A 72,089-nucleotide genomic window follows, 5' to 3' on the forward strand; every position below is an offset into this window, starting at 1 on the left:
AGAGTACCTCCCTTAATAAATCTGCTTTCACTTTACTGTGGCTCACTCTTGAATTCTTTCCTGTGTGAAGCCAAGGACCCTCACCTGGCAGACCATCCCAGAGACTCACCCGAGACCTGGGACATGACCATCTTGCACCTCAGTTTTCCTACAACAGTAGGAGGAGAAAGAAATTGGTAAGAGTGTGGATGGGAGGGCACCAGAGACATGGGTAGCCATCGGGTCCTAAAGGGACTTGTACACTAGGTTAAGGATTTAGGTTCTCTTCTGAAACCAAAGGAAATGTTTGTATCTGCTTTACCGTAAAATCAATGAACTCAGAGGCTCTCTCTAGTAAACATATTTATACCATAGTCAAGGCAGCATAATACAAATCCCATGTTAATTTACCCTTAAGTTACCTAGCATGAGATTACAGATGAGCAAATAATTTTTTTTTTCTGGCTGCATGCATTTCAATGAAATAGAAAGGCATAGCATTTTTAGTTATTATTTGGGGAGAAACATCCCTTTATCTTGCCAATTTTCTCCAAAATACACCAATATGTTTGTTTGCAATATATTTCCCTAGGTGAATGCTGAAAATAAACACCCAAAATTGAAGAGAAACTCTGAGAAACAAGCCAAGTCTGTTTCTGGCCCAACCCCTTCTCCTTTCCAGCAACTTTTCTCTCTCACAATCATGGCTACTCCATGTGATATTTTTTCATGCATTTTCTTATTTTGCAATTCTGAATCATGGTATCTAGTGGCCATTGAGAAATATTATACTTTCTGGGAAAAGGTTTAGTTTTGCCTTCCCTAAAGGGGAAAGGCATTCTCAGTTTAATTAATAAGTAAACAAGAGTTCCTTTGATATAAAACCAGAACATAGATGGTGGGTGTTAATGTACTTAGACATGAGAAGGAACTCTTGTCTCCCTCTGATGCTCACATTTTTGATCTGGCCTTCCAAGAGCCTAAATGTTCTCATGGGCTCACTTAGGTTGGAGAGCACATCTGGCGCCTTAGAGTTCTCTAGAAAAATGCGCCTAAGAATGCATTAAAATGCTAATTCTTTAGTTGTGAATTACAAGCCCAAGGCAATGAAAGTGAGGGAAAAGGAGGTGAGGCCAGGAAAGATGCAAATGAAAGAGAAGTGATGTTTTACAGCACTGGTTACTGCCTCACAAGCTGCTTTACTGACATACCACAGGTGACTCAGCACTTCTGTGCAGCAGTACAAGGAACTCTTTGATTTGCAGGAAAGATGCAAATGAAAGAGAAGTGATGTTTCACAACACTGGTTACTGCCTCACAAGCTGCTTTACTGACATACCACAGGTGACTCAGCACTTCTGTGCAGCAGTACAAGGAACTTCATTGGAAGGGCTGCAAAAAGATCCACACCTTGAAGGGGGAAAAGAAAAGGGGACTTATCCATTTTTACCCTTCCGTGTTACATTTCTCATTGGACAAGATTCACCCCATGAGTGACTCAACTCTCTTCATCTGACTAACAACTCCAGAAGCCATGTTCCACAAACTCCAGTTTGGTATTTTATGCAAGTCTGGCATTGGAATTATGATTCTACAAGGGACTGGTGCATCAAAGAGAAAGAAAAATGAAGGTGGTGAAGGAAACTGTAAGGATATATGAGCTTTTTGTCAAATAGAGATAGGGTGCTTTGAGGGGATTTAGATAGGAAGACATACACCTATGTAATTTTGTACAGAAAATGCATAAGTCACACTTTATGCGGCAAGATCATACGTTAAATGTTATTTTTTTCTATGCATTTCTTTCCTGATTTTCTTGCATCAATACCCCGAAGGCTGTTTTTCAGCCCTGGCACTCTTCAAGGCAAAAACCAAATATTCAGAGATAAACATTGAAGGAAATTTTCATCTGAATGCCAGGAAAAAGAACCTTGGAAGTATACAAATAAATGTCTTTTTTTTTTCTTTTTTTCAGAAACTATCGTAATAGAGAAAAACATCAGACTCCATGTTAGATCCGTCTCTTTTACTTTAACCTTTGTGTTCTCTTGCTTTTGCTACAAATTAATCACTAAAGAAATGTTACCTATACCTCACAGTGTACATAATGGCCCATCTTTGGGAACCCTGCCTCCCATGCCTGTTTGTTTGTTTGTTATAATGTAAGTGTTTAATCTGCATGCCTATGTTTATCCCTCAGCTGTACTGAAAATTGAAGAAAGAAAGTAAAAGGGGCTATTATCTTGCTTCCAAACTCCACCAAAAAAATTACTGTTTAAATCAGATGAAAATGTTGTCAAGTTTATATTTACAAGCAGCTGGTAAGTGTTGTGGATTTTAAAATAAGCCAACTGCTAAATCTTGTATAGATATGAAAAAAATAGCATGTATAAGAAAAAAGTCACATCCTGAGCTTTGTCTTTCTAAAAATGTGGACTTCCTCAAATAAGCAGATAAATGCCAACTTTATCAAGATATAAAATACTCCCTATACATTTGTTTTAATATCTTGGACTTTGACTATACCTTTGACTAATTTGTGGAGATAGAAGAACATGTGTGCTAGGGCAAATCCTATGTTAAAAAAAGAAAAAAAAAACTATTGGTTAAATCTTATGTATTGACCTATTTCCTTTTACTCTAAGACCCATTTTCCAGTGAGAGTCAGTGAGAAAACGTCAGATCTCTAAAGTCAAATATCTTTGCTTCTAGGCCACCTAGCTCAGCATGAAAGAAAGCAATAGTTGGTCCATGGGTCTGTCCTCTTTCAGTGCAGCTGTAACTAAGTTCTCTGCACATGGAACTGGAGATCAGGCCTAGAACGTGACACCTTGGACAAAGCCATCCAGTGCCCAGAGGCTGGGGAAGCCAGCCCTGCTGTCCCTGCCACTGACACACGAGTGCAGTAGCTATGCAGAGTCTATATCTTTACTTTTTATAGTAAAGTGTGGACACTGGCCCAGAGCAAACTTGTCATGTGGCTTCAGGTTTCCTTTGATATCTGTGACCTCATTATTGCTTGTTCTTTATCGACATCCATGAATTCATCTATCAAATGGTTGCCCAGTGATTTTATTCTCTACCCCCAACCCCTCCTCAAAAACTACAGGCAGGAAATATTTTATATGGGTATTTCCATGAATGTGTAAATGACTGACAAGTTTTAGCATGTCAACCTTATATTGGTGCATTTGTATTTGAATAGATGGGAAATTTAAACCAAGGATCAGTCAACAAGTAGCAAAGGTTTAGAGGAGAAAAATAGGAACTGACTCTTACTGAGCTCTTCGTGTGACCTGTATTATCCTAAATGATGTATAAGCTGTGATAATGCCCATCATCCTCCCAACACTTCTGTGAGGGAGGCACTGAAACCACACTCCTCCTCAGCTAGGACTCAAACCCAGCCAAACCTCACATTGTGAATTGAACCCACGATCCCTGACTTAGGAGGGGACTTGAACCCACTGTCTTTTGATTGAAACTGCTCACCTGGTATCAGGACTTACTGAAGCTCAGTTTCTTTGCCTTGATGCAGAAAGAATTCAGCTTGAGGCAAAGTGATAGGCAAAGGGTGAGTTTATTAGCACAGGATGCTTATGAGAGATACAAGCAGGCAGGCAGGGGAGCGCAGCTCTGGGAACGGGGTTACATTTTTATAATCGGAGAAAAAGGGAGGGGAGAAGACCACCTTCATCCTCATTCTTGGGTAGACGTCAAGGCTTACATCACTAGTTCCTCCTTTAACCCTATACGATCTAACTAGGATTGTCATGGCATTATTTAAATCACATGTATATTAGCAAAAGGTGGTGACGTATACAAAAATTTGGCATTTCATCTCACGTTTTGCTATAATGTCCCCTTTCACCTAGTTTCTTTCCCCTTTCACCTATATTCCTGTCTTGGCTACATGCAGCAATGCTACTCTTCAGGCACCATTAACTCCCTGACTTCATGTAATAAAATTCAGACCCCATGTCTATTTTCCTTTACTTTAACTACACATGTAGGTTGTTGCTTTGTTACTGGATTCTTTTCTTCAGTGGTCACTAGCTTACAACAGTCTCCCAAACTCCCTTAAAATTCCCTTCCTGTTTTTAATCCCCTAGTGGGATTTCTAACTATTTAATTATCCTACTCTATCCCTATCAATACTACAATAGGTATTCACATTTTCAAATATCAATAGATATGATTCACATATGAGGAAACCATAGCACAGAGAAGTTAAATAATTTGTTGAAGATTCTTTCCACAGATACTTAATGCCTGCACTAGAATTTTCATCCACTTTCCTCAGCATCTGTATACACAATCACTACAATACACTGATGCTGGGGAGGCAGGATGAAGAAAAACGAAAATAAGTTTTTCTGGCTTCTCCAGAAATCATATCACGTGAGCACCACATTATCTGTCTACTTCTAATGCCAGCCCAACCAGCTATGTGGGAATACATGAAGGTTTCTGTGTTCGTATTAGGAAACACAGGAAGCCAGTCTTCACGTCCCTTGCTTATACGGACCATCAACCAGCAGCGAGGTGTCAGAACACCCGCAATAAAATTTTCCTACCTTATTAACATGTACTAAAGCTAACTGGAGAATAATTGGATACAATCATGAATTATGAAAGGCATTTACACGTTGAAAGTCATTATTTTAGTTCTCTCGACGGCAATGATTCCCTCCGAGATTCCTTCCCCTACTTTCTCAAAGAATATTCTCTCATTATTTAGCTGCACTTGGTACAGAATGGAAGTTTGTTCTAAAAATCAACAGTGAAAAATCCCCCAAAAGGATGCACAGTAGCACTGCAAACAAACAGGCTGTGCTATCTGGACCATTTCTATCACACTTATTTTCTAAAAAGTCCCACCATTTTCTGAAATGAAATATGCACTTATTGAGTGAGCAGCTCTTAGAACGTGCCTCTATTGTGGAATTTGTAGAAAAAACATTATTAAAATAACTGAATGTAAATGATGTAAGCTATATTTAAAATTTTGACTTGAAGCCTCTCTATATAATTTTTCACTATTCTTTAGCTAGAAGTGAAGCCACCAGAAAAGTAATTATAGGTAAATACAGAAAAAGCTAATATTGTATAACTAGGAACCAAATCTTTAATATGTTTGTCCACAGAGATAATCAGATTATCTCTGAGAGTATTACTTCTTCACTAAAACAACTGAGGAACTCATGTGATGATAAGTCTTCATAATAACCGTTCTGGCATTTCCTTCCTTCTTCTTTGTATTCTCATGAAAATAGTGCTTGCATAGATATATATAAATAGTCAAATTTTATGTGTAAGTATTAGACCAACAGCCAAAACTCTGGCTGATAATCAGAGTCATTTTCAAGTTGTTTTTTGTTTTGTTTTTTTTTTTTGCGGTACGCGGGCTTCTCACTGTTGCGGCCTCTCCCGTTGTGGAGCACAGGCTCCGGACGCGCAGGCTCAGCGGCCATGGCTCACGGGCCCAGCCGCTCCGCGGCATGTGGGATCTTCCCGGACCGGGGCATGAACCCGTGTCTCCTGCATCGGCAGGCGGACTCTCAACCACTGCACCACCAGAGAAGCCCTCAAGTTGTTTTAAAATACAGAATCTCAGGATCTGTTCCACTCATGCTGAATCAGAATTCCAGCATTAGGCCCAGAAAAGAACCCTCTGTAGAGGAGTCTGTTGATCAGCAGAATTGGAAGTCTCTCTGTATCTACGCTGATACACTTAAGAGTAATTGTTTAATTCAATTCATGTTTATACTTCAATTATAAGAATATACATTTACCTCTTTATTGTTATTCCCTAAAAAGACATGCAAAGTTTGCCACTATGATGTCAAATATAAATATAAGAGGCCTTGAGGGCTTCCCTGGTGGCGCAGTGGTTGGGAGTCAGCCTGCCGATGCAGGGGACACGGGTTCGTGTCCCGGTCCGGGAAGATCCCACATGCCGCAGAGCGGCTGGGCCCGTGAGCAATGGCCGCTGAGCCTGCGCGTCCGGAGCCTGTGCTCCGCAACGGGAGAGGCCACAACAGTGAGAGGCCAGCGTACCACAAAAAAAAAAAAGAGGCCTTGAATGATAGGGCCCCACGTCTGCCTTACTCACTGTTAGTTATAACTGTAGCAAGGAGCACAGAGCCAAAGACCTAATAGATAATCAATAAAGGCTTGTTTAGAGAATACATTTAGTCAATGCTATTCGATACTCTGGCTTTCTATTACCTAGATATGCCTTGACTCAGTGTGCTGTCCTCATCAAAGGAAAAAATGGAAGGAGTGAGTTAACCATCAATAAAAATATTCATTAGATTTAGTGACAAAGTTCTTTACGCATCTGTAGTATAGCTAGACAGCGTCCTGTAATGCTACTTTTCAGAGCTAGCTATATGTATCATAGAAACATCACTTGTCATTATTTTATTAAGTTTGCAGACTTCCAATTTAGGATCTATCAGCATTGTCACTATTGTTTAAAAATGTATTGCTATTGCATTACCTAAAGTGGTCCTGTGATGATCTAGCTGTCTTACTCACTTTCTCTGACTGTTCAATGAGTCATATTGTATTTCCTTTCAAAATCTTTCATCTCATTTTTACTAACCAAATGCTTAAATAACTGGCATTATTTATGGAAATGGAAACATGGTGAAAGTGAGTTGAAAGTTAGTATAAACCTAGCCAATTTTATAAGGTACAAATATTTAAGATGAAATCACAGTATTATGTCAATAGGAAGAATTATTTCATCTTCTTATTTAATAGTGTTCTCTCTATGTATATAAATATCTGTACATATATATGTATATAAATATGTATATAAATATCTGAGTGTGTTTTATATATATCTTTATAAAAAACACACACATATGTATTTACTATATATATATATATACACACACACACGCCTATGAGCATAATCACATTTTCAAAATAAAAATAATATTTTCTTTCTTTTAACATCCACCCTGAAAGCTCTACAAACTGTTATATCTCTTTATAAACACTGAACCTATTCTTTGACTTGAAAGAATATCTATTCTTGTTTTGCTCTTTGTAACTATCAGCTATAAATCTTAGTGCCCACTTTTCTTTCATTTATCTTAGGTCAATTTACCCTATAACAGCTGGCTTATGGAATCCCACAGAGAATTTCAAAGTTTATTGCATCTGAAATAGAATCATTTTCCAGAACTTCATAGTTACAGATGCAGCTAACCACTTAGAGTTGCATATAGATTATGGTTTAGATTTGCTTGTGAGGACTGCTCAAGAAACTGGAATCAAAAGAAATGTCAAAAGCAGATCTAAATGTATTTGGTATGTACAAATTAAGTCCTAATTTAGTCCCTAGACCGTTGATTTGTTCCAGTGATAGAAGCCACAGCATCATCATGCTTTGCTGTTAGCGCAAAAAACATGCTGACATACGATTTGATTTTCTATTCTGTCAATTCTTTTGGGGCCACTATTTAACAAAATCCTCCATTAGGAATGAAAGTATAAGTTTTAGCTTGTATTTCTCCATGAAATATAACTACCCAGTCTAGTTCAGTTTACTTTCGTTTGCTTGTTCTTAAGGTGTATCAATGATTCATTTACAACTAAAAAAAGTCATGTTGCAGGTTCTACTGTGTAAAATATAAGACTGTAAGGGTCATTCAGCAGGTCATCCAGGCTGATCTAAAAGAGCTGTGAGGGTGAAATGGCCAGCTTTATTGGGAATTGTTCCAAAAGATCAAGAATAATATTCTCAACTGAGCAGCTAAGCCTCCCATTTTTGAAAGAATTAATGATTTAATAATTTGAATGAGTAATACATTTATAGCATGGATGCATCATGTACATCACTGATACAAAGTAGTGGTGTCATAGATTTTGTGTTTACTTTTACTATTTCTGACATGGCCATAGTGTCACCTGACCCACCTTAGGATGTCAGCAGAGTCAGTAATGGAATTCTCTGGAGTTTAAAGACAAAGACGGTTTTATCTCAGGAAGAGAAAATACTTTTTAGAGGATATATTAAGATGAGAATAAAATTATCGGTAAAATTACATATACTTAGTGATATATAAATTAACAAAAGCCTATTCTCACATGCATTGACCTGTACCTTCCTAAAATTTACCATATTAAACAGACATAGTTTTATTTATCACAAATAAACTTCTACATTTAAAATCTCTTATTTTGAGATCATTCCCACATTTAGGTGGGTAAAAATTGGAAATTGAGGAACTCTAATGGGAAGGCACCTGTTTTGGTGTTATGTGGTGGTGAATTCCTGGAATAATGTGTGCAAACCACATATAAAAGTTGGAAGTTTGAGCTTCCTGATGGCTACTTAGTAGCAAACAGCCAAAGTCCAGTTCCTCTGTCAGTCATTGTTAGAGAGCACTGACTTTGGAACTTTCTTGTCCTTTAGGTTTCCCCACAACGGACTATCTAGATTTATTAATCCATGGCCCCCTTAGCACAAGCTATCCGTCAAGTTTTCTTTTTCCATCCAATATACCATCATCTGTCACAAGACATTCTAAGGCATAAGTAACACATTTTCATGATTATGATTTTATCAGCACTGACAACAGTGTACAAAACATCCTGTATGGTCTAGTTAGTAAATTTCAGTACAAGCAACACCATTATTTGGAAAATACTCCTCAAAATAGTTTATACCATGAATCTTTTCATAGCTTACTTGCCTATTAAATTATTTCTTTTTTATCTAAGGCTAAGTAAAACTAAAGACAAAACAAATAAGTCTTTTTCTTTCGATTTGGCATGCATGTAGGATTTAGCCACAAGATATTTTATAATTAAATATATCAAACTAAGTCAACCGCTTCATATTTTAGAAATTTTACTACAAATCTCTTGAACATGACAGCAGTCCATCCACATCTATGATCTGCATAATCCCTAAAGTTAATTACCGAGGGTATACTTATCTTAAAAATGTAATCTTAGAAACGGCACAGTACACTTTAAAATTATGTTAGGTAGTACAAACTATGCAAACCTGACAACTAATAATGTATTATATTTTAATATCACTAAAGATTGCATTTAAAATCTAATAATTCTCTAAAGCAGTTTGAGTTAAATGATCCTTACAAAATGTAGTAACTTTCATTTCAAAAGGAGCTTTTGTACCTTAAGGCTATGAGAGCCTATCTGAAATTAAAGTTGACTAGAGTGAGATAAACTATATAAAATGGAGCAGTGTTAATGTTTACTTAATGCCTGCAGAAGAAAACAACCACATAATATCTCTATAATGTAGTAAAAGTAATTGCTTGTAGCTTTGTTCAACTTGATTTTTATTTAGACAGTGAGGGATTAATAAAAAAGACTTCGAAGTTTCTTATGATGACAGCTTTAGAGACAAAGGCTAACATTTGGATACCTTTGGCTCAGGAAAAAAAACCAAAAAGACCAAAAAGATTTATTGACTAGAATTTTTTAATACATATCAAATTAGATTTTAAATCATCATATCAAAATGCACAGCTGGATTCCTGGCCCAGAACAACCATCAAAATGAAAACACAGTTTCATTCAGCTAACATCTGTATCAAATCTAGGGACAGAGTTTTATAATTTACATTTTTATGGATGTAAAATTCCATGCATTTGAATAACTTTAACATTTCAAAACAGATTTGACTTCCAGTTTTTAAAATAAAGTGAGATGAACTAAGAATTTATATTAAAATGAAATATATTCACCTCCATTGAAAGTGGTGGAAAAAATAGCTATCAATGAAGTAAGAAACAGCGTTTTAGAAGTTGAATGCTGCAACAGGGAAGTGTGACTAATAATTCATAATCTTCAACTGGGTCACTAAGATGCAGTGCCCAGCTAGCATCTGGAAACCCTGAGTGCATTTTTTCCAATTCTCCCCAGAGCTTCTCGCAAATCTTCACCAATACAGCTACGTATGATCCCAACCTCTCGGCATATGACCATTTTCTTGACTTCTGTGAGAAACTATAGTCCATCAGATATGAAACCCCACATCTTTCTCTTAATATCATTCTAATTTGACTTTATCTCTTTCCCTCTGACTTACTATTCTCTTAAGGGCCAATCACCCTACCCATGCCCTCAATTTCTTTATCTCCTGCCAGTGCAGTGGACGTCCTCCACAAATTACTTCTCTTCCCTGTCTATTATCTTCACCATCTTCCTCCAGATTGGTTTCTTAAACTCAGTATGTAGGTATGCTCACATTTTAATATGAGTATCAAAATAATGAACTTTTCTTATGCCTGCATCTCCCTACATCTAGTCCCACGTGTACACCTACCTACCCTTCCATTCGTGGTCGTGGCTCCACGTGGACTAATTCATATAGCTTATATTCTGGGTTCACACTTCCTCACCTCGCCCTTTCATACCCCTATGTTTTGTTTGTAGTCTTTCAGCTAAAATTCCTTTGCCAGAGTTATTAGTGAGGCTTGATTGCCAAGTGCAAAATTTGTATAATCCTTTTTTCATGTCGCCTTCCTGCATTGAACAATCCACCGTCTTATCCTTGAAATTCCACTTTCCTCTACCTTCAGCAATTACACTTTCTTCTGGTTTTCCAGCTACTCTTCCAAAAACACTTTCCTAACATCTGCTTTCTCTGACTACCTCTTAAAGGGCAGTGTTCCCCAGGTTTCCACTCTTAACCATTTAGATTCTAATTTAATTCTGTATCTCCTCCACAAGTGATCATATTCACACCCATCGCTTTAACTAAGCTTAATAACTAAAGTTTAACCCCTCACTCAAGTAATTATAAGAGTGATTGCTATGTTCTCTATTGCTAAATATTAGAGATTACTAAAATACTAAAATACCATCAATTAATGCATAAGATGCTTGATTATTCTGTCATCCTCAACTTCCAGGTGACTAGTAAAAACTGAGTGTAATATATACACTTGTGCGTGTGTGTGCATAGAAGTTACATAACTTTAAGGGCAATCTGATGTAAGACAAGCTTGGGTTAAAATCTTAGGTCTGCCATATAGTAGTTGAGTGGAAAGGTCTTGTGATTCTCTTAATGTACAGGTTATATGTCTCCTCCTGTACCGTGTTTTACAACCCTTGGTCACTCTAGACAATGTCAGGTTCAAACTCAAGTATTGCCCTATAGAAAAAGAAAAGAAGGTGGTCCCTAGAGAATTGGTATGGGCTTGGGAAACCACTGACACAGGAGAGCTTTAATTCAGAGGTGGAATAAGAGCCCTCAGATAGGGGAGTATCTTGCTACAGCATGAACATGTAATGGAAATTTGGATATTCAGGTTTCTCAACCTCAACTCTATCTGCCCAAATGTCTCCAGCCAATGTCCTAGGGCCTCATTCATTTCCCATCAGCATCATTACTGTAGTGTAAGAAAGTTGTTAGGATAGAGAGTATAATCTGTGCTGCTACTTTGAGACCCTCACAAAGCCAGGCTGATTCCCAGCTGAATCTACCCTGTGACTACTAGTGACAAGAAATTTCAAAACTTTTATGGAGACTTTTGGTCTTCACCAGTGTTCTTAATTTAGAGTCCTAGTTTTCAATTTGTCTTTGTTTTCCTATATATGTCCTCTAGGGTGTTAAGAAGTAATCAGGTAATTCCACAATCACTGTAAGGTTTTTTGTTACCGTGTGAGTTGAGGAACCCCCAAACCACCCCCTGGTTCAGTGATTTTCAAGGAGCATTACAGGACTCATATAGTCATACAAATGCTATGATTTATCACAACTAAAGGTTACAAAGCAAAATCAGCAAAGGGAAAAGCACATTGGGTAAATAAAGTACAGAGGAAACCAGGCACAAGCTCTTAGGAGTCCTTTCCCAGTGGAGTCACAGAGGACCTGCTTAATTCCTCCAGCGAGTTTGTGGCAAAACATATACAATCTCTCTCAGGGGAGCACACTGGAGACTCAGTTCCCAGGAGTTTTATTGAGGGCTGGTCATGTAGGCACTCGCTGCAAGTACCAAAATTCCAGACTCCCAACTTTTTGTTGTAGGTGTTCAACATAAATCACATTGTTTGGTACACAAAAACATCACACTGTATGCCTTAAATACATACAGTTTTTATTTGTCAATTACTGGGGGAAAACACATTTTAGAAACAGTTTAGGCACAGAGAGACAATCTGAGTGGTTCTGGGAATGGTAAGAACCCTCCCAAATCCAAATTCCCAGATGACAGCCAAGAGCTTGTCTTGTAAGCAGTCCTTGTGAAGGGTGGGGGTCTCGGGCCTCCTGCAGGGACAGTAACTCAGTGCATGGACCCCTGTTCTCCCAAGACCTTGCTCTCTGAATGCACTTTATCCCACGTTCATCTGGTGATAATTTGAAGAGTTGTGATTTTTTTTCACTTGCTATGAATTACTCATGTCTTATTTTCCCCTGCAATGGGAGTTATCTATGTATTCCTTAAATCTATGACAAACAAAAGTCCAGAATCCCATTTCAAAGACCTTTTTACTAAGACCACTTCCAGTGGCAGTTACTGTATCAATCAGGGGTCCAGCAGAAAACAAACAAAATAATAAAAACTGAGATATATCAAAGGGGAAGTGTTTATAAAGGGCATAATTCCAAAGTCAGAGTAGGGAGACCACACAGAATTATATAGAAACACAGGACCACCATCAGCAGAGAGTCCAACCACCAAGGCCCTAGGGGACATTGGAAGGAGAGTTTTCTGAACCCAGGAAGAGAAAGGGTTGCAACCTTAGGAGGAGCAGTGGATATGTTTCTTGGAGATGGTTATGTGATAACTCAGGACAGCTTAATATCTTGTCTAAGACAAAGATGTAGATATAGAATCATTGAAAGCAATTATACTCCAGTAAAGATGTTAGAAAAAAAAAAGAAAAGAAAAAAAGAAAACTTACCAAAGAAAAAAGAAGAATCATTGATATTTAGATATAACTAAAGCCATGGAAATGGGTAAGATCTAAATCTGTATACTGCATGTTTTGAGTGGACAAAAGCATAAATTCTGGCATCAGATCAAAGTGCTGATAGATTTGAATCTTCATCCTATAACACACATCAGCTGAATTAGCTTGAATAAGTTTATTAACTCATGTCTAGTATCCTCATTTTTAAAAGGGAATAAGGATAGTGGACACCTTATGGAGATATCGAGAGTATATCATTAGTTAAAACATACTAAGTGCATAGGATAGCACCCGGCAGAAAAGCATGTGCTCAATAAATGTTAGATTACTATCATCATCATCATTATTATCATCTCCTAAAATAGAGTACTGAATGAAAAGAGGTTCAGGACAGAGTTATGAGACGCTTTAAATTTTAACAATCAGGAAAGAAAAATAAAGATTGTGAAGAGAAGCCAGAAAGCATGAAACCAGAAGAGACCCGAAAAGATGTCCACTAGACTTAATAGCATGAAGGTAATTTTCTACCTCAAGGACATCTAAGCAAAACGGTGAGAGTAAAAATCCAATGATTGTGTTTGAGGAGTTGACAAGAGGTAACCAAATGGAGAGTATACGAACTCTTTCAAGAAGTTACCTGTGAAAGGCAGGTAGCTGGAATGAAAGTGGGAGAGGCAAAAAGTTTAAATACAGATAGGAATATTCTAATAATAATGGAGATATTGAAAATGGGAAAGTGAGAGGGGGTCATGGAAAGATAATTAATAGTCAGTCTCTGGAACAGAAAAATGAGGCTGCACTCAAGTACCAGTAGGGCAACCGGGGAGGGACTATAGATTTAGCTGAAAAGAAATATAACTCCCTCCTTGTAATAGAAGAATAGAGAAAAGAAAAAGTTAATATTTAGGATAATTTATAAACTTGGTTGTTGAAAATGAGGTAATTTCTCTCTAACCATCTTTCTGCTCTCACTAAAAATAGGAGACCAAGATGACTCAGGTTTTAAGTTTGAGAATATTAGGGAGATTTTGTTATAACAAAATACAGAAAATTGAAGTGAGAATCAGACACAGATATTTAGTTGATTATAAAGAGATAATAAGTACAATTCCGACATTAATGATCATTAATTATCATAAATTTTTTGTAGCATCATTTTGTCCTAATATGTAAGATTCTCCAGTTTTGCTTAGCTATTTGTATGAACACATGGATAAAGTGGCCAATTTTATTCATCCACAGTTGCAATTTTTTGATAAGTGTTAAATAATTACAGAGGACTTAGGAAATATAGGTTTAGGCATTTATTCATGGAATCTAACTTGTATTACAAAGGAAGTGATGTAAGGAAGATTCTGATGGATAGAGAGAAATAAGAAGGGTTGGTAAGCTGGCATTCTCCATGGGCTCAGAAGATGGAGATGACAGATTTAATAAGTGAATAATCTGTAAGCAGAATGTGTTGTATTAGGACAGTGGGATTTCAAGGATAATGTTTGGAGAGGACTAATAGATTTGAGTGATATAAGGTTACTTGGTATGGTCCTGGAGCCAGAGCCCCATTAGCAGAGCAAGCTTTCCCATCAATTCAGCCTGCATGGATTTCAGCCCTTGATCACCCACTTGTTGGTGTTTTTGCATAGTTTACACACTGCACAGCCTGCATCCTGGAGTATGGTCAATAGAGGTGAAGTGGGAAGATTACTGTAGTTGAGAAACACTGAGGAACTAGTGTGAGGAATTGGCCATCTATGGATTTCATAGTTCAGAGTGATGACAGGACTTGAAAGTAAAAGGAAGATTTTTTTTTTTTCCCCGCTACGTGGGCCTCTCACTGTTGTGGCCTCTCCCGTTGCAGAGCACAGGCTCGGGACGCGCAGGCTCAGCAGCCATGGCTCACGGGCCCAGCCGCTCCACAGCACGTGAGATCTTCCCGGACCAGGGCACGAACCCGTGTCCCCTGCATCGGCAGGCGGACTCTCAACCACTGCGCCACCAGGGAAGCCCTAAAAGGAAGATTTTAATGTGGGTACCAAAGTATCATGAGGAAAGATGAGTGACTAGATGCTCATCTGTAACATGGGGACTAAGTGGATTCCTCAGATAATATGACACTTGGTTTTCCTGAGACAAACACCCACACAGAGGTAGCTAGGCCCTTATCTGATGTTTATTCAGTGAACATTTACATAATACTGTATCTCACAAACTGTTCTAACCTCTTCAGAAATGTTAACATGTTTAATCCTCATAACAATCTGGTGAGGACACTGTCATTCTTGAAACTGCATCCTTCAGATAGGACTCAAACCCACAATCCCTGACTTAGGAGGGAACTTGAACAGATTGTCTTTTAACTGAAGTGACTCACCTGGTGCCAGGACTTACTGAAGCTCAGGATCTTTTGTCTCGGGGCAGAAAGAATTCAGCTCGAGGCAAAGTGCTGGGCAAAGAGCAAGTGTATTAGCACAGGACTCTTGTGAGAGGTACAAGCAGACAGGCAGGGGAGCACAGTCCCAACAAAGAGGGCTACATTTTTATAATCAAAGATACATCATTAGTTTCTCCTTTAACCCTATGTGGTCTAACTGGGACTGTCATGGCACTGTTCAAATCACATGTATGTCAGTAGAAGGGTGGTAACATATACTAAAGCATGGTAATCCACCTCAGGTTTCAGTATAATGCCCCCTTTTTCTAGCTTCTTTCCCCTTTCACCTATATTCCTGTCTTGGCTATAGGCAGGAATGCAGTTTTTCTCAGGGTCTGTTATCTTATAAACCTCCCAAGGCCAAATGCAGGTCTTGGAACCAGTTTTCTGTGGTAGTGGCCTAAGTAAGTCTGTTCAGTTTCAAAGTGTTCTGATTGTTGCTTAGCTGCCAGATGTTCTGGGCGTTTTCTGGTTGGTGTCTAGTTTACTGTGATATCCTGAAGTTCCTCTCTATCTATCTTCCCCTAGTGGGATTTCTAGCTGTGTAACAATCTTATTCTATCCCTATCATACTCATTTAACAGATGAAGATATGTAAGCCCCGAAAGTTAGGTAAGTTGTCTAAAGTGATGTAGCTAGTAAATACCGGAACTGAGATTCAACCCACTTGGTGAGAGAGGGAGAGAGGGAGAGAGGGAGAGAGGGAGAGAGACAGAGAGAGAGAAGCCACTTCTTAATTAGGCTACAGGGATTGTGGAAGGTAGAGGAAGGTATTTGTGCTTAATATAAATAAACATTGAGTGATCAGAAAGATGGTGAAGAGACAGGTCCAGATAAAGATTACGGGAGAAAAATCAGAAATAAAAGGTTGGCTTCAGAAAAGTAATCTGACGCTGGAGTAAGAGCAAAAAGGAGCAAATGTCACCAAGAAAAATAAAAAGTAACGCACTCTAAATTGTGTTTGAACAACCTTTGATAGAAAGTGAAAGTTAAAAGAGACAGGTTTGTGCCATGATCTGAAACAGGGTTTGGAGTTGCTGTGTTTGGTTGGGGCTTTTCCCTCCATGCCACAAGGGGCTGATACAAACAATTCCTATTCCAAGACGAGAGTGGCAGCCTTGTGGTCCAGCACACAGGCAGGGAGTCTGGGTGCTGGACTGCAGTTGGAACTAACCACGCCATTGACCGTCCACCCGTCACAGCAAAGGGCACTTTCTCGTGGCCCCATTCACCGCCCTCCACAGTAATGTATCTTTGCTAGTGTGTACATTTTGTTCCAGAGAAGTGGGTGGTGAATTTCCATTATTTTCAACACACTGAAAATGATTAAACCACATTGCTTTCTGTTTCTCAAATTTCTGTGTGTTTGGGAGAAGGGACTGTCAGGCAGTTGTTGAATAAGGTTCTTAAGAACCTTAATAAGAGCTAAGCCTCAAGCTGTCTCAGTGACTAATCAGATACAAGAGATTACAGGCACCACTGCAGGGACACTCTGCACCAAGCCGATACTTAGTGAAAATTTTCATTTTTCATGAAGAAGGATTCAGACTTCCCACTGCTAATCTCAGATCCAGATTGTTTTTTTTGTTTTGTTTTGTTTTTTAGTAAAGCAATAAAAGTCACTGGGAAAAAAGAGACACCAAGGGAGAATGCATTTATAAAAGAGCTAAAGCAAAACTTAGGACTCACAGAATAAAAGACGCTGGGAATCATCTAATCAGAAAAGTGCAAGGCAGTCATATGACATTTACTCTTTTCATATCCATGGCAGACCTCCAAGAGTAGCCCTAGTGATCTTCCTACTGATCACAAATCTAACCCTAAACAACGAAAAAAGGAGCTTCAGATACACCAGAAAATTAATGTATAGAGCGGGTATACATTTTGACATGACTTTGCCCTCCTCAGTGAGGTATTATCTCTTCACCTAAGAGAAAAGGAAACTGAGAAAAGGAAAAGATGCCGAGTGACCAGTATAAGTCCAAGTAAGTGAGGGAACAAGCCAGACTAGAACTCAGATTTGCCCACTGCCAATCTTGTGCTCTGCAGACCATCCCCAGTTCATCCATGCAGTAGCTGACCTATCTTTTGTTGAGGGAAAAGATATGTGTGTTATATAGGAGTTTACCTAATAAGAGGAACAAATGAAGTATTTCGTGCTGAGTCCCCTGTTCTGTTCATTGACTGACAGAACCCATCGCAGGAATGTAGAGCCAGTAGACTGTTCCACAGGTGAGATATGAGTCTCAGTAGCATGAGTCCAATACTCTCCTCTAAAGTACCACCTCCAATAATTAAAGGTGGACCTTTTGCTTAGGGTAGAGCATTTTTTTATCAGCTTTACTGAGGTACAGCTGATAAAATTATATTAAAGTATACAGCGTGTTGATTTGATATGTGTATACATCGTGAAGGATTCCTACTACTGAGTTAACTGACACGTTTTTGACTATAGTTGATAATACTGTATTTTATAATTAAAATTTTCTAAGAGTATAACATAAATGGTCTCACCAAGAATAAAAGAATAAAAATGGCTAGAGCAATATTTTAAACTTCATAGACTAAGACTTAGAAGATTTCAACAATTAGTTGAAAGCACGGTCTTTGTGAGGGCAGGACATGTATATTTCCTGGTGAGAAAAGAGCAATAAAATGGAAAGGAAAAAATATGGCACTCTGGCATTTTGCTTCATTGTTTTCCCATGCCCAGACCCTACTGTCAGGAATCCCCTTATGCTTATTCCTAGGAGCGTATGGAATGGTACCAAAATGTCTCTTGGGATTGAGACTCTCACAATTGAAGTGACATTAATTTTCTTTCAGAATAGTGTCATGTCAGATTGTGACAATTACAGTGATTTGGCATTCATTTTATGTTAGGACAATGTACGTCTTAACCCACAGCCTTCCCCATTCTTGAGTGTCAGCCTTTTAGACAGCGTTATTTTTTTCCCTTTCTCGTTGTCACTCTGAACTGTGCTTAAAATAGACTCTAAAAACAGGATTCTGTCTTTGCCAACTCTCTATTTTCTAGCACGTTAATTTGTTCCAAATAATGTAAATGTTCCCCTGTACCTTAGGAATAACCTAGAGGTAATAAGCTATTCAAACCCTGTAACTGTATCTCCTCAGATTTTCTTCTAATTTTCTTATATTTATATTTTCTTTTTTCTATTCCATTATGTGCATTATGGTTGCAAGAAGTCTCAAATCCTTTGGGATTTAAGGGTGAGGGGGATAAATACTGCCTTCTTTCCAAAAGATTCTTGTCACCCTTAGGCTATCTCTGAATCATGAATATTTAAAAATAATTGAAATGCCTGCTAATACTTAATTGACAGGTAGGAAAAGATTTTTTAATTACCTATAGTCTTTTGTAAATTTTGAAATTTAAAAATATTTTTTACGTATAACAAAGAGCTTAATAAATTGGACAATATTGAAGACCAGTGAGATTTAAGTTTGAATATAGAGGGTAGAAGCTGTTGATCAGTATAATCTAATGGTCCACGTTCTCCTTGTGAACTGTTCATGTCTCTAATATGTTCTCACTCTCAAGTGCTAGTGATCTTTCTGATCTCAATGTATAAGCAAGACCTTTTAATTTTGTACCTAGAGTTTGGAATAAAAGGAAATGGGCCCTCCCTCCCTTGGCTACTTTAGAGTTGATAGGTCATTTATTATCGGAACTGAAATGGTATAAACAATTCTCTTTTTTCCCTTGTCAACAGCAACTTTCATTGTTAGAGAGAGGAGAGTGAGAGAAGCCTCATTGGTTGACGTCACTTAGTTCATGAAGCCTTCACCTACAAGTGAAGCTGCTGAACAGACCTTGAGAAGAATCATCTTTTGCTTCAATCTGCTGCTGGATAGGAACTAATCAGAGAGAGAGAGGTGGAAGACGGAGAAGGAGGGCGTCCAGGGCTTTCCCGATCACAAATCTCACCTCCGCTCCAACCCTTTTTATACTTTTCTTGCAAAGATAATCATAGAAATAAGGAGGTGGTGGGGTTTCCAAAAACAAAAATCGTAACCTTCAACCGTCTGGGGAAGGCAAAAATCCCATCCACAGCAGCTCTCAGTTCGAACGTAAAGTTGTAGCACACACAATCAGGATGTTCCTTAAGAGTGCTCTTAAAAGAACACATGGTGTGTGGCTGGCAGGGTCCTGGTGCTCTGGCCGGTGTCAGGCCTGTGCCTCTGAGTTGGGAGAGCCGAGTTCAGGACATTGGTCCACCAGACACCTCCCAGCTCCACATAATATCAAACGGTGAAAGCTCTCCAAGAGATCTCCGTCTAAACGCTAAGACCCACCTCCACTCACCTAAGTGTCCATTGACAGATGAATGGATAAAGAAGATGTGGCACATATATACAATGGAATATTACTCAGCCATAAAAAGAAACGAAATTGAGTTATCTGTAGTAAGGTGGATGGACCTAGAGTCTGTCATAGAGAGTGAAATTAGTCAGAAAGAGAAAAATAAATACCGTATGCTAATGCACATATATGGAATCTAAAACAACAGTACTAATGAACCTAGTGGCAGGGCAGGAATAAAGACACACATGTAGAGAACGGACTTGAGGACACGGGGAGGGGGAAGGGTAAGCTGGGACCAAGTGAGAGAGTGGCATGGACATATATACACTACCAAATGTAAAATAGATAGCTAGAGGGAAGCAGCCGCATAGCACAGGGAGATCAGCTCAGTGCTTTGCAACCACCTAGAGAGGTGGAATAGGGAAGGTGGGAGGGAGCCGCAAGAGGGAGAGGATATGGGGATATATAGCCAATTCACTTTGTTATACAGCAGCAACTAACACAACAATGTAAAGCAATTATACTCCAATAAAGATGTTAAAAAAAAAAGGAAATGGGTCATAGAATGTCACAGAGCATATCAACCTTTTAATGCTTTCCATTAAAATTCCTTTTCCTTTCTCTAATTGTGAAGAAAATTATCCTTGGCTTAAGTTTCTATTTTCCTTCAAAATTCTGATCTCCTACCACCAAAATTCAATTAATTTGTTCAACAACTTTTCCGGTCCTTATTCAGCAAAGCTTTTCTTGGAACTACTATAGCTCTTAAATTTTGTGCAAAGTGCTATCAACTCACAGATAAACCAGCCACTGCGCCGTGTAATGTATCTCAGAGACCAGTGTAGGAAAAACTAACAGTGGAATGTAGAAAGTAGAACATTCAGGTCAGAATTTTTCTTAATGGCCAGAAATTGTAAGTAATCTCAAAAATCACAATTGCAGAAGGAACGATTATAGCATGGCACAGTCATGTACTAGAAAACCAGGCAACAATGAAAATAAAGGAACTGCAGCTACAGCTACATGCAGCAACATGGGTGAATCTTAGAGAAAATGTTAAATGAAAAAAAGCCACAGGAAAAAATTGCATACTATGTAATTCCCCTTTATGTGTATTTCAAAAATTGACAGAACAAAACTATAAATCTTAGGAAGGTAAACCTAAATGTTAAAAGGGCAAAGTCAGGAAACTATGAATCATAAATGTTACAGCAGTGGTAACTTTTGAGAAAAAGGAGACTATGAAACTTAAAAGGTTTATAAAGTAAGACGCGGAGCCCTTGTTCATGTGTCCAGATGTTTGTTTTATACTCGTTTATGAGGTTGTGCATATTGTTTTATTTTAGGTGTGTGTTATTTTTCAAAATAAAAATATTTTTACCACAGAAAGTGTAACACGTCCTAAAAGATGACATATGTGATTGCTTATTACATGTTTTCCATAATAGAGTGAGTTTATGTTCGGTTTCAGTGGAAACTGCTTTGTTCAGCCTTGGATACACAATGCCCAGCACTTAGCATGTGACGTTGAATAAATGAACAAGCAGAAGTATTGGCAGGTGATAAAAATTGTGTGCACCTCAAGGTCTTTCAGTATGCATTGTTCATTATGGATAAAATTATGGAGGGTTTAAAATATTAAATATTTATTATTATGTTATATATTATAATGTATATTATATATTAAATAATTAACTTTCTCATTAACTTAATAGTTGAATTGAAGAGAGTGAAGAGAGAAAAAGTGGCATCACAGCATTGAGAGATAATCCTCTATTGGTCTCTCACATTTCTTCATGTCTTGAAAGCAGAGACACTGCTACCTTTGCTCCAGACTATCTTCTGAGAGATGTTTATCTCCCTCCAGAACCGAGGGCAGATTTGCTGACAGCCCACTGTGAAAGATTTGGGTTCCCTAAGCTCGGGATTCCTCTTCTATAATGCAAGCTGCTGCATGTGCAGGCGGTCCCTGGTCCTCTAACCATTGCTTTGTGGACAATGGCACCTGGGTAACCAACAGAAATGTGGAGATTCTGGCTACTGCCTTTGCCATGAGTAATGAACTGTTTTTTGTCTCTAAAACAGGAGCCTTGTGTCTTCCACAGCATCTGTAGAACTGTGGCAGGCTAACTTGTAGAGAGACAAATCAGCCCCTTCCCAGCTCCTGACACACAGATGTTACCTTAAGGCACTGCAAGGACACTAGAAAGTCCCAATGGAACAGATCAACACCTATAGCTTATTTTGAAAATACATTTTTAATAGGAAATCACCTGAAGTTCTGGCAGTTTATTTTTTAATTTTTTTAACATCTTTATTGGAGTATAATAGCTTTAAAATGGTGTGTTAGTTTCTGCTTTATAACAAAGTGAGTCAGCTATACATATACATATATCCCCATATCTCTTCCCTCTTGCATCTCCCTCCCACCCTCCCTATCCCACCCCTCTAGGTGGTCACAAAGCACTGAGCTGATTTCCCACTAGCTATCTATTTTACATTTGGTCGTGTATATATGTTTTACGTTTGGTCATGTATATATGTCCATGCCACTCTCTCACTTCGTCCCAGCTTACCCTTCCCCCTCCCATGTCCTCAAGTCCATTCTCTACGTCTGCATCTTTATTCCTGTCCTGCCCCTAGGTTCTTCAGAACCATTTTTTTTTTAGATTCCATATATATGTGTTAGCATACAGTATTTATCTTTTCTTTCTGACTTACTTCACTTACATATATACAATGGAATATGACTCAGCCATAAAAAAAAACCAAAATTGAGTTATCTGTCGTGAGGTGGATCGATCTAGAGTCTGTCATACAGCGTGGCAGTTTAATGAATAATTGTACTTACTATTTCTAAGGAAGTGTTTCAAGTTGTCATGTTAAAATTGAGCTTCCCTTTACCCCAAACAAACAAGAGTTTTCAGTGAAATGGAATGCTAGTGAAAAGGAACAGCAGAAGCATTTCTTCATAGCCTTCTTGTTTATTTATGAAGTGCTAGATCTTTCCCTCACTTATTGGGCGTATTTAACTAACTATTGAAAAAACATTCAAGAGTTTTATTCCTTAAGTGAAGTGCTGAAAACTACTATTGCTCTATGCACCAGATGCTAAAATTGTATTCACAGCTAATGCCTCACAACATACGGCACAGCTGAATGTGACCTACAGCATATTACACAGTAGGGTCTTTGGATATGAAATGTCCGAACCACAGGACACCAAAATGCACACACTTTCACTTTACTTTCTGAAAAGAAAAATGACTTGAAAATGAATACAAATACTACTTAGAAACACTTTAAACTGTCAGACTAACTTCCATGAAAATTATTGATGTTCCCAGTTTCCTCAGTGCCATTAAATACTCAGTATCTAATTAGCTATTGCCAATGGGATTTTCTCTTAATTTTGTTAGATGGCCCATTTGTTTCATGCCATAATACTTTCATATTAGAAAAGTCACTACAAATTATGACCCTGCTCCCTATTTGCCGAGCTCTTATGCCTTACATGTCTTATGCTCCTTAATCTCTAAGCCTGCATAACACCATTAGGTATTAATACTATGCCAGAGAGATGATCAGGTTAGAGATTAAGAGATTATCACATCCTTAAATCGTATTATTCAAATTACACTTCTCTGTGTTCATTGTCACTGTTGTGTAGAAAATTGTGCTAATAATCGCAAGCTCATGGAACTGCCTTCATGTGGGTCAGGAGGGCTTGCTGCCCGCCACGAGCAGATATTTCTGTCAAATACCCATGGCTCTTTATGGACAGGGTAACAGAGAGATTACATTGTCATTACTGGGAAAACTACCCAGAAATGCGCCCCAAGTTTGAGATGGTATTGTCACCTCTACTCTCGGGACAGCTCAATTTTTTAAGTCTATAACATGGAGTCCTTTTAACTAAGATTTACCCTTCATTTGCAGATATATCATAAATTATTAAATGGTACCATCAGTTTCCTGCTCTGTTTATGGCTTCATCATCATCACAATTGTTATTTATTAAAACAAATGCTGTGACAGACATTTATTTACTGTTGTCTCATTCAACAGTCACAATCAACCTTTGTGGTATTAAGATCCCCATTTTTTAGGCTATAAAACTAAAGCTTAGGGGCTTCCCTGGTGGCGCAGTGGTTGAGAGTCTGCCTGCCGATGCAGGGGACACGGGTTCGTGCCCCGGTCCGGGAGGATCCCACATGCGGAGCGAGCCTGCGCTTCCAGAGCCTGTGCTCCGCAATGGGAGAGGCCACAACAGTGAGAGGCCCGCATAACGCAAAAAAAAAACAAAAACAAAAACAAAAAACTAAAGCTTAGAAAGACCAGGCGTTGCTCCTGTTGGGGAAGCTAGTAAAATAGCCTTGTTCAGGCTTCAGAGGCAACAATAGGCCCCTGACTAAACAAAGACCCTGAAAGACCTACATGCCGAGCTGCTAGACTACATGCAGGTCAGCAGAAACGGTGCTAGCAAGTCTTGGGAACCAACAGATAAAGAATGGAATTAGTCACGAAGCTTCCTGGGCCTCAGGAATCTGGCCAGTTCCCAGGGATCAGTAAACATTGTGAGACAACTACAGTATCAAAGCATTTATGATAATAGCCAGAGCTGCATATTGGCACAGCTTGCAGCTTGGCGTTGAAAGCAGAACTCCTTTGAGCGGCACTCTGAAGTCTCACCCGTGGGGTGGACGCACCGCCCGGCACCTTCCCAGCTGGGGCTCCAGATTGCTGTTCCAGGGACTTCCTAGCTGCTGCTTGGATCTGGAAGTAGGTGTTGGCCCAATTCAGTGATACATGCTCTGTTATATACTCTGTCAATATTCTTATTCCTTTCCTTTTAATGATTGTATATTGAAATTAAGTTAAATCACCTTCTATTAAAGGTGATTTGATTGAAGCTGTTTATTTGCGTGAGAGAGTGGTTATTTTGCCAGAGAATCCAACGAACCTTAAAACCGAAAGCGGGTTTTCAGCAAAACAGCTCCCCCAAGGCCATATGTCTGTTTAGTGGATATCAAAGCAGACTGGAATTTAGACATTTTCAACCCCAAGAACTGCTTCCATTTTAGCATATTTCATAGTGGAAGCAATAGGATTAGATGTATATTGGTTCGTTTATTTATCAAATACTGATAGGGTATGTACTGCATGCCAGACCATGATGTAGGCACTGGTATTTCAGCAGTAAGCAATCCAAACCATGTCCCTGCCTTCCTGGTGTTCACACGTGGGAGACAGATAACACACTTAAATAAAAGGGTTATTTCAGCTAGTGCTCAGCGCTGTACTTCAGTGATCAATTACTGCATAATGAACCACTCCAACACTAAAAGGGGCTTAAAACAATTATTTTGTGTGTGTGTCACAGATCTGTGTGGAGAGTGGACAGATCTGCTGGTCTTAACTGGGATCACCCAGGCTGGCCCCCGACTCACATTTCTGGGTCTCGGTACCAGCTGTTGTCTGGCCTTATCCAGACAATGTAGTCCCCTCATTATAATCTAGCCTCTACCCCCTGACATAAGAGACAGAGCAAGAGGGGAAAAGCAGAAGGTTGTGATGCTGGCCAGCCGCTTCTGAGGTGTTTCAACCTCTCTTGCAACTCCACTCACCACCTTTTGTCTTTCTAAGTCCAATTAAAAATTACAATTCCGTGAAAGCTACTTGGTGGGAATTAAGGAAGGAAAGGAACCAGGAGGGACACAGTGCAGCAGCCTGAGAGGTAAAGTCACCCCACATAAAGTGCTACAGATGGGATTCAGGCCGTGGGAAATGGGGATCACAGTTCCACATGCAACAGACCCACCCACAGAGTCGGGGGCCAAGAGTGTAGCCAGAAAAAGATCCCAGCAACGATCATGCAGGTGTAAGCCCGCCCACCTGTGAAGGGCAGGATAACAGCCATGACACAGCTCCATCGTTCACCCATTACCCTCGGGACACTCTAGAAGCATGCATGTGGGCAAAGAATCAGGACAGAGGAGCTAGACTGTGGAAGGAAGCGAACAGCACTTAATATCTTAAACAACAAAAACAAAACCTCCTCCTTACCTAGTAAGAGACAGAGGTGCTCTATTCTCACACGTTTTTCAATACCTCTTCTTCATTCAGGATGTGTGCATACAGACTGCCATAAATTTTTATGACACAGAGAAGGACACTGAATTGTTGAGTTCCCGGCAAAGAAGAATAGGGGTGCTAAATTCTTAATAGAAAATGTCGGAAGAACAATTCTGCAAAAGAATTGTCTTCAGAATTGATTTCTGCTTAAAATCTTACATGTGTTGGTGACGTGATAAAAAATGAATTTCATCTCTGAATACAGCTTGATTCACATAGAATTCTAGATAGCTCATATATACTGCTATTTTTTTTCTTTGGTAATTTAAAAAACCTGCTAAAGTCACTCTAATCAGAATCCCCCCAAGCCCCCAACCAACGCAAACATACACACTGAACAAAACAGGGAGGGGAATTTCCTTTAATTTTTGATTAGAAACTGCAGTTGGGTTTGGCAATTCCCTAGGAAACCAAGAACTCATTTTTGCATAATTTTGAATAGACAGTCCTTTTAACGAAAAGGGTGAGGGGTTTCGCTAGAAACAACTGTCATTTAACCAGTAAATGTGTATATACATTTGAGAATGTTAATTAGAAGTATTATATAATCATCTATTTTAGGGATTCATTTACTTTTGGGATTCAGTTTGGTTGCAGGTAAATTTTCATTGGTAAATTTGATTATAAATTGGAAAAGTTTATTTGTAGAAGTAAACAGATATTTCTTAATATCCTCCATGTTCAGTGTGTATACCATCACCGAACACGATATAGTGGGGTAAGCATGAGGTGTTTCATCTCTGCAACAGTTAACGAATCAGGTCCGGCTACTCGCTGTTCAAAAATCAATACTCAAGAGATAAAAATGTCGGTAGAAAGGAAAGTTGCTTTTAATCAGAACGCCAGCAATCTGGGGAGAAGGTGGACTCAGAGTCACCCAGAAACCACCTCCGAAGATTCTGTTCGGCCATGAAAGTTTTTAAAAGGAAACAGGGAAGTAAACTCCCTTAATCTTTGAGATGGGGGGTCAGTGTCCTCACCATCCCCACTGTGTGCAGGCTTGTTGACTCCTTGCGATCTTTCTTTAGATTCTGTCTTGTTCACACAGCTTGTTCACGAGATTACTGAAGGGGAAGCTGGGGAAGAGATCTTGTCGCCTGTTAATTACTTATTCGTTTCTACTTCTTTTTTTTTGCGGTACGCGGGCCTCTCACTGCTGTGGCCTCTCCCGTTGCGGAGCACAGGCTCCAGACGCACAGGCTCAGCAGCCATGGCTCACGGGCCCAGCCGCTCCGCGGCATGCCGGATCTTCCCGGACCGGGGCACGAACCCATGTCCCCTGCATCGGCAGGCGGACTCTCAACCACTGCGCCACCAGGTAAGCCCCATTTCTACTTCTTTGATCTATGGAACGAGCCAACAAGTTAGGCAAGGTATTGTGTGATCACAAGATCTGAAAGGTGTGCCAGGGCCAGAAATGATTACAGCATGGGAGTGCCTGGCTTAAGTTTAGTGACAAGAAAAAGGGGTCTCATGTAGACAGCGCTTTCCTGCCAAAGCTGTGTACACAAGCTATTTATAAGCCTTGAAACCTGTTTGCAATTGAATTTACTTAGAAATGCTTAAGAATTTCCATTGCATAATTTTTTGTGTTTCCTAAATTTGTGGAAAGGTATAGAAATTCTGGGATTGTTTCCAAGTGTAGCAGTCAATTATTTTTAATGTTATTGGTTAATAGTAAGCTTTTGGGTTAACACTACTATGAACATGGAACTGAATTCAGACTATGATTCTGAAAGTTACGGGGTTAAGAAGAACTGGAATTTCAATTCACTTTCCTGATTAAAAATTTATCTTGCAATAGAATTTGTTTGCTTGAGGCCTGGTTTGTATTTCTGAGAGCTCTAAGGCCTTTCCTTCTGCATTTAGGAGTCCTATGGCCAGACCTCTGGTGTGTACTTGTGCTCTTAAGAGAGGGCCTTTCCTCCCTTCCGATGTCAGCATTTCCGGTTTCCTCAATGATGACAATCTAGAGGCCTGATGGAGGAGGCGTATTTATCCCAGGATACCTGGTGCTGTTTTATTGTTTGTTCATTTGCAGCTTGAGAACAGGCGAGTGAATGGCAAACCGGGGTCTGTAAACGCTATACTATAATATCATCGCTCCCCATCCACATTATTACCAGTCATTTCTATGAGTTTTCTTCGGTTCTTATAATGGGAACTCAGAAGCCAAAACAAATTCTCCTACTTTTCTTCTTGTTATGGTCCGAAGCCATGGCTTCTGCTGACAGTGAGAGCCCTTCATGTTGAGCATGGCTGTCCTCTCCCTGTGATGACTGCTACTGTTGTCATAGTGTGTCGGGGGGGGGAGGGGGCACTGCTTTGGGACACTTGGAGTGGATGGTCCCTTACCATCTGGTGAAATCTTAATCCAGGGTCCATCAGGAACACGATTAAATGGCCTCAATATGTCTCCCAAACTATGTGTCATTCAGTTTGAGCATGGCCTGTGGTATATCAACAGCCCGGGTTAAATGGAAAAGCACCAAGAAGAGACAAGTTCCTTTCTGACTTCTTGTCCTCAAAGCTTGGAGCCCAGTCTCACCTATGGCTCCCGCTTGCTAAGGGAATCTGGAAAAGCAAATGTGAAACCGCACTCCTTCTTGGGTAGCACTCGAACCCAGCCAAAAACCAGACTGGGACTTGAACCCACGATCCCTGACTTAGGAGGAGACTTGAACCCACTGTCTTTTCACTGAAACTGCTCACCTGGTGCCAGGACTTACTGAAGCTCAGATCCTTTTGTCTTGATGCAGAAAGAATGCAGTGTGAGGCAAAGTGATAGGTGAAGAGTGAGTTTATTAGCATAGGATGCTTGTGAGCGGTACAAGCAGGCAGGCAGGGGAGCACAGCCCGGAGAGCAAAGGGGGCTACATTTTATAATCCAAGAAAAAATAGGGAGGGGAGAAGACCACCTTCTTCCTCATTTTGGGGTAGACGTCAAGGCTTACATCATTAGTTTCTCCTTTGACCCTATATGGCTCAACAGGGACTGTCATGGCATTATTTAAATCATATGCATTATATATTAGCAAAGGGACGGTGACATATACTAAAATATGGTAATTCATCTCAGGTTTCAGTATTATGTCCCCTTTCACCTAGTTTCTTTCCTCTTTTCATCTATATTCCCATCTTGGCCACCTGCAGAAATGCTACTCTTCAAAGACCGTTAACTCCCTGACTTCATGTAACGAGATTCTGACCCCATGTCTACTGTCTTGTGCTTTAGCTATCAGAACTTGTGGCTTGAGTGTGCCTGGTGCTTGGATAAACCTGGTCTTCCTTCAAAGTGGAGTAGATTGTTGCTTGGTTACTGGATTCTTTTCTTGAGTGGTCATTAGCTTACAACAGTCTCCCCAACTCCCTTAAAATTCCCCTTCTGTCTTTAATCCCCTGGTGGGATTCCTAAACTAACTAATTACCCTGCTCTATCCCTATCAAATGTAGTTAATGCAGTGAGATCACACAATAGTGAAAATGGTTGAAAGCTACTCATGTCAACATGGATGAGTCTCAAGAATACAGCACTGAGAAAAAAAAGAAAGTCTCAGAAATATCCAGAGTACACTTCCTTTTACATGAATTTTCCAAACTAAACAATATATTGGACAAAGTATGTAGCACTTTAAGTATAGCAAACAAGTATGTAGCACTTTAAGTATAGCAAAGTAAAAGTATATGGCAAACTAAAAAGATATGTTTAAAATAAACATATGTAAAATATGAAGAAAGCAAATGGGGTGATTAACACACAGTTCAGGGTTTGGCTCTTCTCCAGAGACATAAGAGGATGTGCTCAGATCCAGGTTCCCAGTGACCTTAGGGCTACAAGTATCATGCATGTTCTCTGCCTCTATGTTGGGAAAGCCACTTTTCCTTACTCACTTTTTAACTATATGTGTGTATTAATACATTACTTTATTTCTATACCATATTCCACAGTTTTAAAAAAGGGTAAACATTATAGAAAGTAAATCTGAAATATAATACAAAGGATGAGCAATTAAACTAATGCAAAATTTGTTTTTAAAAAAGAAAATATTTTAATCCCAAATTCCTAATTTATCCCTTCCGCCTGGTAAACATAAATTTGTTTTCTATGCCTGGGGTCTGTTTTTGTTTTGTAAATAAGTTCATTTGTATCTTTTTGTTTTTTTAGATTCCACATATAAGCAATATCATATGATATTTCTCTTTCTGACTTCACTTAAAATATACACATCACTATATGTAAAATAACCAACAAGGACCTACAGGGAACTATATTTAATATATTATCATAACCTATAAGGGAAAAGGATCTGAAAAAGTATATATGTACATATATGTATATATATAACTGAATCACTTTGCTGTACACCTGAAACTAACACATTTAAATCAACTATATTTCAATAAAATTTTCTTAAAATTAAAAAAGAAAAAGGAAAGAAAGGGAGAGAGAAATGAGATTTTATTTAATAAATTTATCTTTTACTTATTTATTTTTGGTTGTGTTGGGTCTTCATTTCTTTTTTTTTTCTTTTTTTTGGGTCTGCATTTCTGTGTGTGGGCTTTCTCTAGTTGTGGTGAGCGGGGGCTACTCTTCATCGTGGTGTGCGGGCTTCTCATTGCGGTGGCTTCTCTTGTTGCAGAGCACGGGCTCTAGACACGCAGGCTTCAGTAGTTGTGGCACGTGGGCTCAGTAGTTGTGGCTTGTGAGCTCTAGAGTGCAGGCTCAGCAGCAGTGGCACATGGGGCTTAGTTGCTCCACAACATGTGGGATCTTCCCGGACCAGGGCTCGAGCCTGTGTCCCCTACATTGGCAGGCAGACTCTCAACTACTGCACCACCAGGGAAGTCCCAAGAAGTGGGATTCTTAAGAGATTACGCTTGGAAAACAGATTTTAGCCTGTGAGGAAAAAGAACTAGAGCAAAACTCTTTCAACAACTACAAGTCATTTTTTGTTGTTTTTATTGTTCCTGTTGTTGTTATTTAGTTTATGCTATGCATTGTGTTATGGACTGTGTTGTAGATTGCTTTGGGCCTTTTCTCTTTTCCACTAGCTGTATTATATGTCTGCTTGATGTTGCCATTGGGGAAGGTTGGTTTATGTGACCAGTTCTAGCAGCTTATTCCAAAGGTCAAGAAAAACGAATACAAAATTGCTGAGCTTCCTGGGCTTTTGATATGTTAGCTGTACTTTTTATGTTGTCTGTTTTGTCTTGTTGTGCTCTGATTTTTCACTCTTGCTTGTTTGAGGGAATACATAGAGGATAACATGAGTGTGTTTGCAGAATGACCACCATAGTGGAATTCAGCATGCCTTTATGTAAAAGGCATCTAACCACACGGGAGAAACAAAAGAGACTTCTGACATACAACGAAGTGTGTGGGTTTATTACTACTACGAAAAAGTGCCCAAATGTTGACTGCTTACAGGTGAGATAAAGGGGTTGGCAGACTAGATGGGGTAGTTCTGTGGGACTTCTTAGGGAGAAATAAAGAGTCAAAACATCAGGACCTTGAGATTTTATCTCCTGACATACAGAGCTGTGGGATGAAGATCAGAGAAAGACCCTGCGTTTTGTTTTTGTTTTTATAATGCCCTAGTATGAAATCTGTGGTGGGAACCATACTTATAACATCCTATGTAGAACACAGCCCTAGGTCACATGGATTTATTTCCTTTGTTAAGATGACCTGAATATATCAATGAAATATTTCCCAAACCTGTCAGAAGTATCCTAGTTGTTGTCAGCAGTATTTCAGTTGTAGTTTTGCTCTACCCCTCTCCACCAAGGCCACTGTAAAGACTCCTGCTATCCGTAAACCCCACAGTGCTGGTGGCCTCATGGTCCTAGCAATGTGAGGTGAATGGTATTTACTGGAGTTGTGCAACGTGGTGGCTCTGGGCCCCTGAGCTCTACCTTATAAAGCATAAAGAATGAGACATATCTAGCTAAGCTCGAATCCTATAGAACACTGTGTATCCCACAAAGTGGGATGGGCATGGCTGTGGACTGAATTGTGTCCTCCATCCAAATTCATACGTTGAAGCCCTAACCCCCACATGACCATGTGAGAGACAGGGCCTTTAACGAGGTGATTAAGGCTAAATGAGGTCATTAGGATGGAGACCCGATCCAAAGGAGCCAGTTTCCTAGTAGAAGAGGAAGAGACACCAGAGCTCGCTCTCTGTCTTTTCATGCATGCTGAAAGAAGAGGCCATGTGAGCACATAGTGAGATGCCCACCTACCAGTCAAGAGAAGGAGCCTCAAAATGAAACCTACCTTGCTGGCACCTTGACCTTGGACTTCCAGCCCCCAGAACTGTGAGAAATAAACCTCTGTCGTTTAAGGCCCCCAGTCAACAGTTTTTGTTACGGCAGCCTGAGCAGGATAATACGGAAACATAAGCTCCAGACTGCAAAATCTGATTAGGGATTTTATTTATGCTTAGAATGCTACCCTCTCTATTCCTCTGCATCTGCTCGCAACTTCACAAAATGTATCTTTTGCATCCTTAAAATCCACTTCAGGTGACCTCTCTTCCACAGTGCCTTTCCTGATCTTTCCTTGGATGTCATCATGCCAATGACTGAAATTAATAGCATGTTTTCACCATTCATAACTTATGTTCCAGTGGTCTGTGTGCGTAATTATGAACATTTATCACTATTCTTGTTATTATCCTGTCATTAAAATGCAGTTGCTCAGAACATAAACTTTTCTTTCCTTCATATCGAATATGTTGGCAACTTTTGTCAGCCCTGTGTCAACACATTGCTCAAGACTGACCATGTCGCCTCCGATCCCGCTCCATCTGTTGAATTTTAACTAGCATCGCCTGTCACTCGGACAATGTGAGCAGCCTCCTAAACTTCTCTTCCTCTGCTCTAGTTTCCTTACAGTTTAATCTTTTCATAGCAGCCACTGTGATCCTTTTAAAATGTAAGTCATATAGCATCACTTATCTGCTTAACCACCAGTGCCGCCATCTTGCTGCAAATCACGGTAAAAAATCAAAGATTGTCCTAACTGGGATACTTTAATCTAGCTTGTTTGGTCATTTCAGAAATGAGGGGCTGAGAGTCTCAGCATAGGCGAGAGGCAAACTGAGTCATGCTCAACATGTTAACTGCAGAACTGTGACTATTCCTGACTCCAATGCTATTCTTTCATCACACCATATGGGGTACACTATTTCCTTTTAGTACAGCAGTTGCCAACATTTTTGGCACCAGGGACCAGTTTTGTGGAAGACAAGTTTTCCATGGACGGGGGTGGGGGGGTGGGGGGGATGTTTCAGGCAGTAATGCAAGCCATGGGGGTCGATGGGGAGCGGCAGAGGAAAGCAAGCTTTGCTCAATCACCCACCGCTCACCTCCTGCTGTGCAGCCTGGTTCCTAATAGGCCGCAGGCCGCTACTGGTCCCTGGCCCCGCGGTTGGGGACCCCTGTTTTAGTAGGAATAAAAGAAAAGACAATCTTTGAGAAGGCAGAGGTTAATAGAAGGAAATGCCTAGCTGAAGTACAGAAATTTATGATGGATAATATCTTTTATTTTGGCCTCCAGAATCTATCTGAAGAGCGTGAGTTTCCCCTGTGTGTGTTTTTCATTGCAAATTACTTTATACGTTTCATGCAAATTATAGGCATGATTAATAAATTAACATTAAATTCATATCATCATTCACCCCTCAAATATTATTGCATCTCCTAAGTCCCAGGCATTATTCTAGATGTTGGAGAAAAGCGGTTAACAAAATATACACATATGTGTAAATTCTGTTAAGTAAAGTTATAAAAATTAATTGGTTTGGAATTATTATATGAAAGCAATCAAGACTGAAAAATTAGTGATTACATCTCTGCAATGGACAAAAGGCAGACAATGGACAGAAACTTCAGTAAAGCATAGAGTATGTTAGATCGTAGTAAGTGCTGAAAAGTAAAATCAAATAGGGAAGAACTAGGAATAATTTGGGGATGGAAAAAGGGGTGTAATTTTAGGTCAAAGATCCAGGAGAGTTTTCTGTGACAAGCCTGTTGTTTGACTACAGACCTAAAAGAAATGAAGGAGTGAGTCACGTGGGTACCTGAGGGAGGAGGAGCCAGCAGAGCAGAACCAGTGCAAAGGCCCTGGGGCAGGGGTGTGTCTGCATGCGTGAAGACAGGTTAGTCAGTGCAGCCAGAGCAGACTGAACAATGGGGAGAGGGTGCTACAGAGAAAGACACCAGGTCATGTGGAAAGTCAGAGGTAGGTTTGGGACTTCAGTTTTTTCTCTGAGTGGGATGGAAACCCCTGTAGGTCCTGAGCAGAGTGGTGGGGTCTGACTTTCCCTTCTCAGGCACAGAGGGAAGCGGTAGCAGCAGAGAGCAGGGGTATGGTTTGAAGACCATTGCAATAACCCAGGCATCTGAAGTGTGGGCATTTCTGAATCACCTCCAGAAGATCCCATCTAATACCGTAGACTGCCCCACTAAAAACCCCTCACCTAATGTCTTCTAGGTAACCAACCAGACTAACACATCCTCCCCGTACCCTTGGAAACAGGGCTCGCCTTAGTCGTCTTACGTTCAGCTACCTGGCAGGTGGGATGCTTGCCAATGATCACTTATCTTCTTCATAAATCTTTTATGCTAAGTTTATTAATTATTATTCATTTATTATGTAATCCAAACAAATACTATGTAAACACGTTAAATGTGTGTACAAAAAGAGAGTCATTGTTTATATGAAAACCAAGTGAAATTCTTTGGGAAAAAATGGATAAAAGTAATCTGCTTTAAAAATACTATTGAATTAGGGGAAGAAGTTGATTTTAAAAACTAGGGGAGGGAAAAAAAAATCTAGAAAGATGCTTTACTCAGATTGCTTTGTAAGTCTTTAAGCAGAGTGTCTACTTTTAAGTAAATCAAACTAAGTGCAAATATTGGTAAATATATTTTATGAGTAATTATTTTTTAATTAAAATATCTAAGCCTAACTCATTATCTTTAAATGATTCTCTACTTTAAAGATATGTTTTCAATTACTCAACCTACAATCTCTACTCCTGATAGGTAGAGGGTTTCTATTAGAGTATGTGTAATGTCAGGTAATTAAGTAAAACTATAAAAATTAAGTATTTGGAATTTTTATCTGAAAACAATCATAACAAAAAATTAAATAGTGATTGATTCATCTACAAAACATAGAAGCAAGGCTTTGCCATAGACTGTTATGTTACATTCAAATATGCCTTAGCTAACTGGAAATCGAACTTTAAGTCAGAATTTCTATGATTCAGTCTTTCCCCAAAGAAATAGAAACTAATGAATATAAAAAATATGTAAAACAAAACCTACCAAATAAAAAAACAAGTAGCTTGTTCCTCACAAATGTCCATAGTGTTTTATGTCAGAATTGTGAATATTCAAATGATACATTTTAAAAACATGTGAAAACTAAGAATTTTTAGAATATAGAAAGGGGTACTTCAGTGGCTAGTTTCAAAGGTTTTGTATTCAGTGTGTTTTATAGTATCACAATACTTGGGGAACATTATGATCTTCCACAGACATTCTTTCTAACTGAGGGGTAATTATGGAAATTGTACAATAAGTGATCCAAATATAACATAAATACTGTACTCCCATCCTTCTCACTTTTCTGGTGAATAGATACACATCTCTGATTGAATCAAATCCACCCTTTAAGCTGGATGCTTCCCTAACTCTGCCACATTCAAGGCGCTAGTAACCCGGCTACACAGTATCCCTGCTGGATTCAGTCTTCTCCTCAGGACACTTTTTTTTTTTTAACATCTTCATTGGAGTATAATTGCTTTACATTGTTGTGTTAGTTTCTGCTGTATAACAAAGTGAATCAGCTATACATATACATATATCCCCATATCTCTTCCCTCTCGCGTCTCCCTCCCACCCTCCCTATCCCACCCCTCTAGATGGTCACAAAGCACCAAGCTGATCTCCCTGTGCTATATGGCTTCTTCCCACTAGCTGTTTTACATTTGGTAGTGTATATATGTCAATGCCACTCTCACACTTCGTCCCAGCTTACCCTTCCCCCTTCCCTGTGTCCTCAAGTCCATTCTCTATGTCTGCATCTTTATTCCTGTCCTGCCCCTAGGTTCTTCAGAACCTTTTTTTTTTAATTCCATATATATGTGTTAGCATACGGTATTTGTTTTTCTCTTTCTGACTTACTTCACTCTGTATGACAGATGCTACCTCCATCCACCTCATTACAAATAGCTCAATTTCATTTCTTTTTATGGCTGCGTAATATTCCATTGTATATATGTACCACATCTTCTTTATATGTACCACATATAAAGATATATGTACCACATCGATTCATCTGTCGATAAACACTTAAGTTGCTTCCATGTCCTGGCTATTGTAAATAGAGCTGCAATGAACACTTTGGTACATGACTCTTTTTGAATTATGGTTTTCTCAGGGTATATGCCCAGTAGTGGGATTGCTGGGTCCTATGGTAGTTCTATTTGTAGTTTTTTAAGGAACCTCCATACTATGGAGGACATTTTTTATATCCAAGAGAGTTATATGAAGAGCATAAAGAGTTGGCACAGCACACAGCAAATACTAAGCATTTCATCAATAATACCTACAGGGGTAATTTTTTTTCCAGTTTTATTTATCTATTTATTTATTGCTGCTGTCTTGAATTTAAAGTTTTTAGGGCAGACTGGCAGGCTGGGAAGTCAGGCAGGAGCTGATATTACAGTCTTCTTATTCTCCAGGAAACCTCAGTATTGCTCTAAAGGCCTCCACTGATGGGATGAGCCTCACCCACACTGTTGAGGTTCATCTCCTTTACGTGAAGTCAGTTGACTATAAATGGGAACCACAACTTCAACATACCTACACTAACGTTTGATTAAACAACTGAATACTATAGCCCACTGAAGTTAACACATGAAACTAACCATCACGTGATGCTAAAGCAGCCATAGACAGTATGCAAACAACTGGATGTGTAGATGTTACTGTGTTCCAGTAAAACTGATTTCGTTTGAATTTCATATACTTTTCACATGTCACAAATTATAATTCTTTTATTTCTTCCTGAAACACTTCAAAATATAAAAACCACGTTTAGCTCATGGATAAGCCATACAAAACCAGGTGGTGGGCCATATTTGATCCAGCGGCTATAGTTGACCCCCTGCTCCAGGACAATGTGTTGCATGTGTTAGCTATGTTAATGATCAATATTGTAATTTTATTTTTAATCACATTGAGCAACATTAGGAAAGGTTTCGATAATATGTCCAAACTCAGCGGTGTAATGTACAAATTAGAGCATGGCCTTGGTGTCCAAAATAGACTATACTCTTGAACCAGGATTTGTTAGCTGAGAATTTTAAAGCAATAGTCTAACCTCTTTAAACCTCAGTAAATGTTTTGTACATTTTCCCTATGAACTAAATGATATAAAAAAAAAGAAAAAATTAAAACGGGGTCTATAGACAGAATTAGCACCAAGCAAATGATAGTTACTGTTATCATCACTGCTGGCATTTTTTGGCCTTATTATGGCCAAAACACTGATTATGTAATTATCGGTGTCAGCAATTTAACGACCCTGACAATGCAAGAGAAACATTACTGAGAAAGAAAAGTAGTATTTCATACAGAAGACTTAATCGAGTATGTTCTTAAATTGGCACATAATTTTGTAACTGAACAAACAATATTTTCAAAGTATAAAAGACAAGACCTTTATTGGAAGTGTCTTCATTTTTTACATATATCCACTTGAATTCTCCAAAGTCTCTTAAAATCTAACAAAATCCTAAATACATATATTTTTTCGCCCTTCCCGACCTTTATCTGTCCTCCAGCACTTCCTTGCTTCCACAGGTTTATAATCTTTATATAGTAATTCCCCACCTCTTGTGCTCACCCCATGCAGTGGGCCAGCTCTTTCCTTGAAAATACCTGCAAGGGGAAAATAAACTACCTTCCACCGGCAGTTTAAAATCAAGTCTCATATGCACATATTCGTAATAAATGCCTTCTCACATAACTAAATTTTTCTACACACTTAAAGAATCATCCATAAATTTGACCATTTCAGCACTCACAATTTTAGGTGAATAGTGTCCTATATGATATTTGAATAAACTATCATGGGCTTTTAACATCCATTTTTAGTCACTCTCTTATTCACTTGCATTTTTCTGTGTATGAGAGAGTCGTAATTTCCACACATAACCCTCTTAACCTCCTGAGACACTGCACATTGAATTTCTCCTTCTGAAATGAATGACAGTTTGGTACTGACAGCGACACTCTGTAATCTGTGTCTTCTACAATGGCCTTGCACTCCAGCAACTGCTATAGACCTCAGCACCTTCTCTGTGCCTCGTATCATCTTCCTTCCCATCACACTTGTACCTAAGATTTACCCCAGGCTTGAAAAAAGTTAACCATGATTCATTAAACAAAGACCTGCTGCTACCAAACCCTGAGTCAAGCTCAACTGAGTTGCCACCTACGAGGATGAACTCAGCTGTCACTCAGCAACCACAGAGTAAAGCACGTGCACTTGTCACCTTTTAAAGGGTCATATCCGAAATTACTGTTTGTTTTTCTCTTCCTGGGGCATCTAATACATATGCCATGCTTCTATCAAGCCACAGTCTCACGGGACTGTTACCAGCCCTTGTCTTCAAGTTCTTCCGGGGTCATTTAAAGCACATTTTATGTTACGCTACAAGCGTCAGTCCACCCCAAACAAATACTCTAAAGGTGATGGCAATCATGTCAGATTTAACTGCTCCGGGGGAGGGGGGGTGAATGTTTAAGCCCTCTTTTACCTACCAGTATTATTCTATTTACTCGAGTTTGGATAATTGTCATCTCCACCTATCACCTTGCTATCTTTATATTTAAGAGATTAACCAGACTTCCCCAAAGTGCATTTCATATACATCATATAGTCTATACATGCCCCCCATCTGGGGCAAATATTCACACGCTGTTCTAAAATGATGGAATATTAGGAGACAGTGATTCCTTTTTTGCAGTTGACCTTGAACAAACTGGGTTTGGACTGTACAAGTGCACTTACACGTGGATATTTTCAATAGTAAATACTAGAGTACTACATGGCCCAAAGTATACTTGGATTAACGATCACATTGTTCAACTGCACATATAAATTATTGGGTACTGAATAAATCAAGTGTAACTGAAGAAAAATATAGTTACTTTCACTTCCATTATTTGTTTTTATTGGCAAAATAAAATGTATTTTACTGTGGACACAAATATAATATTAGTTTTTTACTGCTTTATCATTTTTCTAGCAATTTCCTTAGATTCTCCCCTCAGCCACTCTTTGTTTACTCCTTATGGTCTTTTCATTTTGTCTTAATTTTAATCTGGAATTTTCCGCAGATTTTTAAAAACTCTAAATATTTTGCTTTTCTATTTACCCTATATATTCCTTGCAACATACAATTTCACATTGATTTAAAATCTTATAGTGTGTATACACATTACTATATATAAAATAAATAACTAATAAGGACCTACTGTGTAGTGCAGGGAACTCTACTGTATACTCTGTAATGACCTATATGGGAAAAGAATCTAAAAAAGAATGGATACATGCATATGTATAACTGATTCACTTTGCTGTACACCTGGAATGAACACGACATTGCAAACCAACTGTATTTCAATAAAAAATTTTTTAAAAAATCTTATAATAATGAAAACTGCATTATAAACATTATGAAATGTGTTACACACAGAGACACATGTGTTTGATTAACCAAAGAATTATTACTCTATCTAGCCTAAAAATATATTGTAACGATTCGTTTAATCTAGAAAATAAAACAAAACATTTTGGAAACAGACTTCTCCATGATACCAAAGCAAGGATTATTTTTATCAATTTATTTGGACTCATATTATTAAATCAATGCTGATTTTTCCAAAGCAGAGTTGTCAAGTTACCCTGATTTAAAGTGAGAATGACACTTAAATGCAGAACCAAAGTTGAGAAACTCCCATAATTTGTGTGCCACAGAGAAGCCCTCATAATTCAGTTTGGAAATATATGGTGGTGACTGTATGAAATGAATTGTCAAAAGGCAATCCGGGATTCTAGGAAAAATCCATTTAGCTCACATAATATATGAGTTTCATTACTGCCAGGTCTCCCCACCAAGTCAGAAAGCAAAGCAAAGCAAATCCATTTGTTTGTATGTATGCTCCTTCTTAAAATACTAAATGTTATAAACACTTTATAAATATTAATATTTCAATAGAATAAAAGACATTAACTTACATAAACAATTTTCAAATGTTTTGTACTGACTTTGCATATCCCTTGATATACTAACTAAAATGGTGATTATTAAAAGAAGAATCACCGAGAAGTTTCTACCTGCCAACATTCTTAAGAGTTAAGAAATGTTATGGATGTAATTGTAGGCTTCTCATTAATTCAGAATATTACCCTCTGAATATTTTTCCTAATATCAGAATATTTTTTATACTAAACAAATTCTATTCATGGGCTTTATCTCCAATCATTCTTTAAATGTAAAATATCAAGGTGATTTATTCTTTAAGAGAGGAGATGAGCCTATTACATGTATTAGCTCACCGTTTTCTTTAAAGGTAGAGGACTCCCTGATTAGATACTTAAATAGTACAAAAAATTGAAAATAATCACTGAAAGATATTGATTGAAAATTGCAAACAATTATAGAAAACCAGTGTTTTACTTAGGGGGTTCTCCTATCCCAGGCTTTACGTTTGCAATGAATAAAAGCCCATGCAAATTAGCGTAAAAAATAAATGTAAGCAGATTTTCTGATGATGGCCATTCTGACCAGTGTGCAGTGATACCTCAATGTAGTTTTGATTTGCATTTCTCTAATGATTAGTGATGTTGAGCATCCTTTCATGTGTTTGTTGGCAGCCTGTATATCTTCTTTGGAGAAATGTCTATTGAGGTCTTCTGCCCATTTTTGGATTGGGTTGTTTGTTTTTTTTTGTTATTGAGCTGCATGAGCTGCTTGTAAATCTTGGAGATTAATCATTTGTCAGCTGCTTCATTTGCAAATATTTTCTCCCATTCTGAGGGTTGTCTTCTGGTCTTGTTTTATGGTTTCCTTTGCTGTGCAAAAGCTTTTAAGTTTCCTTAGGTCCCATTTGTTTATTTTTGTTTTAATTTCCATTTCTCTAGGAAGTGGGTCAAAAAGGATCTTGCCAGGACTTGGAAGCAACCTAAGTGTACATCATCAGATGAATGGATAAAGAAGATGTGGCACACATATACAATGGAATATTACTCAGCCATAAAAAGAAACAAAACTGAGATATTTATAGTGAGGTGGATGGACCTAGAGTCTGTCATACAGAGTGAAGTAAGTCAGAAAGTGAAAAACAAATACCGTATGCTAACACATATATATGGAATCTAAGAGTAAAAAAAAAAAAGGTCATGAAGAACCTAGGGGTAAGACGGGAATAAAGACACAGACTTACTAAAGAATGGACTTGAGGATATAGGGAAGGGGAAGGATAAGCTGTGACAAAGTGAGAGAGTGGCATGGACATATATACACTACCTAACATACACTACCTAACATAAAACATATAGCCAGTGGGAAGCAGCTGCATAGCACAGGGAGATCAGCTCGGTGCTTTGTGACCACCTAGAGGGGTGGGATAGGGAGGGTGGGAGGGAGATGCGAGAGGGAGGAGATATGGGGATATATGTATATGTATAGCTGATTCACTTTGTTACAAAGCAGAAACTAACACACCATTGTAAAGCAGTTATACTCCAATAAAGATGTTAAAAATAAATAAATAAAAATAAATATAAGCATGTAACACATAGCAGGTGCATGCAGTGCCCCCTCCTGGCCCCCTTGCTCCACCAGGTCTCAGCACAGCTGCCGTGAGCTGTTCCAGGAAGGTTGCCAGCCTCCCAGCTCTGTGTCACAAAGTGTCTACTCCCCACAGTGAAGGCAAGCCACCCAGCCTACACAGCAGAACCCAGAATGCAGGCGATAGGTGCCCCCAGGACAAAGCCCGCCGAGGGATACAGGACTTGCTGGGTCATTGCCTTATCTTCCTGGTCTTTGGTGAAGAGCTCTGAAGTATGTATGGGCTCCTCAGAAGGTCCCTGAAGGAAGTAAATGCCATTTGCCACAGTGGGATCCAGCTTACAATCCTCCCTTAACAGCTTTTCCCTTCTTTGTCTCATTCTCCCCTTTAATTCCACTTCCTGGAATCACTCCCCACATAAGCTACCTGTGTTGAAGGCCATGTTTCAGGCTTTGCTTTCAGTGAAATCTGAGGATTCAGGATGCAGAACTCACTCCCAAATTTCAGCAGGTTCTCATGGGGTCTGAAAGGGCACCAAGAATGTAGTAATCTCTCAAAAGGGTTCTCTCTCATATCCACTGGGGAAAAAAGCACAAGTTAAAAGTTGAGAATTATGCTTTATTCAGCAGACACGCTGAGGATTCAAGCCCACGACACATCCTCTCAGATGCTCTGAGGGATGGCTCGGAAGAGGTCGGAGCAGCCAGGATATGTAGGGGTTTTTGCAACAAAAACCAGGTGGTGGGAACATCAAAAGCTTACAGTTAATTAAAGAAAACCAGACGTCCCAAGTTAATGTGTTTAGCTCTTTTCTATGTATGGGAAGATGCAAGAGTCTGGGCTCACTGAAATCACTCCTTTGAGATGCACCTCAGCTCTCTGGGGCCTGTATCCTGTGCTTTCCCATCCTGAGTTCCCTCAGGGGGCACTGTTGGGGGCAGCTGAGTGTTTGATGGTCCAGCATCCTCTGTTTACTGATATGGCAGGAAACATTCTTCGTCTACACTTATACCTCCTTTTCTTGAGGGTCTCTCTCTCTCTGCTCTGTCTTTCTTCCTGTCTCTCATTTGTTCCAAAGCTGAGCAGTTTAATTCTCTTTTGGGCTTATCTTCTGTAAATCCATACAATCAAGGTTTCTTCGTCTAGCCCAAGCAGCTTATAAACATGTTGTTTATAAACATGTTGTCATAAACAAAGACAACTTTGTCCATGAGAAGAATTTTGGTTAACTTTTAATTTTTTTAATTTGTTCATAAATAAGTAGAATTCTTGGGGTAGAAATTGTTTATATTTTTCAGACATGTCTTTATTCCCTTCCTATTCTTATGATAATTCCAGGAAATAAATGTCATATTTTTAAAATTATTTACGTGTGGTTTGATTGTAAGTTCAGTGTTAAGAGCTATTATTTATCATGTATTAAAGAAAAGGAATGTTAAGGATTAATATTACTCAGCCATAAGAGAATGAAATAATGCCATTTGCAGCAACATGGATGGACCTAGAGATTGTCATAGTGAGTGCAGTAAGTCAGAGAAAGACAAATACCATATAATATCTTATACGTGGAATCTAAAAAAATGATACAAATGAACTTATGTACAAAACAGAAACAGACTCACAGACGTAGAAAACAAACTTACGGTTACCAAAGGGAAAGGGGGAAGGGATAAATTAGGAGTTTGGGATTAAGACACACACACTACTATATATGAAATAGATAACCAACAAGGACCTACTGTACAGCACAGGGAACTATACTCAATATCTTGTAATAACTTATAATGAAAAAGAATCTGAAAAAGAATATAAACATAGCCGAATAATTTGGTGTACACTTGAAATAACACAACACTGTAAATTAACTATACTTCCATAAAAAAGTTTCAACTTCAGAAACACTTTTCAAATAATAGGAGATATATTTAGTTGATATGTATATATATACAAATGTTTGTCATGTTGGAGCACAGTAAGCTGATTTATTTTTCCCTATGGCATTAAATAAAATTTATTTTCCTATGTTTGTACTCTAGAAAAATAGCACCAACAGTTCTTCGTTTTTCCTCCCCTAAATACTGCATATCATTTTTGACAGCATTCTTTCTGGACAAGTCAGTAAGGTGTTAACAAATTTTTACCTTGGACATTTTTATATACTTTTGAATTTTTAACTAGGGGCCGTCAATTTTAAGGAAAGATTATTTTAAATTGTTTATTAACTATCAATCATAGCCCCATCCTCCAAAGATCCAATATGGAAAGCCCTCCAGGCATTTAAGGGCCCTGATATGGGGTTTAATTCAGCTGCCAACCATAGGCCACACCAACAGAATGATTCAGTGTGGCATCTTCCATCTGACTACTGGCCCTGGGACCCAGAGTCTAACGTTTACTATCACCACCCGTGCAATGAGTCCTCATACTCTTCGTTTAGTACACAAAAATCCCTGATTGTCAGGGCTTTGATGCCTTCCACGCCATGCTTAGAGACCTAGACTTTGGCCAAATCACTCTCCCTGCTAAGAGGCTTCAACGAGCTCTCTAATTCCAGCTCACTGCTGCCACCTTCTGGTCCTGAATATTAATTTTGACTTCCCCCAACCCACCCATCCCATCTGGGCTTTAGCCCTTCAAATTAGTTTTGTAAAACTCAGATCGAGGGCTTCCCTGGTGGCGCAGTGGTTAACAATCCGCCTGACGATGCAGGGGACACGAGTTCGAGCTCTGGTTCAGGAAGATCCCACATCTCGCAAAGCAACTAAGCCTGTGCGCCACAACTACTGAGCCTGTGCTCTACAGCCCGCAAGCCACAACTGCTGAACCCCGTGAGCAAGAGTTGACCTGCTCACCGCAACTAGAGAAAGCCTGCACGCAGCAAGAAAGACCCAACGCGGCCCAAAATAAATAAAAATTAAATTAAGTAACTTATACTGACCTTAAAAAGAAAAATCGGCTCTGTGCTTTGTGACGTGGGATAGGGAGGGTGGGAGGGAGGGAGACGCAAGAGGGAAGAGATATGGGAACATATGTATATGTATAACTGATTCACTTTATTATAAAGCAGAAACTAACACACCATTGTAAAGTAATTATACCCTAATAAAGATGTTAAAAAAAAAAGATTTATTTGATTTTACATTTAAAGCTTGAATCTGTAACAGGGCCACATGCCCCTGATTATCTTGCCAGGTTATATCTAAGGATTATTTTAAGCTTCACTAACTGGCACAAGGTAGTCATAACAACACAGCTTTCTTCTTTGTCTCATCTTGAGAGGCAACTATTCTGAAGTAAATATTGCTGACTTCATTCCTAGATTACTGTACCTACTGTTCCAGTTAAATTTACATTCTGTACCAAAGACTTAAAATTGGCTGAGTAGTGATGACATGTCAGTAGGACGTTAGAACAATGCAGTTTGATGTGGACAAGCATTTCCTGAACCAAGGGCACCAGCATGGATCTAATATTCCTTGAATGGCTCACAGGCTCAGAGCCAAGGACAGATGTGATGGGGGTGGAAGGCTAGTGAAGGAGTCTAGGCTCAGTCCCCAGCATCCCACTCACTCTGTGAAAGCAGCAGAGTGTTACTGATAGAACCGTGGTTGTTATTACATCAAAAGTGTGGAAAAACATGGAAGGATAAGACCAAAAAGCGTCAATAATGTCAGAAGGATTCTTAAGATTTTCATTCAAGAGTCAAACAGTGACTCTGAGCTAGGGAGAATATTTTCTTCTTTGTGACACAAGTACTGATCCCTTGCAAAATGATGAAAATCCAAGAATACTGTCATATGAACCTTAGGTTCTCTAACAGAACTGCAGACCCAGTTGTGCCCTCTCTATACCAAAAGCAGAGCCTCAGGTCCATCACCGAGGGTGGAAGCCAGGAAGGGACTCATTTCCTTCTCCAGTGAGAGGTCGAGGCTTAGCCCAATCCCAACTACAAAGATCAGGATGTAGGACCGGTGACTACTTTTCAAGGTCAAGAGCAAATTGGTTAAAGCAGGGCTTGTAAACTTCAGTGCCTGGAGGGACTAGGCTGGTAAGCTAATCAAGGAAGCCATTTATACTACGAAATTGAGCTGGAAAATGGTAGTAAAAATGGTAAATGACCTGATGCCTCCATGTTGAAGGAACAATATAGAGTGATGGTCAGTAACTGTCACAAGTGAAAGAAATCATTACCTGAGTGAGCAACCCCAAATCTTGCCATCAAAAAATGTGGGCCTGGTATATATTTTTTTTTCAACAAAAGTCATCAATTTGACTCTTTAGGTGAATTCTCCTGGAGTTAAATAAGGCAATTTTCTAAACCAGCGTGAGAATCCCAAAGAGCTGTCTGACAACTGGTAACTCTTGGAATAGAGGCTGCTGTGTACATACGTCATCACCTTCCTAGGTTGTGTTCACTTAGTGTTTGTTCTGTGGTTCCACTTGGATTCTTTTAACTTTTGAGCTCCTCTCTCTGAAGGTCTGATGCAACTTGGTTTAATTCCAGTTTAGAATGGATCACCAGCCTCAGGAAACCTGGGCAGGTATAAAGGAAGCACTACCTGAAACCAACACAGCTCTTCAGAAAACTGGACTGGGATTTGGGCCAAAGCCTTACAGACCCCATAATTTTTCCCCAAATGCCTCCTTAACTGAGGCAAAAGTAGTCAGCTGATAATAAGTCAATGATACCTTCCCGTCAGTCTTTTTTAGTCTTTTTTTCATTTTGCAGCTGCAAAATATAATATCTAAATCCTATAAGACCAACAGAAAATTATTATAGACAATTGTTTTCCATACCCTGTGTTGATAGTAATATCTACATATGCCAGATTTATGACATAGATTGTGATTATGACACACTCATGTCAAAACACCATGTACTGCTGGTCTCACACATCTGTGCTTCACCACGGACCATGTTAACTGTCTGTTGGGACACGTTTCTCCACGGACTTCTTGTGTTTCCACATGGCTTGTTAGTGAGGCATTGACTGTCCTTTTTTGTGGATAAACCGTCATGGATAATTGTATAGTGAACAGCCTTGGAAGACAGAGACTGTATCGCCCTCTGGAACAAAGGCTGAGCATACTTCTGCCCATTGTAAGAAACGGGTGTTCCCAAGTTCAACACACTGCAGTGTTGAGCTGACATCCACTGGGCCCATTCACATCACCTCCGTGAGTCTGGAGGCCAAAGAAAACTGACCCAAATATGTTGATATTGATGCTGCTGGCTGTGTCCTGAGTGATGAAAACTGACCCAAATATGTTGAGGTTGATGCTGCTGGCTGTGTCCTGATGATAGAGTTCTCTGTGCCTGACCTGAAGTCTTCTGTCTGCTGTCAGCATCCATGATAATGTTGCTGTCCACCTTCACAGCTTCCAAGGAAGGAACAATCTCAGACACTTCCCAGTGCTGGGCAGTGCCATGCCTGTAGCAGAAGGCTGGCTTGTTACATGCATCTGGCCCTTTCCACTTGTCTGACGTGGGATCCTGTTATTGTTCTGCAAGCTAGACCTTAGTGTCCTCTGCCCATCTGCCATACTAGAGGACTTTACTTAATGTCATTCTCTATTTTTGTTAACTCTTCATGGCAGTGGCAGAGGGAAGGTACTGTGGGTCACTACAGAGGCTGAAACAGCACATACTTTTTCATTCTCCAGCAAAACTATAGAATAATTTAGTACCCCCAAATACATACTTAACGATAGCTCTCATTTGTTTATAATCCAGATAGCAACTATGTTCTCCTTGCTGCTAATGACCAAGATGAGGTTATCCCAACAAACTTGCCTTTCACTGTTTGCAGAAAATCCAAACGATGTTCTTCCGAATTTTTCTCTGAATCTTCAAGTATCTTGTGTCCTTCTCTGACTTTGCTGTCTTATTTTCTCTTCTAAGTCTTGCAGTTGTTTCTCTATCACTGTCCTTGCATTAACTCAAATATGACACTGAGCCCCTTATCTTGGTTTTCACAGAGGGTAAAATATACCATATGAGATCAATGTCCATGTATAAGATTTATTAAAGATTTGAAGAAAGTTTATGCCACATCAAAGACATAGGGTTTAGGAGATTTTCTTGCCCTTCCTGTTATGGAGTGAACATGTAATACCCACTCCCTAGTCCAGTGAGCGTGGTGCCTATCCTCAATCTGTGTCACCCTTAAGTTCGCACTCTGCTTCTCTCTGGTGTGTTCTGAGCCCCAGGACCCCGAGAGCTGCCACACTAAGGTTCACGTGTCCAGGAGGAGGCAAAGTCAGGGGTCAGAGCTTAGTAGAGAGAGGGAAGATTCTCTCTCTCTCACTCGCTCTCTACCTCACCATCGTCTGGCTGAAGCCACATTCCTCTACCAAGGACCACAGTTCCTGTCCAGCCCTTGTAGGCAGAGGGTGCCAATGGCTTAGTGCCACTGCCCTACCACCTCTGTTGATTCCCTGCCCAAAGTTCTGAAAATAGTCCCTTCACTAAGCCACCAGTAGTTAATTTTTTGAGTGTATCATCTCTTTCCTTCCAGTAATACACCTGATACATCCAAGCACTGAAAACACATTACTTCTAATCCCAGTTTTCCAGGGAAGAAGCTAAAGCTCGAGGGGATTAGTGAATAGCCCAAGCTCACTCAACCCCCAAGGGGAAGATCCAGGATATAATTATGAATGGGTTGTTTCCAAATCCTGCCCTGTTTTTACCATGTCAGGCTCCCTCTCCAACGGTGCTCTATAATTCAGAGGATTGGTTTCACTCACAGATATGCTATAATAGCAAGCATGCTCTAAAATACTTTTCTAAACATGATCCTACTGCTTCTGCAAACTTCTTGATGTTTACAAGTTGTAACAATGAAAGCTCCATATGAAGTGTCTGAAGTCTTGAAGGATATACACGGCTTATACTGAATAAATAAAGGAACAAATAAGTAAATAAGTGTTTTAAAAAATATAGTCTAGATGTCATTCAATGATTGCTTCCCCACAGAGCATTTATTTCTCAGCCTGAGTGAAGCAGAATCTAAAGGCAGGATTCTACAAAGCTCTCTCAGTTACTAACCAGAATTTAGATCAAAAACCCTTTGTTCATAATTATCTCTGTCCATCATTTTACTAAGAAAAAAAATGGAGAGACAAGTGTAAGATTTAAAGTAAGAAAAACAAGTACTCGAGTGTCAATACAAGATACTCTTGAGGATTATTTTAGGTTTGCTTTTATTAGACCTTGCCAAGGAAGTCTTGGACAATCCAGAGAAAGACTATCAAGGTTGGTTTCGGGAGGATGAAATCAAGTTTGGTTTCATTAGTTGTTGAGGAACACAGACTAGGTCACTGTTTTCTGCATAACTAGTGAACAAATGGATGTCTTTGCTGGCAGGCTGACAGATACCACAGACGTCTTATGGAAATTTAAATAAATTTAAAGCCAGTTCCTTCTGATCTTCTCAATCATATTCAGTCTATCCCTCCGCGTATTAATGTCTGTGCTTTTCTCTAACTCCTAAGCCTAATTTTACTTAAAATAAATTTCTTTTAGAAATTCAGTTGACAACTTGGCCATTTTATAAGACACTTTATTATGTCCCTTTTTGTCCTTTGCACACATAGCATGAAAATATTGTTTCCTAACATATTTGGAGGATAAAGCGACTCCCTCTCTTTTGGTGGCAGTGCCAGTTAAGATACACATATATACATTCCAATAGATACAAATACCTGTGAAAATTCACCTGGCTAGAATGATTCAAATAGCATCCCCGGGTTACATATTCAGTTCCCTAGAGATAAGAGTGACTTTTAGATGTTTGTTTTCAATAAATATATTTTTTCAGACATTTTGAGAAAAACAGAATTTTATGGCTAAATAACTGGCTTTTGTTGAATTTTCTGCCACATCTGACAAGAGGTCTGCAAACCAAAATGTTCAACAATAACAATCATGAAAGCATGTTCAATAATAAACGGTCAAAAGACATGGTATATACGGGGAGCATAAAAAGGTTACTTCAAGTACCATTAAAGAACCATAAAGTATCTGTGCCAAGAGCAGCAGGACCAAAAACAAAGAAATTACTGGACTTTTTAAGCACAATCTCAGGAACTCGAGTGAGTGATACCCGGGTCCATCTTGAAGTCCATCTTGCCCTGCCCAGCATATGTTATTCTGACTTCAAGCAGCTAAGCCTCACAGTGGGGCTCAACAAGGTGGAGATGCATCGGGTCAATGTGACAGGAAGGAAAAGCATTCCTTTTAGAGGAGGACAACCTCTCTTTTCCAGGTTAGATACTCCTAACAGGACTAAAGGTTTCACTGTTCCTTCCAAACAAGTACCTACAGACTGTTCTTAATCACTTCTCTGAGCTTCAGTCATCATCGCTGCTTTCTTGTTAGAGCACAAAACGATCCTTCCCTTTTCTTTCATCCTGTGAGTGGACAGCTACCTGTGTGCCTTTGTACAGGAGAAGGCGAACAACAGTGCCTACCGATGTGCATGTGTCTAGAGATATATTTTTGTGCCAGATAGATACATAGATGATGGATAGATAGAGAGATAGAGAGATAGAGAGATAGATGATAGATAGATATGCTCTTCAAAAAATTGAAAATATGAATAGATATCAATATATTTTCAGAAGCTCTAGTTTATACACAAGTTTTTTTCCCCCAAATTAATATGTATAAGCCGTACCAAAAAGTCCTTCATTTTTATTTTTTTGTTAGGGCCAAATTCATTTTCTACTTCTCAGCTCTCACTTCATTTCTTCCTAGTTATAAGATACATCCTGCAGTTCTTTATTTTTCTCAGGAAATTAAGAACTTTCATATATTTCCAAGTATAAATTTAATCACTGCTATAAAACTGGGAAATCAAGTAAGAGAACAAAACACAGAACATAGCTTTCCTTCAAAAAGTGACATTATGGAATAAACTGTGAAGTATAATTTGTTAAATTATTTCTTTAGATCCCACTGTCACTATAAAAAGAGGTTTACTTCATTTTTTACTAGAGCAAACTGTCAGACTATGGTTACCAGTGGGGAAAGATGGGGGGAGGGATATTGAGGGAGTTTGGGATTGACATGTACACGCCGCTACATTTAAAATGAATAACCAAAAAGGACCTACTGTATAGCACAGGGAACTGTGCTCAATATTATGTAACAACTTAAATAGAAAAATAATTTGGAAAAGAATAGACACATGTGTATGTATAACTGATTCACTTTGCTGTACACCTGAAACTAACACAACATTGTTAAATCAACTATACTCCAATATAAAATAAAAAGTAAAAATTAAACCAAAAAAATCAGATTAGGAGATAAAAGATAAAATAAAAGACATTAGGCAAATGAGTGCTAAAAAATAAAAATGTTGGATCAAAAAAAAAAAAAAACCAAAACAAAACACTGCCAGAATATTTCTCAGGATTCCAAAACAATGTTTAAGAAAAGTCTATGGGGTACTTTACATAGACTTGGTATTCAAAAATTCCTTGTTGCTTTTTATTGCAAGAATGGAAGAAATAATAAACACAAATACACATGTGATTGAAGTTATGGCTTTTCATACAGAAAATGAAAGCCCACACAGACATTTTAAGCTACTAACTTAATTATTTGAATTCCATCTTGAACAAGAATAATATCCTTTGGGATTCAGTATCACTTCAAAAGTTGAAAAGGTTTCTTAGAATTTTAGAAAGGGACCCTTGAGATCAGCTAGTCTATTGCTTCCTTAGCTACTAAAATTTTGGCTCAGTTGAAATCTTACCCAGAGCCATAAACAAATAAAAATATATCTGACCTATTTGAAGTGGGTTCTGGGGACCTGTAATACTGTCAAATGTAGTCTTCATCACCCTTTCCACAAAACCACCAACAGGAAAGTCTCTCAGAAGATTCAAAAAATAAAACAAAGATGAGCAAAACCCTCCAAATTTAAAAGCTCTGTTTGAAACCCACTGATCTAGACCAGTTTCCTCATATCATGATCTCAGAAAAGAAGATACTGACTTGGCAGAATATAAATCTAAAACCTTAGCTAATTAATACCGAGGTCAGGGCTTCAGGCTCATTTGTTCAGTCCTTTTTATTTTTATTTAACTAACTTTACTTTCATATTTAAATGCCAATCCTCACTTAATACTCATTTTATGGATTCTCATTTGCTTAAAATATATAGTTAACAATATTGTCCACTGAGAATAAGCATCTTTTCTTAATTTTGTTATACTATAATAAGCGCTGACTTTACATAGTAGGAAAGTTCATTAAGGAGTTAAAAGATAAAGTCAGTAGCAAAATTAATCACAATCTGTGTACCTGTCTTTCATCTTTATCCTTTCCCCTCTCTGACCCTTGATAATAATCTCTCTGGAATAGCTCTCAACCCCTGGACAGCTCCACAATTTCTAAAGAAGACAGTTATCAGGTTGGCAATTTATTTGGAAGTGAGAACAGCCAAGAAAATGTTTTATTCAGATTTCAGTTGTATTATGGAAGGTGTGGAGAGAGGAGTGATGAAGACTAGGGGATGCCAACCCTTAGTGATTCCACTTTCTCATCCTCTGACCTCCTTTCATTATGCAATTTCCATCATTACTCTTCATAGCAGTTCTTGTGGTTCTATCTTAGTACTTTTTCCTCCCTTACCTTGTGGTCACATAGAGTAAGGAGCCCTTTGATGTTTTCTTCCTCCAATGTCTTATTCAGATTTTTTATTTTCTTTTTGTGGAAGACTTGGTCTGAATACCTTAATCAACTATTTCCCAAGAAGAGCAAACCAACATTTATCTCTCAATTACTACCCCTTGATGACTGCTCATCAAGGATATCTGCTCCACACACTTATATTCTGTCAAAATTTTTAGTTAGGGTCTTCATGGATGGGTGGAGTCATCTATAATTCTAGGAAGAATAGAAAATATTGACATTTTCTGTAAAGAATTTAATATTGATTGAGTGAAAAGATTGCTGGGATGTGTGAAGAAAAATAATGAGTAAGACATTTCAGTTTGTTTTGGAACAAACAGAAAGGCTTTCCTGCAGCAATGTTGGCAACTCAGAAATGGAGGCATGAGATTCAAAGGCATATTTTACCCAGGGCAGATGACTGACAAACAAAGGATTCAGAAGTGAGAAGACCCTTAATGTACAGGTCTACAGTAGTAAGGCAGGAAGGTGGAATTAAAAAGAAAGTGACAGGCTATTAATAGGAGGAACTCGAAAGCCAAATATCGAAGAGAAAATTTAATAGTGACAAGTGTATGAGAAATACTGAAGGAAAGAGGAGATTTTTCAAGTCCATAACCCTATAGACAACGCAGAGCCATTTTTAACAAGATACAACAGGAGAGCTGTTCCTGGTGTGACTGAATAGAAAAGATCACTGGAGCAGAAAGCCTGAGGCTCTGTGAAGAAATTTTGATTTTTTTTTAATGCTAACATTTTTTTCTTAAAAAATCATAATCAGAATTAATATTTTGGTAAAATTTCAGACCTCTTCTGGTGATGGTTAAATGTATAGGCCAACTTGACTAGTCACAGTGTCCCAAGGTTAAATATTATTTCTGGGTATCTAGGATGGTGTTTCAGTGGACTCAGTAAAGTAAGTTGCCCTTCCCAATAGAAGGGAGTATTAGCCAATCCATTGAGGGCCTGCACAGAACAAAAAGCAGAAGAAAAAGGATTGTGCTTTGTTTTTTCCTGCCTCATTAATTTAGCTGGAATACCTCATCTAGCATCTCCAGCCATCAGACTGGGATTTACACCATCAGGTGTCCAGGTCCCGAAGCCTTCAGATTTGGAGTGACTGAATTACACCACCAGCTCTCCTGGGTTCTAGTTTGCAGATGGTAGATCGTGGAACTTCTCAGCCTTCATAATTGTGTGAGCCAATTCCTCATACTCAACTCAATCAATCAGTCATCTCCTACCAGTTCTGTTTCTCCTAGAGCACTTGACTAATATACTTCTTGTATATCATAAACCTAATTTTTGAAAGAACTGTATTGCTTCAGCAGATGATTGCTCTTTACTACTCAACCATTTTGACATTTAACCAAAGTATTTATGTTTTCACCTTCACCTTAGGGATAAATGGTGTACACAAACATCATGCAGGCATCTGGGTCATACAGATATTCTTCCCTCAATGGTTAGTTATTTTCTATCAGTGTTTTGCAAAATGAGGTAAATGTATAAGAAATGCATACCTCTTGGGCGAAAGGCTCGGTAATTTTCATTGGTGGATAGGCTTTATAAAATTTTAATTTTTATTTATTTAATGTGTATTAGAAAAAAATGACTGGCACCTCAAATCCATAATTTCACTGCTTAGATATTCATGCTTTTAACTAGGAATACCAAGTCTATTTAAATAAAAATATTAAATAAACAATATTACAGTTCAAATACAGTTAAACAAAAATCACAAAAGCAGTAAATGACTGAGTTAAGTTTGGAATAGTGAATTACATACTATTGACTCCTAAAATGTCATTTTTGCTCTGACCTAGATGTGGCCCAAAATTAAAGTCTTTCTTTAATATATGGAGGAAAAAATGTATTTAGTTCCTCAAGAAAAATACATGCCCAGTGTAGATTATGTGGACTATATTATAAAGAAGATGGTTTAGTATATGAATTTTAGCCAGCTACATTGTGATTCTTCTCTTGTATCTAAAGTTGAAAAATCTCTCTCTCTCTCTCTCTCTCTCTCTCTCTCACACACACACACACACACACACACACACACAAAACAGAAATAGAAGTTTAAAAGCTTCCATGGCAAGAAGAGTAGAAAACTACATCTGGGAGCTGTTATATGTATATAATGCACTTGTCAAGTAACATGTCCAATTGTGAGTAAGGACCAAAGTTAAAAGACAAAATAAATGATCTTACCTCATTTTTAATTCCTTGGGGCAGAAGAAAGAATCTTTCTATTTAACTACATATTACCATACATTTTAGGATAGTGCTTTATCCTTTTCAAACCACTTTATCATATATTATTTCAGAGAAGAGAGTATAGTGGAAGGATAATGAACTTAGACTTTGAAGCAAGATAGCGGCATACTTGGTAAAAATTTGTGAACTGAAATTGTTCCCCATTAGCTCCAAACCAGAGCTAATAGTAATAACTCCTTATGAATGTTATTGAGAGATTTAAACATTATAACATATAAAGTGTCACATGCGTTTTGTTGATTAGTCATATGTTCATTTGTCCCTTCACTGCTTCATTCAATAAATGCTTATTCAGCACATGCGGTGTTCAAGCATTATATTGGTCTTTGGGAATATGTCAGTGAACAATACAGAAAGAAACAATTATTGCCTTTTCGAAGACTGAATTCTAGTGTGGGGCGAGAGAAAATTAAATATCAATAGATTATCATATTGAAGGATAAAAGGTGATAAGTGTTATGGAGACGAGGGGATGGGGAGTGTGAGGGGCACTCGGGTCACACTGGTTAATGCGGAAAGGAAACAACAAACAAAACGACAACCCACAGAATGGCAGAAAATATTTGCAAATGATGAGACCGATGAGGGATTCATTGACAAAATATACAAACAGCTCATACAGGTCAATATCAAAAACAAACAAGCAAACAAACAACCCAATCAAAAAATGGGCAGAAGACCTAGATAGACATTTCTCCAAAGACATACTGATGACCAACAGGCACATGAAAAGATGCTCAACGTCACTAATTATTAGAGAAATGCAAAGCAAAACTATAATGTGGTATCACCTCACACCAGTCAGAAATGCAATCATCAAAAAGTCTACAAGCAATAAATGCTGGAGATAGTGCGGAGAACAGGGAACCGTCCTATACTGTTGGTGGGAATGTAAAGTGGTACAGCCACTATAAAGAACAGTATGGAGGTTCCTTAAAAACCTAAAAAGAGAGTCACTATATGATCCAGTGATTCCACTCCTGGGCATATATCCAGAGAAAACTATAACTCGAAAAGAAACATGCACCCCTATGTTCATAGCAGAACTAGTTACAGTAGCCAAGACATGGAAGCAACCTAAGTGTCCATCAACAGGTGAATGGATAAAGAAGATGTGGTATATATACACAATGGAATACTACTCAGCCATAAAAAAAGAATGAAATAATGCCATTTGCAGCAACATGGATTATCATACTAAGTGGAGTAAGTCAGACAGAGAAAGGCAAATATATGATATCACTTATATGTGGAATCTAAAAAAAAAGTGAGACAAATGAACTTATTTACAAAACAGGAATAGTCTCACAAACATAGAAAACAAACTTATGGTTACCAAAGGGGGAAGGAGGAGAGGAATAAATTAGGAGTTTGGGATTAGAATATACTCATTACTATACATAAAATAGATAAACAACAAGGACCTACTGTGTAGCACAGGGAACTATACTCAGTATCTTATAATAACCTCTAATGGAAAAGAATCTAGAAAAGAATATACACATATATATGAATGAAACTGAATCACTTTGCTATACACCTGAAACTAACACAACATTGTAAATCAACTATATTTCAATAAAAATTTTTAAAAAAAGAAATGGCTTCACCAAGAACATGAGAATTGAGCAGAAATATCAAAAAGGTGAGAGTAAGCCATGTGGGTTCCATAAGGACAGTATCTCAGGCAGTGGAAGCACAAGAGCGAAGACCCAAGGGTGAAGGACACCTGGTCTACCTGCAGGCGCTGTGAGAGAGATTTGCAGGGCAGAGCAGGAATCCATGGAGAGCCAGCATGAAGAGTCCTACCGAAAGGCCATTGTAAGGACCATGGCTTTTACTTTAAATAAGGTGGGAAACTACTGAACAGTCGTGAGCACAAAAGTGATGGGATCTGATTCATATTTTTAAAGGTGGGACGTAGGTAAGGGTGCAAGAAGTGAGACCAATGCAATAACTCAGGTATGAGATGAGGGTGCTTGTACCAGAATGACAACAGGAAAGGTGGCTCACAAAAAAAGATGAAAATCTGAAAATATTTTAGGAATAGTGCAACATAATTTGCTGACAGATTTTATGTGAAGTACGATAGAAAGCAAGAAAAAAGGAATGAAGAATTCTTCTGTATTTGCAAAGAGACTAGCTAAAATTATCAGCTTACAATCCCTACTTAAAACTGAAGGAAACTGAAATCTAAGTAGATTATATACCTACATTGCTTCTCAGTGCAATGTTTATGCCATTTAACCTTAAATCATGAGCACTTGCCCAATCCAAGCATATGAAATAAGAATTTCTGGAAGACAGCTGAGTAACAGCTACCTTCTGCAGTTTACTGTTTTTGCGTGAGATAGTGTAACATTATCAAAGCGTTCGCAGATCTGATAGGAAGCAATTTCACAACGTATATGCATTTGCTCAATTGCTGAGGCTGAGGAATGACTGTTATGATAAACTGTGAATGAACTAATCCTTTCTGGAATGAAAAGAACAATTCTGGGTGAAAATGGCTTTCATTTTTCTCCTCACTTCTTATAAGCTCCTTGGCCATGGGAAGCAAATGAAAAATGCTGTGGAAAAGCTGAGACAACTCTTTTAATTCAGGTGTGTGAATTTTGGTACAAATAGCTCCCTACCCAGCTCCTTCTCCTTGAGAGGATAAAACTTCTCATCTTATACCAGAAATCAATTTGTCCTAAGAGTCCTTGAGTTAAACCTTCACAATAAAAGGAAGTTCAGACATTATTTCATGAGTTTTAGAAGCAATGCAAGCCACACTCTCAGGTCTATGTCAATTGATGTGGCAATAAATTCCCAAGAGCTCTTTCCCATGGTGAGCTCTGATTGCAGGCAGCATTCAGAGCTGAAGGATGATGACACACCAGAGTTATAAGCATCCCAGAAGGATATGGGGGTAAGCTGTTGGCAGCAAACTTTGCCCACCTGGTTCAGCTCATGATGAATTGGCTGAACCCACTTCAGGCTTTCTATACTTGAGTTTAGCAGGAAAAATGATACATTGAAGTGAGTTCCAGGAAAACAGCCAGGTCCAAAATTAAAGCAATCCTTTGGACTTATGTCTTGTAAGTTAACCATTAGTGTTTTCCTAACCTGGATTTTTCATATACAACCCTTAGATCATAAGGTCTAAATATACCTATAATTATAAGAAAACCCTATACAGCCTCTATAAACACTTATATAACCATGGAACACATACCAAGAAGAAGGAATAATTTTTTTGTGGTGAGAATGAGACAGTGGTAGAAAAGTAATGATTGGTTTTTATATGGCATTTATGAAGACCTAGCACATCAACTTATGGCTATGTCTTGTACACATCTGTTTTGTAGACAATCTAGATGGCTGAAAAGCGAACTAGGATTTCCAAGAATAGAAAAAATGAATATAAAACTTAAAGCTGTTTCTAAAACACTACTGAGGATAATCAGATTGCCAGATAAACTATAGGATGCTCAGTTCAACTTGAATTTCAGACAGACAATAGATAATTTTTAGTCTAAATATGTTGTAAGTATTGCAGTTTTTTGTTAAATATTTTATTTTCTAAAATATTTATTTATAAAATAAAAAATTTTTTTTATTTTAATGTTTAGTATTACATAGCATGTAGTATTACTTATTGCATATTTTAGTATTTAAGTCTGTCTTAAATATTGCATGAAGCATAGTTAAATGAAAAAATTGTGGATATCTATATGAAATTCAAATTTAACTAAACACACTGTGTTTTTGCCTGCTAAATCTGGCAAACCTAGATGGAAAGAAGGCATTCTGGATAAACCAGCAAGGTTTTTGGGAGAATACATTTTCCAAGAATTTGGGAAATTGAGTCTCTAATCATCTGTGTGACCTTGAGCTTGTATGAATGTCAGTTTTCAGCTGTCAGTTAAATCATTTAAACTATTACTGGTTTCAATTTCATGATATATTCAAAGCTAAAACGTCCTGTTATATGAAAACGGTCACTCTGAATTATCAAGCTAAATACCATGAGTGACCACTACTTGAGACTTTATCAGGAATCAGGCAAAGCACTATATTTATAGGGTGTTAACCACTTGACCCCTATATAATCTAATAACACAATAACATCGGTGGAATTATGCCCCACTTGACCCCTATATAATCTAATAACACAATAACATCGGTGGAATTATGCCCCATTTTACAGGTGAGAAAAATCTGTTTCAAAGTCTAGATAGCTTGCTTTGAGAACACAAAGCTACTAAGTGGCAGATCCAGGATTTAAACAGACATCTCGACCACAGGAATGCTCACACTCGGACACACTGTACTGTCTTCTTTTCAGTGATGCTGAAATCGGATCGGATAACGATTCAGCCTTTTTCATTGCCTTAAATTTATTTTATAGATAGCCAACTTTGGATGTATTTATTTGCATGACAAACAAAAACAAAGTTAAAGCAATCATTTTTACCACGTGTATACACAGAAAATGTAGATCAACTGCCATTTTGACAACTTGCCCTGAACTCCTGCAGCCTTTTTCCCTTGGTAGTTTCATTTCCTCAGAGCCCTCACTTCCAAAGAAAATTACCAGCCACTTTGCAGAGCCTAAACTAGCTTCAGTTGACTGGCAAAGCATCTGTTGAAAGACCACAGACTCACATTCTGAGTCAATAAAAATACAGCACATGCTGTGGTGCCCAACTATTTGCAATGTGGCTGGAGAATGGGAAAGGTCAAGTGTGTATTAGGAAATGCAATCAAATTAGTCCAGTGATAAAACCATTAATGGTAAAATAAGTGATATGATGCCAAGTCATTGAAGATTGAAAGCAATTTTTATTCAGTCTTCTAAGCATCATACACAAATTTTGTTTGATGAATTGCCTTGTCTATAAGATGACAGGCAGAATAAGAAACTCTTCCAAAAGTAGCATGCTATCCAAATATACCAAAAATTACATTATAAAGTCATTAAAATGTCAGCACAAGTTTATTAAAATATAATGTTATTTTTAACGTTATGGCCCTTCCTGGAATGAGAAGAATATTCACTGATGAGTAGCAAATGTAATAAGAAAGAAAATCACATTTGAGGTGAATCTGATCCAATTCTGCTGTAAGTAAAATGGAAATGCAGGGAATGAGGCCATGGGTTTCCAGCAGGAGGAAGATGGATGAGAATGATGCTGCTGCTTGTTGAGAGAGGAAAAGAGAGCTTTTAATTCACTCCCTACCACCACATGGTGCTCGTAACCAAGAACAGAATGGACAAAATGGCCATGCCATCCACCTTGGCCCCTGATTAAGGAAGTCTGACTCCCTTAAAAGAATTTCTAATGTGTCAGGAGTATACGGAACCAACAAGGGGGTGTAAATAACCATGAATGGCTTCTCAGGAATGTGGCTGCTCTGCAGGAAACAGTATGAAGAGTCAACAATAGTAAAACTGCAGCTCTGGCAGCACCAGGGACTTGGACACCAGCCTCATCGGGATGGACGAGAACCATCTCATCTTCACGGGAAACAAGAGAACAAGTAGGACAGGAAGAACAGCAGAAGGGTGTGAGTGGGCTTCCCTGGGAGTCTCCCCCTAACTGAACCCCCAGTCCTACAATGAATGGAACTAGAGCAATGGCAAATCGGTCCTTTGGAGCCGGGCTATAAAAGACTAGGTCTTATCTCAGCCCTAATGCTTTCAGCTGCTGAGGTCTCCACAAGAACTGACTAATGGGCACCCTTGAATGGAGCATTTCAGTCAACAGAAGAAACCCACGTAGGAATCAATGGTATGTGTTATTTGCCTTAAGGTCTAGGGACCTAAAGTCATAATGCATTTTGATGGGGAAATAACATTCCACAGGCTAAGCCAGCTATTTAACCTGTGCTGTCTGACCTAGCAGTGGACAAAATAGTATGAAAAAACAAAACAAACAAGCAAAAAACTAGCAAGAGCCACTAACCACTATGGAATTTCAGTTTAATATCTAAACAAGATTCTGTGCTTCCAGAATTAGACTATTTCCTCTTTTAAAGCCATAAATGAGACACAAGCTGGGCTTAATTCATAATTAATGACTTTCTTTGGCTCCCATTTTAAAGTTAATTATCTACTTATACTGCTATGTTTTTCATAATTATCTCTAAAAATTATTGGACAGTAGTTGCAGAGAACAGAAATTGCTCCAGTTGATATATGCAAGAATTAAGTGTCTTGCAAAATTATGAGGAGAAATGAAGAAACAACCTTCAGTCTGAGCTTCCAGAAAGAACTTCCACCGTCAGGAAGCCACCCTGTGAATCTGTTACCACAGCTGATCTGCACCAGCAAAACGGACTCCCTGTATCCTGCCTCTCCCCTTGCCTGGTTCCAATTCAAGTCTTAGGAGAGTGTGCATTTGATTGGCATACCTGTCATCAACCACACCGGCAGCAAAGAGATCTGAGAAAAGTACCATCTGCCTCTCTGATCTCTGGCTGATAGTCAGTAGGAATACATGTTGAGCTAAGTAATTCACAAATTTACTGTAACCACCCAATACTTTTACAAATACAAAATGCTTTCATGACTTGGCAAGTTCCTAAATGGGTAAACACAATTACATGCCTACTTTATCTGAAATATAAAGGTGACATTGATTTAAAATGCTTTTTTTAGATAATTGAACATACAAAGATCTCGCCTAAGAACCTCACTGACAATTGAATGATCAACTGCTGTGATAAATGTAAGACTTGCTGGAAATAAATTTAAAATATACAACATATATCATTTTGTACATATAGACAGGAAGAGAAGGAAAGAACTGAATCATTTGATAACCTTCATGAAAAAGAATTGATTGACTCATTCTGTTATTAAAATAGACAAGTTCTTAAAGTTATTTAAATACTTCAAGACTAATTCCCAAGTTTGACCTTTCCCATTCTTTCCTGGAAGAAACATAGCAAAACATTCGTAATGAATTTGGAAATATTTTTTCAAATAGGAGTGAGCCTAGATTCTTATGTAGGAAGAATAAAAGAACCGTACATAGTATTATGTTGATTGGATACAGTTGTTAGTGTTTTAAACTAAAAATCTGTTTTTCTAGAATTTTGTGCATATACTTCACAAAGTTATTAAAATGTCCTACATAAACCTCAATACATATACCAAACTCTTATGAAAGTGAAACAATGTACTCATAACTTAACTTTCTTGTGTTTATTCCATGTGTATATTTTTAGATATTCTCTTAATAATACCAAAAACTTTACCTATTAATTGTATTGTTCCTATTACTTTTAACTTTATCTCAATAAATTATTTCATGAGGCTTTTAAAGTTAAGTATAATAGACTATTTGTCTTTGTGGATTTAAGATCTGCTATTTTGACATGAAGTAATGTGGAGTTTAACTAAAACTCAAAGGTAACATTAGAGTTGTGCTCAGAAATGTCCCACATTAGCCAGGCAGAAAAAGTGGGAAAACCACATGGAAAAATCATATGAAAATCATAAGCTACGTTGGTACTATAGGATGTGGTGTACTGGACCACCAGTAGTTCATCATGGTACAAGTGTCCAGGGTGTGCAGGGATGTGATGGTGGACCACGCTGGAAAGGCAAACAGGGGGCAGATCGTGGAGGTTTGAATTTGTTCTGCTTACATTTTGAATATTATCATGGAAACAAAGGGAAACATTGAAAACTATTCAACTGAGGGAAAATGTATCATCAGAGGTGTAAACTAACTAGTTTTGTGCTTTCTAAATATCATTGTTTAGCAGTGATGGGATGATTTCAGAGGTGCTAAGGGGAAAACAAGAACAGCAGCTAATTGATTAGATTGGAAATGATAGGGCTTAAAACTAGGAGAGGAACAATAAGATGAAGAATGTCAAAATTCAAGAGATACATAGGAAAAAAAGAGTCAGGACTAGTAAATAATTGTATATGGATGACAAAGATAAGGTAAAATGAGTCTCAAATTTATACACTGATTGAGTAGATGGTGGGGTAATCATTTTGAGATGTCAGATTAGTAGATCATTCTGCTATCCTCACAGATCAGTTTTTTATCTCTCTCTCATAAAACAAATACCTTTCTACTAATAATTATTAAATTCTAAAAAGTGGGGTAGAGTGAAGAGACTATATTAATTGGTCCCTGTAAAACCCAGGAGTCAACTAGGTTCATACAACCCAAAAATATCTAGGTAAGTTTTATTTGAACATTTATTCCATTTTCTGTGTAAAGTTTATTCCCATACTGTATATTTTTATAAATTCCTAGATTTCCAATTGCCCCCATGGTCACCATCGACTTCAGTTTTCTGTCTGCAGAATTCCTTTTTTCTTCTATACTGTCTTGTTTCTAACACCAACTATACATCAACTTAATTCTGTGCATGGGAGAGGGGAAGAAATATATATATAATTACTATATAAAATATATATATATTTTATTATATAAAATATATATATATTTACTATGTATATACATCATTACTGAGTTTTAGTTATCTTTTATGATTTATATCACAGAAATTTCAAAACTGAATATTCAACATTTCAGTTTTTAAAGGTCTTTCAGTGGCTGAGTCCCGTTTCTTGTTCAGTTATTCATTCTCCATCCTTTTCTCCTGCTTTTGTTCCTTCCCTTCCAGGAATAGAAACCCACAAATCAATCCAATTTTCTTGTGGTGAACAAATCAGCTCTTTCCAGCTCATACTCTAAAACTCATGGTCTAATCTCCCTTCTCACATCCAAAGACTGGGACGAGATGAGAAATTACAGTCGTCAAGATGTTAGTTTCTCATACAAGGGCCACATTTCTTCCTGTTTATTCTATGATTGGAAATGCGTTATGTGTTGGGAGGGAGCATCTCCTCTTCCAGATATTTCTATTGCTTCATTTTTTGCTTTTTACAATACAAAATATACATGTGGAAATTTGTGTGTTATACTAGTCAAGTGCTTTTTTAATTTAGCTTTACAAAAAGCTTCACAGCAAAGAAGGTGAAGAAATAAATAACTCTTAAATGTGAACAGTTCTAAACTAAAATGGACGTTCCACAAGAATAGGAAACTTGTTTTACCCTTGTTCACTGCTGTAGCTCCCATATCCAGAATTCTGCTTGGCATGTGGCAGAAACTTATATATTTGGATGATTGAATACATTATACTTAAAAATAGACCCAACAGCTACTACACCTGGTCTCTCCCCCTACAGCTATCTTATAGTTATCTAAAGGTAAAAAGCTTTTTCATTATGTATAGTGTTCAAATTTAGTGAATGTATTTTATCATATTGTAGGACTCTCTTGGCATTTCTTGTATGGTAAATACTTCTGAATTAAAACAGAGTCTTCTATTTTCCCTGCAGTCATTAGACTACTCAGCATGTCTTCTGAGCTTTGCTAGTGTGACCCTGATATGCTCTTCTCTAGAGGACTCTCATTCTTTGTGGCTCACAGCCAACAGTTCTAGCACTTTTCTCATCCACTTTAACAGCATCAATATGTTTTCAAGCAAGTCCACAGTGCATGCTTCTTTGTGACCAGGAGAATGTTAAATCAAACCATTGCACTAAGCAGAAGGAAGGTGTAAATAAAATATTTACGTAAATAAAATGTCCAAATACAAAATCAGTGAGCCTGCTGCAGCATGGCACTGCCTGCCGTCTAACTCACTGACCCACCTACTCTCAAGATGAATGGTTCGAGTTTCAGCTTTGTTTACTTGCCCAGGACGGCTGTGAAAAATTGCCACAAACTTTGTGGCTTTAAATAGCATAAACTTATTTCCCCATTAGTTCTGGAAGCCAGAGGTCTGAAATCAAGGTGTCAGCAGGGCCATTTTCCTTCTGAAGTTTCCAGGGGACAAACTGTTCCTTGCCTCTCTCAGGTTCAAGAAGCTCTAGGCATTTCCATGTTTGCCTCTGTGTTCTCATTGCTTCTCTTCTCTCTCTCTTTCTTCCTTGTGTCTCTTATAAGGATACTTGTCATTGGATTTAGCGCCTATCCAGATAACCCATGATCCTTTTCTCATATAAAAATCTTTATTTTGATTACACCTGCAAAGACTACCTCATCACTACTCCCAAGGTGTAACTTTCAGGGTCCCAGCTCAAATTTATAAGATTCTGTATGTATATATAAATGCATATACATTTATGTGCAGGAAGGTTGGCCTGAGTACCTGATCCAGCATTTTCCAACACCAAACATTCACATGTTAATTTATATATTATTATAGAGATTACTAAGACAGCACAATAAAATGGTATATTTGTAGATATATTTTATCTACATAAGTTTTAAGACATAAGTGGGTGGAATAATAAAATAGTCGGTTTTAAGTTCTCATCTTTGTAAGAGTGTATATAAATGATTAACTGCAGCAATAAGCAAATTATTATATAAAAATTATAACCATTTTATATATAAAAGTGGATGAGGATATTTACATTTGGGAAGACATAAATCATGAAGAAATACTCAGGTTGCAAATTAGAAACTGTCAACTGAGTCATGCATTAATTGGATTTTTCCTGAAACCAGCCCAGGTTTCTCTTAATTTGTATTATCCAATAAAACTCTAAATTATGATTAGTCTACAGAGTAGGCAGTCTCCTTCTCAGTCAGCATTGCTTTTACTGTTAGTCAACTTATTTAAATCAATTTTGAACTGAGGGGAAAACACATCAAATTGAAAGGGAACAAATAAAGCATAGCTTCTTTCTTGCAAATGACTGAGATATTAAAAAACCTTCTCTAAGCATGTTATCATTCATTTAAAAGTTTGGACAAAGGTGGAAATGAACGTGCTCCTCAGTGTATTGTATTATTTCATTTGAACTTAGAAATGGCCAAGCTGATGTTTCCACTTTTTTCTTCCAAAATCACCTTGAGGGAGACCATCCCTCTCGACTTCCCAGTGAAAGAGGAAGAGCTCATTTTGATCATGGATGACAAGGGACTGCTTCAGATATTATCCTGACTTGTTCTGAAGCATCTGTGGCCCTCAGTTCTCTCACCAAAAAAGTAGATGAGATTAAGTGACACCGAAGATGCCTTAAATTATAAGATTATATGATATAATTTTTAAACATCACATGCAAGCCTTAAAGGAATAAGGATTACTAATAAAAAGAAATATATCTGCTATTCTTGAGTTATTTGTAATAAATTATTCAAAAGTCATTTCAGTATGATATGTTTGACATTTGGAAATAATAATGACTGAAAATAACTGAGCTATTAATATGTCCAAGACAAAGAACTTCGTACTTTACATAAATTGTCATATTTAATCTTCATAACATTACTAGTAGGTAGAAATGTAATACTTGTACATGTATAAAAATGTCAGCTTGTGTGTGTGTGTGTGTGTAGAAAGAGAGAGAGGGACAGGGAGAGAGAAAGAAAATCTGAAAATAAAAATAATTTGAACCATGTTTGTTTAATTGCCATATACATCCTTTAGTTCTGGGGAAAACATACACACAAAAGTGATCAATTGCAAATATCATTGATTCTTACCATGTGCTAAGCCTGGAAGGTGAGAAAATTTTCCCAAGCTTCCTCAACCATTGAAGCAGCGGAGCAGAAAATCAAATGTCGATTTCCCTGGCACAGAAATCAAGTGGCTATATTGTTATGCTATACTGCTTTTTGCTCAGTTTCAAGATGATAGATACTTTACATATACATTTCTGACTGCATTTCCTTTCCTAAATATAAAAACATTTAAAAATCTAGTTAAAAAATAAGGTCAGTAACAGACTGTAGTGTATCTGTAAAGTTTAATTTAGTTTTAAGCCAACACTACAAATATAGGTTAAATCAACAAAAACTTAATGCCTACTTTAAGTAAGAAATAAGACCAATAGCTACTGTTCAAGCTGGTGAAATAATCCAACCTGATCCCAAGAATATCAGCTTCCTCGTCTAAGTGAGCTGTTTCACTGCCTAGGCTTTCTGATTACTTGTTCTCTATATACATTGAATCTAAAACTACGGTTATAGTCTAATTAAGAGCTCTGCATCCTGGCTGGGAAATAAGCAGGAAGGAGCTGCTCACATTTTTTTTTTTTTTTTTTTGGGGGGAACATGGATGCCAAAAACCTTAGGGTCAAAAATGCTTTTCAGATAGGTCGGTGCCAAATTATCATTTACAAATGGTCTCTCCTGAACCATGTTCTAAACAGAAAATTTACACCTCAAACCAGAAATTGAATTGAAATGTATCATCATATAGAGAAAATATATTAGTCAGAAGCAAAATGTGCTACATTGCAAATGTAAATATGTAATATTTTTCCAGTGAAGATATTAAAAGTTATCTTTAATAACATCCAAAAGGAGTGTGTTGCAGTTATATAGTGGTTGTTTTCTTCTCAAACCCCATCATCACATTGCTCAGGACCGTTTGTTTACAAATGAAATCAAGCTAAAATGAACATCCAGGGTAGACTCAATGGTGTGGAGGGAGGATTTCTGAAAAAGTCATTATGAAGGGTATAAATTAAGAGCAAAAACTGTTCCCATTTTGCCTTAGAGCATTGTTGCTCATCTCTGCACCACTGACATTTTGGTCTGGATAATTCTTTGTTATGGTGGCCTGTCCTGGTCACTGTGGGATGTTTAGCATCATTCTTGCTTCTGCCCACTGGTTGCTAATTCCAATTCCCCACCCCTAGTTGTGACAAACAGAAGTGTCTCCAGACATTGCCTAATATTCCCTGATTGAGAACCTTGCCTTAGAGGAAAGGGTTAGCGGCTGACTTTTATGAAAAAGAGCAATATATCTAGGTCTGTTACTGATGGCTGGTTAATGAAACTGGGGATCCAACATCTCACAAAGGTCCTTGTTTCTTTTCCCTTTTGCACGTTTATCCCCAACTCATTTCCTCTGTATATGAGGGAGCCATTAAAGATGTTTCCTGATTTTATGAAAACTAATCTTTTCTTATCCCATGGATTTAAAATACCAATCTTTGTGCATATATGTATCTTAAATACTCTTTCCACACTGTATGTCTTTTCTCGTTTTCCCTGATTTGTTTCCCCATGGTGACATGTCAAGTAAATGTTTTGAGGAGCTATCTATGTAAAAGATTTTTTTTAATGGTAGGAGGAAACAGAATTATTATAAAACTACATATTGGGCATGGAGATGAAAACAAGCAGACCAAAGTGTTCTATAGAGTCATATAGATAGCAGATAAAATTAAGGAATACTAGTAATTTGAATATTTTAAAAATCAACTATTTTAATTCATACTATAACTCCAAATTATTTTGAAGAGATCTGACTTTATGTTTGTGGTCAATAGAAAAGAGAAATTTAATAACTAGGTAGATTTTTTTTCCAGTGCTAATGTGAACATATTTTAAGCACCTTGGGAAACATCATTACTTTGAAGCAAATAATGTTCCACTAAAGGAATAATTTATGAAAGTATCATTTATGATAAAATTAAAAATGACAACATGCAACTCATGATTTAGTGTTAGTAAAATTTAAAAAAAATATGTATACTGACTATAAGCGGTAATATCATTGAATTGTAAAATGTTATAAAAATGTGTGCTATGACATTTATATCAATTGTAGAACTCATAGGTTGACTTTTGCATGTATTTGAGAAAAATAAAATGTAGAATGGTCATTCCTTCCCTAGGAACTCAGATTGAATGTGTCATAAACTAGTTTTCCAATATGTTGCAGAACAAACAAACAAAATTGGACCCTACAGACAACTCTAAAGAGTCAAACCATTTTTCAAGACACATCTCCCTCTTACTGACTGAAAATGAAATTTGGAGCTTACCTAACCTTGAAGGCTCCCTTAGGCACCTGAGAATTAGATCCAGGCTTACTCACAGTTAGAGCCGTTCCCAGTGGGTTAAGACACCAGCGATTCACATCAATACACGATTTGAATTTTCTGCCTCAGTTGTGTATGCAGGTTGAACTTTTATAAATGCAATTTTTAAGTGAGCAATGATACTTATTCAAGAAGGCTTTAGAGCATGGAAATAAATACTATTTATTTTATGTATTACTTTACTTCAAAATATGCTTTTTTTCTCTTGATGTACGTGGGTTGTGTTTCTCAACAGATTACCTTATATACCACTTCACAGTGAAATTAAAGCTGTTAGGCTCAATCATTTAGCTGCCCCCATTCGTCTTTTACCATACAAATAATGCATCATCACCACATTTTTTCCTTCTCTCAGAATATATAATTTATCTGTCCCATAGCTTCATCCTTTTGCAAGAGTTCCACACATGCTTGCCTCATTCACAAAGAGTGAACACTGATGTGATGGATTTAGTTAATAACAGTGACTCAGTACTGGCTCATCCATGGTGACACACCATATGAATACCAAAAAGATACTAATCAATCTCTTGGATGTAATTCGCATTTTAAGAAAAATCCACACAACACATTATTTTCAAGTGCACACAGAGTAGTCACTGAATTGTACTATATTTTGACTATAAAATGAATCTCACTGAAGAGATTCAAAATTAATACAAAATATGTTTTCTAACCACAAGCTATGAAACTGAAATCCATAACAGAAAGATATCTAGAAAGTTCCAAAATGTATGGAAATTAAAGAACACACTTCTAAATAATCCATGAGTGAATAAAGAAATCCCAAGGAAAATTCAAAAACATTTTGAACTTCATGACAATGAAAATGGACTAGATCACAACTTGCAGGAAACAGCTAGAGCAGAGCTTGGAGGGAAATTTATAATTTTAAATGCTTATATTAGAGGAAAACAGCCTAAAATAAATGATTTTTGCCGTTCCCACTCTAGGAATCTGGTAAAAGAAAATCAAACCCAAAATAAGCAGGGGAAACATGTAACAAAGACAAAAATCAGTGAAATTCAAAACAAAACAAAAACTAAAACCAGTAGGTAAGTATCAAAGAAACCAGCAGTTAGTTCTTTGAAAAGATTAGCAAATGTTCCTGACCTGAATATAAGTTAAGAAAGATTTTTAAATAATCAGGAAAAGTAATAAACATAATTCTTTGCCTACACTAAGGATGTGTAACATTTGGGGGTCATGAATCCCTTTGTTCCAGTTATCAATGTTCTGCCTCTCAGCTTCTGATTTGGACTTCATTGCCTGCTTTGCAAGAATGGAGCCAGACACTGTACATATTTCTCCTTTGCCAGATGGCACAATAGTAACCTTTGCCAGTAGAGGGTGATGGAGGAAACACTGTCCTGGGTCAGGTGTGCTTGTCTAGGCAAATTCCTTCAGCCCATGCAACTTTCCCAGGAGTTCAGCCCTATAGCATATGTGGCTTCTGCAGTGTCCAGCAGAGATTTCCTGGCCTCCACCTCAGTGGCTTCCCAGAGGATCCTCACTGTCTCAGCATCTGCCATGAACCGCTGCTTCTCATTACCGTCTTGGAGAATTCTACAGCAGAGTGCTGTCACTCGTGAATGTCTTCCCTAGAACCTAAAGTAGCTTCACAGTGGAGTGTCAACAGCCTACACAGCGTCTTCCAACAGACAGTTTCCCCCAGGATCCCCCTGTACAACTTCACAGTCTCTGAGTTTCATGATCCAGTGTCCTCTCCAGCCATGTCTAGACTTCAACCCTGGCCGAGGGCAGGAAGGAGTCACTTCTTCCTTGGAGCTCTGTCTCAAGCGTAGTCTTGGTGGACATTTTCTATTTATAATTTCTTTAGAATTTTATTTACTCCTTACTAGCCAATTCTTTTCTGCTCCAATTCCTTCTTATAGTTAATAATTCTTTATATTTAACTTTCCCTGTTTGATGCATCAATTGATTTTGTCTCCTGATCGACCCTTGACTGATACACTTTATGCAGCCTGGTGAAGCCAAAAGACCCCATTTCATAGCGATGTTTCAAAATGCATTAACTAAAGTACATGGAAAATAAAAAATATATGAAATATGAAAATCAAATAAAAATATTTAAAAATACTTTTTGTGGTATGGTAATATATGAGCTTCTTAATACTACACTAAAGACATACTGTAATTTCAAAGTTATGAGATGTTTCATATTTCAAAATTCTTTGTCAGCTCTAATGTGATAAGAACATAGCTTTAATTTTTGTTGTGATGAGTTGGAAAAAAAACAGCCCTCCCGTGTTTCTCCTTTACTCTCACGCTACTACCATACTCAATACATTTCTGACACGAGATGTGTGGGGTTCTCTGTACATCTGAGACCAACTGAGGGCCCTATTATGTAATTAAGTTCTGACACTAACTGGAGTTAATGCAGACCCCACAGGTTAAGGGTTCACTCCTATGAGACTGTCCCCCACTTCAGATATCAGTTGCAAGTAGTGGGTTCCCAAGTTGCCCACAATTTCTGCCTGACTTATTTACTAGTCAGAGGTTCCCATGACCTTCCTCCTTGGATTCACTTGCTAGAACAGCTCACAGAACTCAGGGGAGCACTTCATATGTCTACCAGTCTATTACATAATAGATGATATGGATAAAGGATACAGATAAGCAGACAGATGAAGAGATACATAGGGTGAGATCTCAAAGGGTACTGAGTGTAGGAGCTTCTGTTCCCAGGGACTTGGGGTGAACCACCCTCCCAGTATGTGGTTATGTTCATACCTGGAAGCTCTCTGAACACACACAGTATTGGGATTTTTACAGAGGCTTCATCATGTAAGCATGGTCCATCTTAATTCCATTTCCAGCCTCCCTCTTCTCCTCGGAGAATGGGAGCAGAGCTGAAAGTTCCAAGCTTCTAATCATGGCTCGGTTTTCTGGGGACCAGCCCCCAGCCAGGAGCCAGCCAGGAGCCCATCCTGAGTCACCTCATTAGAATAAAAAACACCCCTATCACCCAGGAAATTCCAAGAGATTTAAGAGCTCTGTGTCAGGAACCAGTGTCAAAGACCAAATATTAGAACAAAAGATGGTCCTAGTGCTCTTATCACTTAGGAAATTACAAGAGTTTTAGGAGCCCTGTGTCAGGCACTGGGCCTGGAGACCAATATCGATATATATTTCCTGTATTTCACATGTGACAAAATCACAAGTAATATTAGCACCACTGTGGTGTGTTACCTATATACGTAAGTAAAGAAAATGCTAATTGCTTATTAGAAGTTAATGGTAATTTGTATGTATTTTTTTCACATCCGAACTTAAGGACATGAGTTCTGTACATGGTCTCCTTCTTTAGAACTCTTAAGTAGTAATTGTTTCAATCAACAGTGAGATTTGTGTCTCCAGTAATGATAATTTAAGCCAACGATCATGCCAAAACCAAAAATAAGTTCAGCTAAATATAAAAACCATCTGTGGAAGGGCACTGGACAGTTAATAAGACAGTGAAGAAACATGGGGTAAAAACTGGGAGGAAAAAAGAAACCCACAGAGGTGAGCCCAATAATTGAGGTTGCATTGCCCTACAATTTTCTGCCAATG

The sequence above is a fragment of the Lagenorhynchus albirostris genome, chromosome 4 (genome assembly GCF_949774975.1).
Source record: "Lagenorhynchus albirostris chromosome 4, mLagAlb1.1, whole genome shotgun sequence".
NCBI lineage: Eukaryota > Metazoa > Chordata > Mammalia > Artiodactyla > Delphinidae > Lagenorhynchus > Lagenorhynchus albirostris.